This window comes from Ochotona curzoniae, unplaced genomic scaffold (genome assembly GCF_017591425.1).
Source record: "Ochotona curzoniae isolate NIBS_2020 unplaced genomic scaffold, NIBS_Ocur_1.0 scaffold_4506, whole genome shotgun sequence".
Classification (NCBI taxonomy): domain Eukaryota; kingdom Metazoa; phylum Chordata; class Mammalia; order Lagomorpha; family Ochotonidae; genus Ochotona; species Ochotona curzoniae.
The window spans coordinates 20,789,441-20,861,529 of NW_024467119.1; the positions used below are offsets into that span (position 1 = coordinate 20,789,441).

Consider the following 72,089-nt stretch of genomic DNA (forward strand, 5'->3'; position numbering starts at 1 on the left):
TGGGGCTGGGTTTAACCCATTCTCCACAGATTTTGCAACTTATGTTTTTAAACATTCACTTAAAATTTGCTTCCCTCTTTGACATTTTTTTTTTTAAAGAATTTCTTAGATTTAGAGACAGGAGACAGAAAGGTCTTCCATTCACTGGTTCACTCTCCAGGTGGCAGCAACAGTCAGAGCTGAGCTGATCTGAAGTCAGGAACCAGTAACTTTTTCCAGGTCTCCTACTTGGGTGCAGGGTCCCAAGGCTTTGGCCTATCTGCTTTCCCAGGCCACACACAAGCAAGGAGTTGGATGGGAAGTGGAACAGCTGGGACACAAACTGGTGCGCCTAAGAAATCCCTGTGGATGCAAGGCAAGGATTTAGCCTCTGAGCCAATGTGCCAGGTTCCTCCACATAGCTTTTTAAAAAGATTTGGAAGAATTACAGAAATCTCTTCCAACAGCCAGAGTCTAGAAGCTTATCCCAGGTTACCTACATGGATATCAGTGGTCCAAATACCTGGGCCATCCTCTGTTGCTTTTGCTAGGCAATGAGGTAGATTGGAAATGGGACAGCTAGGACTTGAACTGGTGTCATGTGAGATGCCAGACTCGCTACGTCACAATATGGGCCTCATTTCCATCAGGTGCTGGGATTGCGCTTGTCTTGTAAACTTCATAGATTTCTGGAGGAAAAACAAAGCAAGCCCTTTCTCTGAAGACACTGGAAAGCTACTGGTCATTCATCAGCCATCGCATTTCAGAGGTTGCTAGCCTAGGACTGCCTCAAGAAAATGGGACATTTCCAAGAAATGAGAAAACTGTTCCTTACGTCTGGAATTACTCAAAACACTTTTCTTCAGCAGTTATGGTTTCTGCTTTGCTATGAAGGTAACACATTAAGTCAACAGAAAGAGCTTCTCTGTACTCCTAAACCCAGATGCTCCTGATAGCAAGAGGAATTTCTGTCCCACGGGAGGAATGTCAGTTCTGCACAGGATCTCATATGAACACATCACAAAAACTGCTAAGCTCATCAACATGATAGTAACTGTTAAACTTATCAAGCAAATTGTGCTAAATGATCATATGCTTCTGTTCTAATGAGTAATCATATTCAACACAAACTAAAAGCAAAGTCAAGTCAGAGGATTGAGGCTGCTGGCAATCATTTTTAGGCTACTCTGCTCCTTACCACACCTATCATGCTGGAAGTCTTACCTCACGTGCACAGGCCTGTACCTTAAATTTCTCCCAGAAAAACAGCTTTATTTTCCCAAAAGCACCACCTAGTGGCCAAAGCTTACAGTATTTAATGTTTGTAGAAGAGACTTTATATTTTTAACAATTTTAGAGGCTTGGGGTTATTATGCAACCTATGCTAACGGTGACCAGAGGATGCCTGTTTGGCACAACACCTTTCAGGGTGAGCATGTACACATTACCCAAGGGGAACTTGGCTCACCACAGCTCTGGCTGAAGATCAGTAGCTTCACACAGTCTCAAGCTAAATGCCATCATGCTACTCTGGGCAATAATGCTTAAGCATAACTTGCCTTCTTGCTTCAGGAAACCGCAAAATGAATAAATTGTCACAGCTGGAAGATCCAGGAATGTGGAGACTACAGAGATCATTTCTGACAGGAGAAAGCATCCCAACGTCTTCATTTTCTCAACAGTAAATGTGCAGCTTGTCAGAACAGAGCTACCCTTCAGCTTCCTTCAGCGCTAAAGGCACAGGGGAAGGGGGAAAACCTGACAAACCCATGATACATCATCTTGTATTGGCATTTGGGAGCACTTCTCATTTCCAGCCCTGCCCTTCTCACTAATGTAGGGCCAACAGAAGCCTTCCAGAGAATGAAGCATTCAGGATCTCCTGATCACTGGGACCAGAGTGTGTTCTTTCATTTTTGTTACAAGGATTTGCAGCAGGCTGAGGAAGGGAAGGCACAGCTGAGAGGATGCTCCCAAGAGTCAGATCTCCCAGGTGCCATCACAGAACTGGGCTCAGATAAACCACAAGGGAAGAGCCAGCAGTCCATCTATCCCCTTTGGGTTCATGTTCCCTAAACACAGTGTTAGGTTCCAAATCAATGACCAAATTTTTAATACTAGAAAATCAAGGGAGAGCAAGAAAAAATCCTATTGTACTATAACATCTGTTCAACTTGCAACTACTGGACTATAAATGAGATATTCTGATGCTGAACTCCTACAGACCTGAATAGCCACTGTACACTGTGAGGCCAGCCTGATTCTGTATATAGAGTTCCTCCATTTCTTTGCCTTCCTCCTCACATGTGGTTGAACTACATACAAGGTAGTAAACCACGTGAGTTTCCAAAAAGAGCTCCACAAAGAGGAGAAGCTGACATGTGAAAGAGAAAGCACTGTAAAGGTATAATCCTTCTGTACAACCTTTCAGCTGCATCCAAATCCTTGTGTGTGTGATCAGCAGGCTTGTGACTCTGACTCCTGATTGCTTTCCTGGTTGAAATAGCAATCCCGAAGCAAGCAGAAAAAAGAGAGAACCGAGGTTAAGGACAACTTTTATTGCTACCAGAGGCTTTTCTCATCAGGACATGGTTCTGACTGCAGTGCCTTCTTCAGACTGCAAAGGGAGCACAGGATCCAGGAGTCATTAAAGGGGAACCAAGATGGGTTGGGGAGACAGCAGAAGTAACTTATCAGAAAATCCCAATACTTAACATAAAGCTAGGATACTGAATTTAGTTGTTACATGTTAAAGCAGCCCCAACATCTAGATAATCAAGTCTCTTACTGAACATAAATGAGTGAAAACTCATCAATTACAAAAACTTAATTCTTTCTTTGGTGAGTACCTTGATATATTAACTTTATCACAAATTCTTTTATATACAATGTCAAAAATGCTTTCAGCAAATCTATGATGTCCTAATTATACATCATTTCAAGAGATAAAAGTGATTTTTGCTTTCAAATGACAAATTGAAATGCGACAACAAAAGTCATGTAAACGTTCTATTACCATCTCTGCCTCATGTGGGACAATCCAAGGTACTTTCCTTGTCAAACTACTTAGAATTTGAATCAGGAAAATGTCAAGTATGCTTGAAAAATTTTGTAGGGGAGGGCTTCTTATTCAGTGGATGTTGGGGTATAGATCAACATGCATAAAATTTATGAGAATTCCATGGAGACGCAGGCAAAAGCAGCAGGAAAATTTGGACGCCAGGGACAGGATTTGCAAGCTATGAATTCTAGAATTTTAAAGTAAATTTGACACAGGGCAAACTACATTACATTTTAGCAGAGAATAGAACTGACATACTACAAGGATTTTTTTTTACTTTTTAAAAATATTTTGGGTATTTTAAAGTAGATACAGATAGACATACGTATCTATCTCTATATAGTGATCTTTCTGTGAAGTGTTCAATTAAAATTAGCCACACAGGTCAATGGGCTGGGGTTTGTTTCTGGCTCACTTCAGATCAGCCTGGTAAGGTACATATCCATAGGCTTGCTGCCTTTCCCTTGTTCTCATTCCTGGAGTTGTCTACCTTAGTTTGCACCTGAAGGTAACACCTGCTCAAACTACATGACAGAAACAGGCCGCAAAGGTGGACAAGGGGAAGCAGGCCCCTCTTGTCTTGATAAATCAGTGCCACACATAGAACCCACATTTTCTGACGCATTATCTTCATTATAGAGCCGCTTGATTCCATCATAGAAGTCATCCACTTCCATTTCCTCTACTTTACGTTTAGCAGAGGTATGCTTGCACCCGCTGGCAGCTGGGAGATGATGGTAGAGAGCTGCTGCACCTCTGACTGGCACTTCGGGCTTGCTGTCCTTGGAGAAACCTGGGCCTGGGACACAGGAGGGAGGTAATCTGAACACTCCTTTGTCACAGGTCACCAGGGTGTGCTTGAGGGGACGGTAGACATAAACGGAATTTAGAGGCAGGGAAGACTCCGGAGTGGAAAGGTGATGTGCCACAAGCTCCCGACAGTGGATCAGCTGGGAGCTCTCCATCTGCATCAGGAGAAAAAAAATCACAAAACTGGTCATTTTCATCTTGCTGGACATTCCTCTTTCCTGGAGCCTGTCTCCACGTGATGCCCCCCGGCCTTTTCTCTCCATATATTCTACCTTTCACTCAACTATTTTCTCCAGCCTACCCACCTTAGAAATTTTACCTAAATCTATTTCTAATGTAAGTATAACTGGAACGTGAACTCTGTTTCTGCCAACTGTATGCAGTTTATAACAACAGAAAGCATTCTTTTTTTCTCTGGTGCATATCTGATACTTGCTGCCTTTTAAAGCCCATTCTCTTTACAAGGCCCTTCCCTCTTGGCCTCTTCTTTCAAACACAAAACTCATGAAGAAATTAAGGAAGAAGTCAGAGGAAAGGGGGGAAAGGACAAGAAAGCCAGTCTAGCTAAGCTTACAACAATTTAAACATGAACACTAGCAAGAAATGTATTTTGTTGGGGAGTTTTGCTAATTATCATCTGTGAGTCTATGCTCATCTGTTTCTCTTATCAACCTGCTGTCACCTTTAACATACTGTATTCATCTATTCAACATTTAGTATTTCCGTTAGCGACATACAGACTCAGGTATTATCATACTCATCTTTTCACTTCTAAGTTTCTAGAAGGCCTTCAAAATCTGACCTTCAATGAACAGTTTCTCTACCTTCCTTCCCCCTTATTGCTCTCTTCTCATATTTAAGTGGCACTGCACAAGAAACAAGCTAATAAGCTGCTTTATTAGCACTGGTATTAACAAAGCCTCCATAACATGACCCCAGCCTTCTTTCCTAACACACCCCAACTTTGTGTTCTCCATTCCTTCCCTTTTAAAGTTTATACTGGTCTTTCCTTCCCTGGAACTCCCTCCTGTTGCTACAGCAGATCTCTTTTTCTTTTAAATGAATCTTTAAAATATATATGTGTACATCATCCTTCATCCTGTTTCTCCCTCTTCAAAAAGTATTACCCATTTCATCCAGGACTGGCTATATAGGTCACCACCTTCAGGAAGTCTATCTTGATCATTTAACTATCAGGAATCATCTTTTACCCAAGCTGCTATATTTTATGGGTATTTTGGACATGTTTTAAGTCTTATATCTCTCTATAATTGGTATATCACAGAGGGAAAAAAAAAGGAAAATTATATGCATTTGCTATTATTTTCACTTATTAACTGAGAATTAACCAGCAGAACAAGGATGAAGGGCTGGTGTTGTTCACTAGGTAGTACAAATGTAAATCCCAGAAACACAAAATAAGAAATGCAAGCAGCAGACATTAATATTTACTATTTTGTTTGACAGTCCCTAGATATTATGGGTAAGAAACTATTAACTGATATCAAATTTGTCCTACCACTATCAAGTTCACTACCACTGTATGTTAGATCTTCTCTCTGCCCCCAGGGATGTAAAATAAACTTGACCAGTAAGGCACAGAGAAGAAATGAAGCTTCTGTCAATACTTTCAGAATCCTATAAAAGAAAGGTTAGAGTTGAGCTGTCCATTACCCCTCTAATCCTCTGCCTGCAAGTACCAGCATCCCACATAGACACTGGTTCTTGTCCCAGTTGCTCTACTTCCCATCCAGCTCCCTGTTTATGGCATGAGAAAGCAGCAGAATCCTCAAGGCCTTGAGCCCCTGCACCCACATGGGAGACCCAGAAGAAGCTCTTGGCTTCAGATTGGCTCAGCTTCAGTCACTGGGGCCATTTGGAAAGTGAACCATCAGATAAATATCTTTCTGTCAAGCCGATCTCTCCAACAAAATAAATAAATCTTAAACAAAAATAACACATAAACAAGGTAATTACAAAGAGATTAGACATGGGGTTCCCACCTGAACAGAGGTTAACTTCTCAAAAACAGAGCTAAGTTCTAAAAACCCAGGAATCATGACATTTGGACTATAAGGGTTAGTTTACAGCCCAAGATGGCTTTAGAGCAGAGCTGTAAGATTGAATCCAAAGTCTACCAAGTTTTGTGACCTTACTTTGCTCACTATCCTCCCACTGCAACTGGAATACTGGATGGATCAAGAGAACTTAAATAAAATCATTGTATCCTTATTGTGTATATCATATTGTAAATAAATACTTATACAGGTACATGAGGAAATGGAACAGTGTTTCAGACTACATCCAAACAGCTCATCAAGAGAAAAGACCACACTGAAAACATTTTGCTCTTTTTCTACTTTGTATTCTGGGCTTGTGTGTATCAGATTCTGGTTGGGGAAAGTAAGGAAAACGCCCCCATTTCTACAGAAAAACTCTCAAAATCCACATCTGTACAGTTTTGTATGACATGGAAATAGTTCCTGGCTTCTTCACTACTAAGCAGTTGTAGGTGATGCTAAGAAAACCTCAGGTTCCTTAAGTTGCAGCTATAAAATAAAAGACTGAATGAAATGATTTTTAGGAAGACTCCATCAAGTCTTACTTATAGAGAAAGATCTTCCATCCCCTAGTTCACTCCTCTGAAAGCCAAGAAACAAGAGCTTTCTCAGGTAGGAGTCCAACACTACTCGGGGCTGTCTTCAGCTGCTTTTTCCAGGCCATTAGCAGGGAGCCAGGTAACAAGTGGAGGAGCCAGGTAACAAGTGGAGGAGCTGAGACATGAACCAGTGCCCACAAGGGATGCCAGCATCATACACAGTGCCTTTACCTGCTATGCCACAATGCTGACCAGAGATACTTTAACACATCTTAGCTCACATCTATTAACCATCTTACAAAAATACATTTAAGTAAGTAGTATTTTTTCTAAAATTTTACTATAAAATGACAGTTTGTTGTAATTAGTATTTTTAGTCAAAACATTTTTAAGCTTAGAATTTAAGCTAAGTAAAATCCAATGAAACTCAGACAACCTACTGCTGAATGAAAATAAACAAAGCCACCAAAAAGGCAAAGAAAGTAGGCTCATGGGCTCAATGAGCATTGTGTCATACAGCTAGTTTTATTTTGCTATATGAGAAGAAAAAGCTTTTTCTTAAAGCAGGTGCTAACATATAGCCCCTATTATTACCTTTCTACTTAGGTAAGAATTTTACTAAGTATCTTGACTGAGCTTGCTTATAATTTATCAACCTATTATATAACAGCAGACAAAATATATGAATTAATTTAAAGCATAGAAAACACTAGGAAAAAAATCTTTCAGAAAGATAGCTTCTGTCAGGGTCTGCACAAAATTTCCACTTGCTAGCCAGCAAATGATTAGCTTGTCTAAACAACTTGAAAAATAAAAGTTGTTTTCATTTTTTATTAAAGAATGAAACAGAGAACACATGAAAACATAGCCTGAGGCTTATTTACATAAACCTAAAGGAATACACTGTTAACTTTTTAAAATTCTTATACACAATCAGTTTAGCATTTAGAAGAATCAAGAAAATTAAATGTTTTCAGACAAAAAGATAACTACTCCACAAACTTGTTACAATTAAGAATGACACACCATTTTAAGATAAGAATCATCTGATAATCACATGTATTCTATTAGGAAAAATCCTTCATGCTTAGACTGATCCCTACCTGTGCTTTCTGAAGCAGTTCAATTGTAAGAGGAAGCCAATCAGGAATGAGTTTCTCCATTTCCAAACTAACCATGGCCAGAGCCAGCATGGATCCTTTGAACTGCAGAAGGTGGCTGCAGGCCATACAATGAAGTAGTTGCTTGGTGAGGATGGTCAAATGCTGAGATGGGCTCAGTTTGGGCAAATTGAACAGTAACTGTGGCCTTGTTGACACAGCAATGGCATGGAACTGGGGGAACAAGGAAAAAACAAAAAACAACAAAAGCAACCTGATGAGAGTCCCTTACATATTACTTGATTTCTAAGCTTGCAATGTTAGTTTCAGTAATTTGACAAATATCTGAATTTCTAATTTTTCTTGACTAATTTTTGTGATTTTCCTAAAAAGCAGTACAAAATAAATGTATGGCACTCTATATATGTTTCAAATTACTGAAGCACACTACAGATTCAAGTAAGAACCTGAAAGACTTAAACGTGCATATTTACAATGTGAAGAAAATCCAATGGTGTGGCTGTGTGAAGATCCCAGTTCAACTTATCCAGGATAATTCTCTCCATTCTCAGAATTTCAGATGAGGAACATCCACAGAAACTATCTCTTGCCAATACTTTCAATATTGGAATTCTCTATTGAGAGCAAACAGGAGTAAGGGCAGGGAAGACAAAGAATAAACTCATTTTTGCTTTTGTCAAACAATAGGATAGTCAACCAAAATTTTCGAAACAGAAACATGTTTAATCTTGAAAGGAATTATTACCTCATCTTCTTCAACAGTTTTAGCAGCTAGGAAAAAACAGCTGATGGCAATACAACTCAAATATTTCGGGTGGGCCTAAAATTTGAAGAGGGGGTAAAACAGTGATGTCCAAGGGCATACTGTTTTAAAAAGAGATAAGAATGCACACTGTTCTACAGAATACATTTCTAGATCCATTCCTTACTAGATGAGTTAACTTTTAATATCACAATCCCAGCCACATGATATGCTGGAAACAATGAACATAATTTTATTGGACACTCAACCAAGACTAGCTAGCCAGAGGTAATTTCTACCCAGGAGAGAAAAGCCTGATTTCAGAAAACAAGTTTCTATTTAATAAACAATATTTCCAAAATTAAACAGATTAGTAGAAAACAGTTTTCTTTCCCAAGTTTGAAAACACACTGAAAATGCTTTTGTCTGTTTTCCTATTTAAAAAAATTCCTGTAAGACACTTTTCAGCATGTCTTCCAATGAAGCAATTAGAACAATTTAGTTCATTTATATAAAGTACCAAGTAAATGAGATAATGCACAGACAATAAAAACTAAAACCAGTAAAGCCTGCTTCAACATTTGCTATACTTAATTGGCCAATGACCACTGTCTCAGTCTAAGTGGACTCTCTTCCACTCTGCTATCCACATGGCATATAGAAGATGGTTTAATATTATCAATGTTTTAGATTAACTACTGTTACATCAGTATGGGTTTGAAAGCACCTCCACATATAGTATTCTATTGATTACATCTTCATCTTTTCTAAGAAAAGCTACAATGAGTGTTGCATTAACTTTGAAAAATATACCATCAAGAAAGGACACAAAAATTCACTTTTATGCAGAATAATCAGTTAGCTCTCATGGAGGAAAATGGGAATTTGTTGCTGAGATAAAGGGTTTTTTTTTTTTAACATTTAAAAAAAAAAATTTTATCAAAAAGATATAAAGAGAGGGCCCGGCACGGTGGCACAAGTGGTTAAGGTCCTCGCCTTGCAAGCCCGAGATCCCATATGGGCACCGATTCTAATCCCAGCAGCCCCACTTCCCGTCCAGCTCCCTGCCTGTGGCCTGGGAAAGCAGTCGAGGACGGCCCAAAACTTTGGGACCTTGCACCTGTGTGGGAGACCCAGAAGAGGCTCCTGGCTTCGGATTGGCATAGCATCGGCCGTTGCGCTCACTTGGGGAGTGAATCATCGGACGGAAGATCTTCCTCTCTGTCTCTCCTCTCTGTATACCCGCCTTTCCAATAAAAACATAATAAAAATAAACCTTAAAAAAAAAAAAGATATAAAGAGAGACAGGGGGAAGATCTTCCATTCGAAGATTTACTCCCCCAAAGATTGCAACAGCCGGTGCTGAGCTGATCCGAAGCCAGGAGCCAGGAACTTCCTCCAGGTCTCCCACGTGGGTGCAGGGTCCCAAGGCTTTGGGCTGTCCTCAACTGCTTTCCCAGGCCACAAGCAGGGAGCAGGATGGGAAGTGAGGCTGCCAAGATTAGAACCAGTGCCCATATGGGATCCTGGTGCGTTCAAGGTGAGGACTTTAGCCACTAGGCTACTATGCCAGGCTTGAGATAAAGGGTTTTTCAGATTACTCAGATTTCAGGCAGTCAGCATTATTACAATTAATTGTTCTCAGTCTTGTAAGAATATAAATCTGAAATAAGCGGTACCTGAGTGGCTATCCAACTGACACTCCATAATTCTTAGGGCTGTTTCTATGCCAAATAAAGGCCTCTAATTTGGAGTTCCCCAAGTTTACATACCACTACATATAAAAATGGCTATGGTTGAACTACTTTTCTTTCATGCTTAGCCATTAGAGAAATGCTTTCTGTTTTAAACTCACTGAGGGCTTACCAAGTTAACATAACAGTCAATATGTATCTTAGCAAAAGGAATAATACAACATGTATTAATATGTTTGCTGCTTTTCAACAAAGTTACTAAAGTTTTGACATTCTGTTAATATTCCAAAATTTACCCCTAGAAAGTATTTATATATTGTTCATAAAAACAATGTATTTAGTAAGTAGTACTAGTGAGACATGTGCAATAGACATATTTGCTAATGTGACTGTCTAGTGCATCAATACTCATCCTAAGATGACTAACAGTCTACAAATGCTATGTGATTTGTATAAAATCAAGAGATGAAAAACACTGCATCCCAATTATGAATTTTAATGTGTTGCAAAAAAGACTGCAGTTAAAAATGCTTCTAAAAATTTAAAGAACAGAAAATACCATGTCTTATAAGTATATACATCTTCTACATACTTTCCATTGATAGCATATTTACTAACAACATAGAATCCAATAATCCAATTCTATTACCTGGCTTAGCACATAATATAAACTTTCAAACAACAGGTAATATGTAAGAGTCATCTTAAAATAATTACCTTTACAGTAGCTAAAAATCTGTCCAAAAGACTGCTGGCCAGCGCAAATGTTTCTGGGTAAAGATTGAACTGATACTTGAGTTTGGCCAGCCACTGAACTACTTCATCTCTCTGGGATGGAGAAACATTCTATAAGGGAACAATTACACAGAAATAAAATTTAAAACATCAGGTTATCATCAGAAGTATGTTCACAATTCTCTCATAAAAGGCTAGTTAATACTCTAGAAAACGTGTTGTCTTGAACATGCCCTTAAGGTTATTCAAAACCTGTAAAAGAATTGAAGATAAATTTACATGGCAGTAGCTGTACTTAATACCACAGCCAAAGGTCATCCCTTCTTTCTAAACTCTTTACTATTTCATCTCACTAGAATCAGTTTGTTTCAAAGAATGCATTTGTCTTTTGACATAAAAGAATCTTTTAATTTTAAAATGAAAGATACAGAAATAGAAATGTCCTCCATTTACTTGTTTACTCCCCAAATGCCAATCATAACCATTCAGAGCTGGGCATTGCCAAAGCCAGTACACTGAACTCAGTGTACATCTCTCACATGGGAGTAGGGACCTGAGCCATCACCAGCTGGCTAGGGTACACATTAGCAGGCAGCTAGAATCAGGAGCTCAGGGAATCAAAAAACCTATTGTCAGGTAGACAGTAGTTACGTTTTAAGACTTGGAAAGGCAGTTTTACAGAGAGGCAAGGAGGGAGGGACAGAGATATCCTCCACTCACGGATTCACTTCCTAAATGGCTCCAACAGCTAAGACTGGCCTGGCCAAAGCCAGGAGTCCCCTTGGGTTGCACAGGAGTGCAAGGAGCATTTGGTCCAAGCATTTGGGTCTGCTGCTACTTTCCCAAGAACATGAGTAAGAAGCTGGATCCGAAGCAGGTGAGACTTGAGCTAATGCTCATTTGGAATGTCAGTGTTGCAGGCCATGGCTTAACCCTAGACTACACTACTACATTAGCCCCAATCACTTAAACCTTTAAGGAAGATACTGTCTTAAATGTTCTTGTTCATTAAGGATCGATTTTATGAAATTTATGAATTTTTTTCTTCTAAGGTGCGTAAGGAACTACTAAAGTAGAAAGGGTCATGTAATGTTCTTCACAAACATGTATCTCAGTGGAAAGCTCTCAGCTTTCTCTAGCAGACAGGGAATACATAATTTGCTGCTCACTGTAACATCTGCTACAATTTCTACCAACTTCCTTTCTCACTATTCCAATTTCTCTTTCTTCCCTTCCTCTCATTTCACTTCTCAGTGAAAGTATTTCAGAAGAGTCACACACAGAGGGAGAGGTACACGGCTGGGGCAACAGCCAACACCTACAGGGGATGATGGCATTGCATGTGGTAGCTTTACTCTCTATGCCACAACATCGATCTATGTTGTTTAATGTCAAATGTCAAATAATGATATTCTTGTCATCTTTTTTCTGCCATACTTTCCCACTGTATTTGACACATCTACAGCTGGAATTCATTGTATTCTAAATTCTTATTGTTCCTCCTATATTGTTCTTCTCCCTAAAAGTTTCATCAGAATACATGACCCTTCTAACTTCCCTTCGGTAAGTTTACTGTTGCTTTTTGGGTGTGTCATACGTAACAACACTTTCATGTATTTGGAATTTAGACAAAAGCAGTGGTAGAATTTTAGTTCGTCTTGAGTACTTAATTCCATTTAGAAGTTTCATGGCTGCCCTCATTTGTCTGGTGCCCAAGGATTCCTGCAAACCCTTTGTTCAGAGGTAAATTTCAAAGTACCCTCCAAAACTATATGGAGGGCTCAGTACAGTGGCCTAGCAGCTAAAGTCCTCGCCTTGAACACACCAGGATCTCATATGGGCGCCAGTACTAATCCTGGCAGCCCCACTTCCCATCCAGCTTCCTGCCGGTGACCTGGGAATTCAGGTGAGGACAGGCCAACACCTTGGGATCCTACACCTGCATGGGAGAGACCTGGAGGAAATTCCTGGCTCCTGGCTTTGAATCAGTGCAGCATCGGCCATTGTGGTCACTTGGGTAATGAATCATCGGGTGGAAGATCTTCCTCTCTGTCTCTTCTCCTCTCTGTATATGACTTTTCAATAAAAATAGTAAAACAAATCTTAAAAACAAACAAACAAAAAGAAACCATATGAAGAGGGAAAAAAAAGGAGGGCCCTGTGCAGTAGCCTAGTGGCTAAAGTCCTCACCTTACAAACCACTGGGATCGCATATGGGAACAGGTTTGTACCCTGGCAGCTCCACTTCCCATCCAGCTCCCTACTTGTGGCCTAGGAAAGCAGCAGAGGATGGCCCAAAGCCTTGCGACTCTGCACCAGTGTGAGATCCAAAAGTTCCTGGCTTCGGACTGGCTCAGTTTCAGCTGTTGCACACACTTGGGGAGTGAACCAGTGGATGGAAGATCTTTCTGTCTCTCCTTCTATCTGTAAATCTTTCCAATTAAAAAAAAAATCTAAAAAAAAAAGGCTATATGAAACTAAGAGATACTCTGGAACCAGCGGTCACGCTCATGATCCTGGCTGTTAGGTTGTATTGCTTCCTCTCATTTCCCAATGTCTAGTTCCTGACATTGGCATTTTGCAATTTTTTTGAGACTGTGAGAAAAATTCTGGGCTTTATTAGCTTTTTGAAATCACAGATACACTAGAGTGTCTTCCACTCACTGGTTCACTCTCCAAATATCTGTAAGTCAGGCCTTGGCCAGCCCAAAGCCAACATCCTGGAATTAAATTTAGGTCTTCCAACAGTCAATAGGGGTCCAACTACGTAAGCCCCAAGAGGACATATTAACAGGAGGCTGGGTTAGAAGCAGAGGCATTCTGGAAGTGCATCCCTGTAAGGGATGTTAACATTCTAAACAGCAATTGAACACTGTACCAAACATCTGCCCCTCTAATTCTGGTTTTAATAGCCTGACTTAAGTTCCTTCTATCTTATGAGAATTAGTTTGTAGGATATATACTCTATCTCTGTGCATCTAGACTCCATCAAACATATGGCTTTAGTTCCATAAACTGCCTTAAATTTGCTGCCATTCTGATTTATAAAATTGTTTGCTTATTAGGTATTAATTTCTAATAATCTCTACCCATCTTGATTTCCTTTGCAAGTCCAATAAGCGTAACTGTCACTGCCCAGAGTGGACATCATTCCCTTTCTGTCAGTGTAGTTCACAGGCTTACAAAGTGGCTCTTTTCCTATGGGCTACAAAAATCACACCTTCCTTCAAACCCAATTTATTGCTGACTTGTCTTTCTTTTTGAAAACACTTACTGAAAGGCAGTGAGACAGACACAGATCAAACTCCTGTGCATTTAGTTTACTTCCCGATTGGTCCAAACAAACCTGGTCAGAGCCAGCCTAGAACCAGGCATTCCATTTGAGTGGCTGGGACCTGACCAGCTAGGCCATCCTCTGCTATCCTGCTGGGCAGGTTCTGTGGTTGTTTCACTTCCTATTCAGTTCCCTGCTAAAGTGCCTTTAAGAAAGCAGCAGCAGATGGGCTGAGAACTTGGGCCGCAGAACCATGTGGGGCCCTGGAAGAAGCTACTAACTTTAGACTGGCCCAGCCTTTGGCTGCTGCTACCATTTGGGAATGAAACAGCAGCTGGAAGATCTTGGTGTCTGTCTCAAGTCTCTTTCAAATAAATAAATCTTTAAAAAACAAAACACAACTCTCCCACCAGGTGTATAAAAATGTAATAATAAAACAACAACAACAAACAAACAAAAACTCAGTCCTCACCTTGGAAATACTGGGATCCCACATGGGCACTGGTTTGTGTCCCAATTGCTTCACTTCCCATCCTGGGAAAGCAACTGAGGACAGCCCAAAGCCTTGGGACCCTGAACCCATGTGGGAGGCTCTGAGGAAGCTCCTGGCTCCTGGCTTCGGATTGGCTCAGCACCGGCTGTTGCAGCCATTTGGGGAATGAACCAACAGCAGAAGATCCTTCTCTCTCCTCCTCTCCATAAATCTGATCTGCCTTTCCAATAATTATTTTAAAACTTCTGCTTTTGGCTATAATGAAACAGATTTCAGCAAACCTACACATTTGGCTGACAACAAGTAGAGAAGCTATAGCAATCTGTTTTTAAAGGGGCCACAACTGCTAGGACCACCCACAAGACCTTAAGGGGGCAGGATTTTGAAAAGGAGATAAGAGATGAATTCAACATTTGTAGGTGCTTTTGCTTTAGAGTATTTGCCCATCTTGTGAGTAGAACAAGAAGCTAAGAAGAAATTATCACACCTTTTCAGAGCTAGAGACTTACAGTGAAGAACTTACTAAGAAAACAGAGTGTTCAGAGTATAACAGCTGAATTTCTGAATGAAAATCTGAAGGTAGATAGAACAGAGATCTAAGAGGTTATACAGAAAACCTCTGAAAAACAAGAATCAGTTCAAAGACAGTTCAACATCCTTTAGGAATTAAAACACCCTGGTGATTATTCCAAAATCTGAATTGGAATCTTTGACTGGAGTGTACTAACTGGGGCAAACCAGAGGAAGATGATACCCAAGCCAGCTGCTACCCGCCCTTCAGTCAGCTCAGGTCCAACCCAAATGGAAGGACACAGGATCCTCCATGCTACATAGAGGGTGCTGTGCTCAAGAATGGTACAATTTTTACAGTGTTCAGGACTGAATCAAAAATGATCAGGAACGGTAAGAGACAGAACCAAGAAACAGAATACAAGAAAACAGATGGCAGAAATATTGAGAATACTGTAAGGACTTAATGTACAAGAAAACAGGAAAAAAAGAAAACAGATGAAAAGAAAGAATTTCATTAGAGAAATGAAGCCCACTCCACCTCCAAATTCAGAGGAAAATTACTAGAACTAAAAAATTTAAGTTAAGAACGCAGTGTGTAAATGTAACATTACACATGGCTAGTCAGCTATGCTTTAAGGAAAATTTATAGCTCTAAATGCATACATTAAAAAGAAGAAAAGCTAGAAACCACTTAACCATCTATCATAAGAAACAGTCAATTTCAACTGGAAGAAATCACTGAAGAGCCAGAGTGTCCAGCAGGTAAGCCATCACCTGTGGTTCCAGCATACCACAATGGTATAGGTTCTCTTCTGGCTCACAGCTAACGGCCTGGGAGAAGCAGCAGAGGACAACCCAGGGTGCAACATGGAGACCTAGAGGAAGCTTCTGGCTTTGGCCTGGTCTGGTCCTCAATCAAAAATGTTGTGGCAATCTGTGGCGTGAACCAAGCGATGCAGGACTGATCTCCCTTTCCTTAATTCTGACTTTTAAACAAACAAATGCATTCTAAAAAAAAGTAAGAGTAAAACATTTCTTTAAAAATACAAAACTTACAACAGAAAAATCAACAAAATTATTAACTTAAACAAGACTGAATAAAAGAAGAAAACACTAATCAAGCAAGACATGAAAAGATTTCCATCAATACTAAAAAACTGCAACACACTATGGGCAATTTTACAGAAATTGACAATTCAAATTAATAAATTCCTTGAAATAGGGGCCAGACCTGTGGCATAGTGTGTAAAGCTGCCACTTAGAGGGTTGGCATCCCATATGAGTGCAGTTGAAGTTCTAGCTGCTCTACTTCCAGTTTAGCTCCCTGCCAAAGTGCCTGGGAAAGCTGCGGAGGATGGCCCAGGTGCTTGGGTTCCTATACCCACATGGGAGACCAAAAGCAACTCCTAGCTTCAGATTGGGCCAACTCTGGCCACTGCAGCCATCTGGGGCGTAAACTAGAAGATAGAAGATATTTTTCTCTACCCCCCCCCAACTCTGACCTTCAAATAAATAATTTAAAAAAAGAAAGAAAGAAAGAAAGAAAAGAATTCCAGTTCAAAGATGGGCTCCCAACAAAACCGTTAAATAGATCTCAACAGGATGCTGAACTCTCTGCTATTATCCAGCGCAGGGAAGGGTTTGGGTAGAGGGCAAGGGAAATCCCAGAACCTAAGGAACTATATCCTAAAATTATAATAAAAATCCCAGTTGCTGGCTTCTGCTTGGCTTAGCTTCAGCTGTTGTGGGCATTTGCAGCATGAACCTGTGAATCGGAACTCTCTCTCCATCTATCTCAAATAAATTAATAGAAGAATAAATTGTTTAAGAAAAAGTCCTGGAAAGGGGCCCAACATAGTAGCCCAGGGGCTGAAGTCCTCACTTACACGTACCGGGATGCCATATGGGCGCTGGTTCATATCCTGGAAGCCCCACTTCCCATCCAGCTCCCTGCTCAGGCCAGGGAAAACAGTCGAGGACAACCCAAAGCCTTGGGACCCTGTAACCACATGGGAGACCCAGAAGAGGCTCCTGGCTTCAGAATGGCGCAGCACCAGCTGTTGCAGCCACTTGGGGAGTGAATCATTGGATGAAGATCTTTATCTTTCCTTCTCTCATATATCTGTCTTTCCAATACAAATAAATCTTTCAAAAAAAAAAAAAGAATTTTTTTTAATTACAAAGTCAGATATACAGAGAGGAGGAAAGACAGAGAGGAAGATCTTCCATCCGGTGATTCACTCCCTAAGTGACTGCAACGGCCAGTACTGTGCTGATCCGAAGCCAGGAACCAGGGTCTCCCACACAGGTGCAGAGTCCCAAAGCTTTGGGCCATCCTGCTTTCCCAGGCCACAAGCAGGGAGCTGGATGGGAAGTGGAGCTGCTGGGATTAGAACCAGTACTCATATGGGATCCCGACGCGTTTAAGGCAAGGACTTTAGCTGCTAGGCCACGCTGCCACAAGGCAACAGAACAAGTATTTGCACCCTTCAAAAAATTCTTAATATATACATATATGTGTGTGTGTATAAGGTGACAGTGAAGTGACAGGTGTTTAATATTCTTGTCTGACTATACAGTACGGTAGATATAGATTTTTTTAAAAAAGTATAAACTGGACCAAGTAAAAACACCAGTCCAGGAGAGCAGTGGAGGAAAAAGGAGGAGTTAGAATGATTAGAGGTACTTGTTCCTTGGGGTCACTCCAGAAGAGCTCAAGTCCTCTCCACATCTCTTTACCCTTTCCATTTTATCTCAACCAGACCCAAATTTATCAACATCCAGTATGGCTTCTGCTTGCTGTAACTCACAGCAAGTTGTTAAATGTTAGGTTCCTCCCCTAGACATTCTGCAATGACCTCACTAACATGAATTCAATCACCTACAGGACTGGGTCAGATTAAATGGTAATGCAATCATGTACTGCAAGTATACTATTGTTGGTTATGTGCCGACTCAAACAATAGAAAGAAGAAAGGGCTGGTTATAAATGCAGTTTCAAAAAAGATGAGGCTCAGTAGAAGGTTGTAAGGCAATGGCAGGAGTTTGCTACTTCTATTGCTCTATCCCCAATACCCAGAAGAGGTGCTAGAATATAAGAGATATTCAATCAGCATATGCTGAAATGAATGAATCACCAAACGATGTACAAAATCACATACAGGAACACAAAAATACAGGAGAAAAAAAGTATAATTACAAGTAAACTACTTCAGAAAAAGGTTCAAATTGTAACTGCATTACTCACTAGCTAAAATCTTGAGGATATTGATTTCACAAGATTAAATGATGAATTGCTAGAGATATCACATTAAATGCTTCCTGCAGGGCCAGGCCTGGTAGCCCAGTGAGTGCTTGTGATAAAGTCACAACTCTGCTTTCTGGAAGCATTTCTGTCACTATTACTTACAAGGCAACAGAACAAGTATTTGCACCCCTTCCTCCCACTCAGGAGACCCAGATGCAGATTCTGGCGTCAGTCTGGCCCAGCCCTGTCTATTGCAGACTTTTAGAGAATGAGTAAGTGAATGGAAGATATCCCTCCATCTCTCTCTCTCTGTGTAAGCGATAACCTGAAACAACATACACAATTTAAGATACGTGGCAATACATTCATCCATGTAAACTTTAAAAAAAAAATTTCTTGATAAGCACTAGGGATAAAAAGATACATGATTCAACTCATATAAACTTTTGCAAAGTTCATGACATGATTATTATTCCTAAGGGTGCTTTTTGTTAAGTAAAGTCACTGGTACCAGGGCCAGTTAATGACTCTACTGGCTAATCCACTGCCTACAAGTACCAGCATCCCATATGGGTACCAGTTTATGTCCCGAGTGCTCTACTCCAGATCCAGCTCCCTGCTTATGCCCTGGGAAAGCAGCAGAGAATGGCCAAAAGCCTTGGGACCTGCACCTATGTGAGAGACTTGGAAGAAACTCTGCCTTTCCAATGACAACAATAAAAAGACAATGGTATCAAAATGTTCATCCTCCCTGGCTAACTATAAGACATACTGCAAAAAATTTGTGGGGGGGGCCCGGTGCAACGGTGTAGTAGTTAAGGTCCTCGCCTTGCACGCCCAAGATCCCATATGGGTACCGGTTCTAATCCCGGCAGCCACGCTTCCCATCCAGCTCCCTCCCTGCCTGTGGCCCGGGAAAGCAGCCGAGGACAGCCCAAAGCTTTGGGACCCTGCAAAAGCCCGGAAGAGTCTCCTGGCTTCAGATTGGCTCAGCTCCAGCTGTTGGGGCCACCTGGGGAGTGAATCATCGGATGGAAGATCTTCCTTTCTGTCTCTCCTCTCTGTATATCCGCCTTTCCAATAAAAATAAAATAAATCTTAAAAAAAAATTGTGGGAAATAAGATAATGTAATTTCCATGAACTTTTGGAAAGCACGTCATATTATGTGCATGTAGAAATAAAAGCTCACTACAAGAGGCTTCAAAATGGCTATGGAAAAATTCTAAGAACTTGTAATATCATTTTTCCACAAACGTTGAAGCCTCCTAATATTAGACTTTAAAGAAAGGAAACATTGTTACAAATGTAGTGGGAAAGGTAACAGAGGATGGTTCAATTACTTGGACCCCTGCACTCGGGTGGGAGACCTGGAAGAAGTTCCTGGATCCTAGCTCTGGACCAACCAACCTCCAGCTCTGGGCTTTGTGGTCATATGGGAAGTGAACCGGTGGATAGAAGACTTCTCTTTCTTCTCAGTCTCTGGCTCTTCTCTCTCTGTAACTCTGCCTTTCAAATAACTAAGTTTCTTCAAAAAGGGACATGTATATAACTATCATATAATGAACATAAGCATAAAGCTAAAGCTATACATAACTAAGCTAACAGGAAAACAAAACAACAAAGTACCAAAGTACCAAGTATCAAACAAAGTATCAAGTATCAACAAAGCATCAAAGTACCAAGGTTCAATTCCCAGCTCCAGCTCCAGCCTACAATTTCCTGCCAATGTGTACTCTTGGGGACAAGAGATGATGGCCCAGTAACTGGGTTCCTGCCACATGTGGACCAGGATGCAGTTCCTGGCTCCTGGCTTCAGTCACTTTGAGGACATGTGGAGGGAGGCTCATTCTGATTGTCTTTCTCTTCCTGTGCTTTTTTTTTTTTTTTTTTTGAAAAGGTTAACTCATTTTGTTTCATAAAGAAACAAGGAGATGTTTCTCAAAAAAAAACACAGCACTTAATGGTAGACACTTCACCAATTAGTTGTCAAGATACCCATAGTTACATATGGCACCAGTACACTATTTGTAATAAAACTATGGAATAAATAGGGAAAACTTTACCTGATTTGTAGGTAATTTCGGCACATTCACCTTCCACATCTGGGCTTCCCTAGAGATTGCCTTTTCCAATAGGAAAGACAATCTCTGGTTTTCCAAAGGTCCTGGAAACTTCATGATATCCTTTGGAGCTGCCTGCCACCCAGCTTGATGTAGCTACCTATAAAATCAAACATAAATCATCTTTTTAGCTTAATTACAGAATAAGTGTAGCAATATATGCATATAAATATGTTAGCATTTATTAAGCAATTCGTAAAACAGAAACAAAAATGTTATGAGGTAATATAAGATTTTATAGCTCTTTAAAACATTATATTGTTATAATTATCAGTTATTTTAAGAATTCTCACCATATACATATATATATGAGAGCGCGCATGCGAGCCGGTGTTGTGGTGTAGTGGATAAAGGCAGCATTCCACTTGGGCACTGGTTCAAAACCAGGTCCCTGCTAATGACCTGGGAAAGCAATGGAAAACGGCTCAACTACTTGCCAACATTATGGAACATTAGGATGAAGCTCTGGCTTCTGCCCAGCCCAGTGTTGGCTATGGCAGCCAGCTGGGAGTACACCAGCAGCTGGAGGGCTTTCTCTTTCTGTAACCCTGACTTACCCACTTCTGGTTCAGCCCCCTACTTATGGACTGGGACAACAGCAGAGGAGGGATAAAGCCCTTGGGCCCACCTGCACCCTTGTGGGAGACTCAGAAGCAGCTCCTGGTTTAGGACTGGCTCAGCTTAGCTCCAGCTGTTGCAGCTACTTGGCGAATGAACCAGCAACTCTTTTAGATAAGTATTCACACATAACTGAACATTCTGCCTCTTTTAAATTAATGCTAGCTGTACTAAAACAGCTGAATGTTTCTGAAGGCCACACCACACTAACAATTCAGAGAACACGTATGGTGAACCAAAGCTCCTGACTTTTTCAGGTATATTGCTGGTTAGAGTTCACTATGTGCTGAGGCTTGATGCTTTTGAAGGGATGGGACACATTCTTGCTCAGAACCTTAAATTTATTTAAAAAAAAAAATTAAAAAGTCATCTTGGGGCCTACGGGTTTAAGCCTTGCCTGCAGTGCTGGCATCCCATAAGGGCACTGATCTGTTTCCCAGTTGCTCCACTCTGATCCAGCTCTCTGCTATTGGCCTGAGAAAGCAGCAAAACGATGGCCCAACTCTTTGAAACTCTGCCCCCACATGGGATCACCCACAAGAGGGTCTAGACTCCTGGCTTCAGACCAGCTACTGCAGCCACCTGGGGAGTGAACCAGCAGATCAAAGATCTCTGCCACTTTTCTCACTGTAATTCTGCCATTCAAACACATAAGACAATACCTTAAAAAAAGATTTCAGATATCTTCTACTTTAAGACAACTGAAACAGAACAAGTTATCTCTTTAAGCCAGAAGCAAGGAAATAATAAACCTTAGAGTGTAAATTAATGAAATAGAGAACAGGAAAAAAAAAATCAGTAAAACTTTTCTTTAAAAAGATCAAAAACTGCTAATCTTCAGCTATATCCGAGAAAAAACAGAGAAGGTAAAAAAAAATCAGGAATCCAAGGAGACACTCTATTGGAATAAAAAGAATCATATAGGAATTTAATGAGTAACTATGCAAATAAATTGGCCAACTTAGATGATATGGTTTACAAATATGAGCAACCCAAGCAGCCCTACACTTGGACCTCTGCCACTCCCGGGAGACCTGGAGGGAATTGAAGGCTGCTGGCTTGGCTGGCCCTGCCCTGGCTAGGGCCGCTATCTGGGAAAGTCAACCACAAGGGAAGATTTTTATCTTTTTTTTCTCCAGTAAGCCCTTGCACAGACGGTTTTACTGTTTAATCTACAAACATTCACAGAAAAAAAAAAAGGCAGTTCTTCATTCCACCTTTCCCAAAAACCAGAAGCTAAACCAATCCAAAGCCAGGAAACCAGGGGTCTCTTTTGGGTCTCCCACGAGGGTGCAGGGTCCCAAGGCTTTGGGCTGTCCTTGACTGCTTTTCCAGGCCACAAGCAAGGAGCTGGATGGGAAGTGGCGCCTATAGGGATCCTGGCGCTTGAAGAGGAAAGATCAGCCAATTGAGCCATTGCAACCGGTACAGGTTTACTGAATTGTGCACAAGACCCACTCTGGGCGATTTATCTAAGGGGCAAACAACTTCATCCAATGAAATCTCTTCTCCTCCTCGGTAAAACGAGATTCCACAGCCTGTCCCGAGCGGTTCTTGGGAGCACTGAACGAGAGGGGAACTACTCAGCGGTCCTGAGTGTAGATGCTCAAAAGCTGAGCGCCCTCCCAACCCCCACTACAAAGCTCGCCATCCCAACACCTTCCGGGGTCTCAATTCTTCCAATTTCCCGGACGGATCGCTCTCACGACTCCGGATAACCAACCCTCAACTTCTACCAAAATCATCGGCTCTCTCCATGGGCTCTTGGGCCGGCCTAACGCAGTATTCCCCACCTGCCTTTTAGGGTGCAACTCACTGCCCCCCTCCCCGCCGCTCTGCACCCCGGCTGCCTCTCCACCGGAGGGGGAGGCCGTGCGCCCCTCGCCCGAGCCTCCGCAGCACTGGCGGGGATGTCCACTCGGCTTTGCAAGGACAGGCATGCCAAGGGTTCGTTCAAAGTCTGGAAGAGAGGGGGCGGGGGGCGTGTCCCCTTCTTTGTGTATCACACCGGGTTCGCCGAGCCCACATCGCGCACCACATCAGCGACCTGCCGTGGCTACAGTTACTCGCCGATGGCATAACCGGCTGGCCCGGTAAAGGGTCTCCAACGCGGCCGAGGACCGGTGCCGAGGGCGCGTCCCCGCGCCGAGCCCCCTTCCCCCCCGGCCCCTCACCTTCTCCTCCGCTTCCTCCTCTTCCTCCTCCTCCTCCCCGGCGGAGCTGTAGGCCTCACAGTGGTGACACGGGGTCATCCGGGGGCCCGTTACCACCTCATTTTCCCTCAGCGCGCGACGCTCGGGACGCGCGACGCCAGGACCGGGCCGACTGCGGAGGAGAGGAGAGGGGGAGCCGGGCCGGGGGAGTGGGGAGCGGGCGCTGGAGCGGGACGCACGCCGGCGGCCGGTGGCTCGTTCAGCGAGTTAGTTCCATGCTGACTCTGGACCCGAGGCCGCCGCCGGTCCCGCTCCTCCAACCGCCGCCGCTGGTGCCCGGGTGAGGAGGGGGCTCCCTCTCGCCATAGGGCGGCGGGGGCCGGGGAGAGGCGGAGGGGGAGACCGGCTCTGCCCCTGCCCGGGGGAAGCGCCTCCGAGGGGAAATGGTGAAAGGGGGGAAGGGGAGAAAAAGGGAGAAAAAAAAAAGCGGGGAAAAGGGGGGGAAAAATAAGAAAAAGCGAGACAGAGGCGCTAGCGCGTCCGCTCGCGGGGAAGGCTGGGGAGGGAGGGGAGGGCAGGACCAAGTGCCGGCTGCCTCGGCTCCGCCCCCGCGGAAGGATCCCGGGCAGCGCTCGCTGTTGTAAACAACCCCCTGGCGCCGCGGCCGCCTGCCCGCCCCGCCCCCTTCCCGCTCCGCTGCCTCCTCCGCCCAGCGGTCGCAGCGAAGAGTGAGGCCCGAACGTCAGGCTGTTGAAGAAGGGCAGGGGGAAGTTGTCGGCGATAGCGCCGGGCGCAGCGAGACCCCCTCTGTGGGCCCGAGATGCGCGGACTCCTTTTCCTGGAGGAGCGGAAGGACCTCTCAGCGGTCGCAAGATGACGTCAGCGGGCCGGGGCTCGCGGCTGAGGCGTGCGGCGGCCGGAGAGTGCGCTGCGCATGCGCCCCTGGGGAGGCCTGGGGCGGGGGGAGCCGCAGCGGGACGGTTGGCCCGAGGACGGGGCTGGCGGGAGAGCTTCCTGCGGTGGTCTGTTGTGTGAAGGTGTGGCCGTCTTTGTTGGCCTGGTGCAATAAAAACTTCATGTTTGTTTTTCTAATAGAGTGGCGTGTAAGTAGGCTCGCAGGGGGTCCCTCCCCGCCAGCTGGCACAGCAGCGTGGGTGAGCGTCTCCGGTCGTTCGAGAAGCCTGGCGGTCCTGAGGGAACCGTGTCCTGGTGCTGCCCGCGGGCCGCCTCTGGAGCGCTGAGACGGCCGGGAGCCCGCTTGGTGCCGTGGCGAGACAATTGCGCCCTGAGGTCTTCTGACGAAGTCCTGGATGAGTGTGTGTGCTGACGTAAAGGTTTTATTTGGAGTTCTAGGACTCCAAAGGGTGATTTAAATTTTTTTTTTTAATTTTAAAAGGGATATGTAGTAAGAGAAAGCTTAATAAACTCAAGGGTTTATTGACATAGCCTCATTTGTGTGTTTTCAGTTTCTCTTTGACTTGGCTATTTTAACTGACGGTGTAAATCTCTTCCCCCTCCACCCTAATGTTTTTCACTGAGTTTCACTGGCTCTCCTCCCCCTCCCCCCTAATTTGCCAGACTCCTCTTGCAAAGGCTCAGAAAAACCAGGACCGGAAATAGCGCCTGGCCTCCCGGAGTTTGCAGTCCAAACACTGGGCAGAACCACTTAACCAGTTAGCCCCATTTACCCAGGGCCTCGGTGTGTTTACTCGGGCCCACACCCCCTACCCTGGAAGGTAAGGTCCCAGATGGCAGGGATCCAGAAGGTTTTGTTGCATCCTCCACCTCCCTATCCAAGGCGTTCCGTGTCAGGTCAGCAGCGTCTGAAGTGTTAAGATGGAAAGCTGCAGGCTGCTATGGAAACCCTCTGCCTGGCCTGCTGCCGGCGCTCAAGGAAGCTTTTCTCTGAAGTGACATTTGAGCGGAGACTTGAAACCCTGGGCCGAGATGTGATCCAGACGAAAGGCGCAGTGGCGCTGCTGGTCTCGGGCGCTCTGAAAACTGGGGTGGCTGACCCTCTGGAGAATGGAATCCGGGGAGAGCCGAGGCCAGCGGCGGGGGCAGTGGGCACACGCCCAAGGACAGAGCAGGGACGTGCGGAACCTCCCCAGGAAGCTGCGAGGGGGTTCAGGCAGGCAGCGTTTAGCTCTTGCTCCGTCGTCGTCGTCTTCGCTTGGGGCAGCCTCTTTCTGCAGGGGTTCCTGGTCGTCCTCCAACACCGCCCACCATTTTTCTGCATAAAACTTTGGAGAGTATAGGGCATTTCAGCAGAATCCTGCTGCGAGTTGAGCAAAATGCTAATACACAACCGCCAACTGGCATCTGATTTTTTGCTCTTGTGTGAAGAAGACACATCCTCCTAACGTATGTTCCCGTCGGAAGTGAACATAAAACCCTCGAACGTACATGTTCGCAGTGGCGTCACTCAGAGTGGGCAAAAAGCGAAACAGCCCAAGTGTCTGTTGCTACAGCCTGTTGCCACAGACTGAGTCAGCAGAAAGTAAATCCAGTTTCCTCACATCTTTCCCCACCATGTTTTCATGTATTCCAGGTATTCTCTTTGGCTCTCTGTCCGCACCCCCCCCCCATTTTTTTCTTTTATAGAGGCTTGGGATATGTTACATTTTATTTGAAAGGCAGAGAGGGAAGACAGATCTTCCATCCTGTAGTTGAACTTTCAAATGCCTGCGGCAGCTTGGGCCTAGGCCAGGCTGAAGCTGGGAGCCCAGAACTCCAGCCAGGCCTCCTCCGTGGTGGCAGGGACACAAGCACAGGGGCTAACGCCTGCTGCCCCACCCGGCAGGGTTTCCTTTACCAGAAAGCTGGGATTGGAGGGAAAGCCAGGGTTGGACACTCCAATGTTGGATGCAGACACCATCCGCAGGTTCACTTCCCACATGGCCACCATGGCCGGAGCTGAGCTTACCCAGTCAGGAGCCTCTTCCAGGTTTCCCAATAACCCGAGGCTTCCACCACTGTTTTCCCAGGCCATAAGCAGGGAGCTAGATCATAAATGGAGCAGCCAGCAAATACACCAGGGTCAGTATTGGGATGCCTGTGCTTGCAGGTAGAGAGGATTAGCCTGTTGAGGCACCATGCTGGTCCCAGGATGCTGGCATCTTAACTGCTGCAGCAAACAGCTTCCCCACCCACCCTTTTAGCTAGGAAACTTACAAGAAGTCATAGAGATATTAACATGATGCTCTTGGATGTAACAAAACTGTGCCAAAACAAACAAACCTCATTATAAATTACCTGGTCACAAGGATTTTATTACAGCAACAGAAAACTCATACAGACACCCATTAGCTGCAGAACACACAAATCAAAGATGGTGTGAGTTGCATATTACCTGGGTGTAATGAGGAAGTACTGGGGCAGGTGTTTCTTCTGATGGTAAAACACCACATTGCATGTTGGAATGCCTAGCTTTGAGTCCCAGTTCTGCTTCCTAGCCCAGTTTCCTGTAAGTGACCACTGTGGGAAGCAGCTGGTCATGGCTCAAGTACTTGGGTTTCTGCACCCACCTGGGAGACCTGAATTCAGCCTGGCCCAGTAACAGCCATTGAGGGCTTCTGTGGAGTGAACTAGTGGTTGTGAGCTTTCTAACAAATCAATAAATACAATTTAAAAATTTGTTTTAAAAAGGAAATGACTTGTGTACTGTAAGATGTAAGAAGCCAATCACACAAGAGCATGGAACAGTTCCATTTATATGCATGTCCAATATAGGCAAAAGTGTAGCAACAGGAATAGTAGCCAATGCTTACAGCTGAGGACAGCCATGCGATTGGTCCGATTGGTCCATGAAGTAGGGAGCAACAGCTACATGGTGCTGGGTTTTTTTTTAAGGTGATGAAAATGTCCTCAAATGGATTGTGCTAATGGGAGACACAACTCTGAAGATGCTGGAAACCATAATTGTGGCTGGATTTTATGGTGTGTACATTATAATATCAATAAAAATATTACACATATAGAAAAAACAGTTCAAATAACATCTTAATACACAACATCTTCATGCACAAATGTAGACTCCCCAGGTCATTTTGGAGTGCAACAGTAGTTACATTTTTATGGCCTTTGATGAATACCAATTTGCCAAGTTTCTTGGCCTGGGGATTGAGCCAATTAACATGCACCCAAGAGTATTTAAGAGTTTCCATTTAATTATATACTTGCCCTTTTTGAAACTCAAGTTTGTGAAAACTGTCTTACTGTCTGAGAAAGTGCCAGTGATAATTTAATCTGTAATACTATAAACAGTTACAATTAATTGAAAGTTTGATACAGAACTAGTTCTAGTTATTTAAACAAAAATGAAGAATGAAAATGTCCTTACTGCTTATTTATCAGACCTTGCTTTAACTCAGCATCTTTTTTCTAACCAGTGAACATTGTTTTTTGAAGTGAACTATGATTGTAAAAAAAAAAATGGAAGTCTTATGTAATCTGAGAAGACCCATAAGACATATAAAGAAAACACTAATATCCATATATGGGCAAGGGATTTCTATTTTGTTAAATGTATTTTTGAATGTTTCCCTTGTGTCATGAAGAGTAAAATTAGCATTCTGCATGGTGCATGATGACTGTGTACCATGATGGCTTTGTACCAAGAGAAAGAGATTTATCTGAGAGGTAGGATGAAGAGAGAGAAAGAGATCATCCAGTCCACTAGTTTGCTCCCCAAGGCTGGTGATGTTAGCTCTTTTTGGTTTAACTCCTTTTGGTATAAGCCCTTTTTGGTTTAAGTTCTTTTTGGAATAAGCTCTTTTCAGTTTGCTGCTGCGAACCAAAACACCGGATATAGCATGTCATGCAGGAGGTTTTATTCCAGCAGGAATGAAGGCCAGTGGGGTGGGGGTGGAGGCAGGCGCAGACACAGAGAGTGAGGCACACACAGGAGCCCATTTTATGCTCTGAGGGTGGGTACTGGAGAGTGCAGGGTCACGAAGGATTGGTGGAGATGGCTGTCGCGGACTCCAAGGGATTGGTGGATAGTATTGCTGGGGCCACTGGAGATTGATGGTGTGGCAGTGGGCAATGATTAGGGGAGGGGGCCCTGATAGTTTGGGGGTGTCAGGCATGGTGTTGTGGGGTCACAGCAGATTGCTGGGGTCAGGGTTACAAGGTTACAATGGCTTGGTAGGGACAGGGCTACAAGCAGAATTTGGACAGTGTTTTCTAGGCGGGGGTGGGGAGGGTCTCAAGGTGGTCAGGGGAGGAGTGGGCGATTGGGAGAGGCTCCTGACCCTGCGAAAGAAATTGGGTAAAGATTTGGTTGGAGATTTTTTTTGCATTTGAGTGTGGAAAAGTTTCTCAAAGGAAGAGATAAGGCATGCGGCTGTGGTGAGTCCCATGAAGAGCAATTTTAGGGGAATGAGAAGAGGGGCAAGCAGAAACATTAGAGGAGACTGAGTCCAGGCAAGCCAGCAGTTGCTACTGGTTTTAGATTGATGAAGGTGAGCTTTGATGTCTAATAAGGTTTTAGCATTTTGCTCGTCAACCTCTGATTTGTCAATGTCAAAACAATATGCCTCTTGGAGAAACATTCAGCTGCCTCGCTTTTCTACAGGACCCTTCTGTTTGGGAGAGTTCCTGTACCAGAGACGTAGGTTGGCGCTGGAGAGAGGCGAGGGAGAGGGCAGTTGTAGCTAGGGCTGTTTTAATTTTGTCTGATAGTTGCTGGATTGAGGTGATCAAGTATTCCAAGCTCCTTGCTGCTACCCCGACAGAGGGCAGGGAAGTAACGAGAAGAGCAGCATGTCATGAGCTGGCTGGTGGGGGAAGCATCCGAGAGAGTTTGTGCTTCCTTGACCAGGTTCCATTTCAATTATTTGGAGTTCAGTCTGTAAACCCTGGCTGAGTACTGGACTCCCCTCTTGGCCGGCTCTCATGCTCTGAAGTGATGACTTCTGATGCGGGTTGCTTTTTGGGTTCATAGCTCATCCCTGATGCCGGGTGATGACAGTCCTCTGTGAGAGCTAACAGGTGCCAGGCTGAAACCAAGAGCCAGGCACTGATTCCGGTCTCCCTTGTGAGTGGCAAGGACTCCAGTATTTTGGCTCTCATCTGCGGCATTTCCAGGTGCTTTAGCACGAAGCTGGATCTGAAGTAAAGTATTCAGGACTCAAACCAGGCACTTCAGTAGGAGATGCCGGCCTTCAAGTGACAGCCTAAGTCGCAGCACCATAGCACCTACCTGGACCAAGCACTGTTACTTCTTCATTCTATCATTTTTATCCCTACAGCATTACTCTGTAGCATTATTCCCACTACAAATAAGATTTAAAAAAACAAGCACATCACTGATACTGGCCGTGTGGCTCCAAAAGAACAGCTGGGATTCAAAACATGACATATTCTCAATCATTGTTCTTGACTGCCCCCCCCATGCATATTGATGGCTTGCAATACATTTTCAGACCAAAATACCCTATGTTTACTTTTGACTTGTCTTTAATCTCAGAACAAGTGTGAAAAACTTAGTGAGCAATTGTGATCGGTGTTTCAGTAGAGTTTGATTTTTGCTGGAGAAAGGGTTATTAAAATTTGCTTAGAATATTTAATGTTTGCCATACTGCAACTTGAAATACAAACAAACCTTGTTTCGATGCCAAGTGGCAGAGGAAGGAAACACCTGGAAAACTGTGCCATCGTAAGGAAGGCTCTGCTGTGAAATGCAAAATAGTACAAAGCTAGCCCAGTGCCAAGTCTAAAACAACTGAAGGGAATCAAATTGATGAACACAAAGCATCTTGCTATCTTTAATCCCTTAAGAAATACAACTGGGAAATACAATGGTTACATTTTTCTGAGTAAAGATAGCAGGTTTCTAGTCATCTTTGTCCGAATGAAAACTTTAGATAATGTTTTCAGTATATAATTAATGGAAATACCATTTGAGAAATATTAACGCCTATGGGAACAAAGGAAACAATTTTCAGTCATTATAATCATGTACCTTTAGAGAAAAAAACAAACTTTTTTTTTTTTTGAGAGGCAGAAACCGATGACTGACACAGCTCCCACGCACTGATTCACTGCTCACGTCTTCTCAGCAGCCAGGACGGGCAAGGCTGAAACCAGAAGCCAGAATCCCAATCCAGGCCTTGCTGCATGGCTAGCAGGGGCCTAAGTGTTCGAGCCATCTTCTGCTATCTGCCAGTGTGCACATTAGCAGGGAGGAGGGATCCGGAGCCGTGCTTGGAGTTGAACAAGCCAGAAATTCTGACATGAGAAGCCTCAAATTGCTTTCCAGATTTTGGCCAACTCTGATGTAAAACTGGCTTGCTTGTTCTCTCATTTAGTCCTTGAAAGACATCACCAGGGAATTACTGGTTTTCTGCTTTATTAAGTGGAACCATGGAAATTGAATAACAATCACCAATTTACAATTTGCATCTCAGAAGGCTTCCCTAGAGATGGTTTTAATCATTTATTTTGATATGGAGTAAAACATGTCATTGAAACAATGTGTCATTTTATTCTTCTCAGCCTCTGCTTGCAGGCATTGGAGGACTAAACCAGTAAATAAGGAATACTATCTCTCTTCCACCTCTCTCCACCTCCTTTTTTCCTTTCCTTCTTTATCTCTCAGATTAAAACATGCAATGATAGCATATCTCTTAGAGTTCTCACGAGCAGTAAATGCGATACAATTTGCAAAGGTACACCATGTAGAAAGCCCTAACTAGTAGTTTAACTATTAAGCCTTTATGTACCAAGCTTGAATTTGATTTTTCTCTTCACTGACTGCTGACAGATAACAGAAAATGGCCTACTCCTAGACTTCACAGTTCTGCCAGGAAGACAAACACAGGAACATTGTTCATCTAAGTACAGAGTTATCTGCAGAGAAAAGAAGTTCTGTGTGTTGCTCACGGTAAGCCTTCCCTGGGTGTGTCCACAGGACTGCTGAGACCAGGCTGCTGGCTTCCTGCAGGTTAACTTTAAAGAAATGGGACCTGGAAGAGGGCAGAGGAGATACTGAGACTTGGACCCGGTCTAGGGAGGGTCTGTGTTTCTACTAGTTCTTTAGCGCGACTAAGTCCAGCCTGTGCTGCAGGGGAAGGAAAAGAAACCTGAAGGTAAAGGTGTTAAGGAATCGGTGGCCATACTGTTAGACCCACCACAGATGTGCACGGAAAGGTAAGGTTTTTTCTAAGTGACAGGAACAAATTTAAAGCAGGCAACTGGAGTAGCAGAGGTGAAGGACTTGGAGACACCAGATTCCATGGCATATAAGTCAGAGGATGGAAGCAATTACTCCTTTGTAAAGGTGAGTGAACTGGGGCTGCAGAGCTGAAACGAATTCTCCCAGCAGGTAAGGTAGTCAATGACTGATCCAGGTCCTTAACCCATTTTTTTTTTTCTTAAAAATTTACTTATCTGAAAGAGCAAAAGAGAGAAACATTTCCTATCCGCTGCTAGACCTGTATTCCTGTTTATAGATTCTATGATCTTAGTACTACCTGTTTTGGGATTCTCCAGAGAGAACCAGCCAGGGGTGTGTAGGTGTGTGTCCACATTTGTGTGTATAAGGAGTTTTTTGTTTGTTTATTTGTTTTTCTTTTTTAATCTGAAGGGATTGGCTCTGTGGCTGTGGAGACTTGGAAGTCCGAGGTAGACCAGCAGACCAGGGGAGAACTGCCATTGGAACGTGCAGTTAGTTTGCTGGCAGAGTTCCTTCTTGCTCTGGCGTAACCTTGGCTTCATGAAACCTACACACATGGAGGATGTATCAGTTCATTCTCTCATTATTACAATGCATTAGCCAAGGCAAGTTCACTTTACAGAGGTTTATAGCTCACTGTTTTCGCTGGGGAGGGCTTCATGGCAGAGGAAACGAGCATAGGACAGCAAGCGATCACACTGATATAGGAAGCAAGTGAATGATTCAGGGGTCGGGATGGGCTCTGTCCTGTGAGAATTTAGGGATCCCCTGAGAGTCCCCCCATGACCTGTGGACTTCTTACTTGCCCTCACTCTCAAAGACTGCCATCACTTCGCACAGCCTCACACTGGGACAGGTTTCCAACACAGGAACTCTTAGGGGGCAGGCAACATCTGAGCCATGGCCGAGGGTAATCAGATGTACTCAAGTACATCGGTTTAAATATTAATCTCATCCAGAACACATCAAACCACCTGCAGAGAAAGATACAGAATATCTGATAAGAGCAGTACCCAGCCAACTTGACACAGAATGAATAATTACAGTGACAATTTGGAGTTCAGATTGCAGGAGGCTTTGAATGTCATATTAAGCAGTTTTCCAGCACACAAAAATTAAACAGGGAGACCTCTTCAGAGACATGACCCTGAGCATCTGATATTGACTAATGGGGAGGGAAAGGTACCACAGAGTATTCTAATTCCTTTGGAGAGTCTATCCTGATTATATGTCTGTTGTGCTTGGTCTTCAGTTTTTGACAAACCTAGTTTTTGTTTAACATTTTATTTTTTTCTTTGAAAGACTTTCAGTGTATATGTTTTTACTAATAAGCCCTTTGCATATAATTCATATATTTTGGACTGATGACTTTTAGATCAGCCATTTTACTCTGCTTTCTCTTTCCTGTTTAGACTTTTTTTTCTCCTTGAGTTTTGATTTCAAGGTTTCCTTTTAGCCAAGCTTCCCCCTAGAGGGAAATGAGAAATTAGGAAGGCAGAAAAGTCAAGAAGGCAGAGAAGTAAAGAACTCTTTGTAGAATAGCTACACCAGTGTATTCCCAAGGTGCAATCGTTAATGAAGCTTCTCTCCTCTTCAGAGGTTGCATAAAAGAGAAGTGGTCTTAACCTTGCCACTGGAGATCTTTCTTGTTATAACTAACTTAGAACAGAAAACTTCTCCAATATTTCTCCTGGCACCTCAGAATTTAAAATGACTGTAGTCGCAGTCCACTCTACTCTGGATCTCCGTTGAGGATGAGACAGGTAATTGGGGGTAGGCTGGAGAGGCCGTCCAGCAAGCCGTCTGCAGCATGTAGACACCCTGCTAGGAGAGTGGAAAGCAACATCTGGAAACAGTAGGGTGGAAGGTTAATGCAAGCTGGACAGGAAAGAAGATTTGGGCTTGTAGAGAAAAGGGGAGGCTGGGATCTCAGGGCAAGACACACAGTGGGGAAGAAACTGGGGGTGCCTGGACATCAGAGCACATCCCTGTTTTAAGAACAGCAATGATGTAATCTATGAGTCTCAAGCAATTAAATGGTTTGCTGAGTTTTATTAGATGAGCAAATTTTGTTGGTGAGTGGAGAAGATGTCATAACCAGATGCCAGTTTCCTAAAAATGGAAAATTTCATTCACCAGAGCTGCTCGGTGTCCCCCCAGTCCCTCCCGCTACCATACTGACAGTCTGCCAGGCTTTGGCAACTGTGTGTTCCATCTTTAGCGCACTTGGAAAAGGACTTCATAAATAGCGTAAAGGAACAAATCAGAGTTCGACCCAAATCAGCTTCTTTTATTTTCCAACATATCAACACCAATACATCATTGCTACAGAGGTCGTTTTGAGAGTTTAATCAATTAACCTTCAACCAGATTGGGAAAATGCTTTTTCCTTTTTTTTTCTTTTTTACCATGAAAGATTATCAGAAGGGTGAATTCTATACATTCTTTGAGTAATGTATTCCAAAGGAATAGCCTCCTTGTAGTTATGTTCAAAAAGCTATTTTTAACATGTTATTTATTTAAATTGTATGATAGCTGAAACAAGGACCCGAAGACCTAATCACACAAAATAACACTTTGGATCAACTCTTGTGGAGAATAATCAGCTAATTTGAACTTACGTCTTATTTATACCAACAGCCACTTGCATTTTGAAGGGAAAAAGCATACATCTAACCAAATCCACTCTAAAAGTCTAAACTAATATCCATTCCAGAAGCTGAAACAGCTTCTGAACACTCAAGGGTAAGTTGTACAAGGAAAAAAGAAAACAAGTGTTGGAGAAGTGTGATACAGGAGTGGGCATGACAACATTGCAGTAGCATCCTCCCATCCTCTCCAATGATCAGATGTCCATCATGCACCTTGGAGAAAACCACTGGTCTATTTTGATAGAACCAATGAATCTTGGCCTCCCTAATTCACAATTCTTCCAGGATTTTGCAGTGTACATATTCATAGACAATGACTATTCAAAGAGTGATGTGAATGCCAACTCAATGTCATTTTCAGCCAGAGTCATTGACTAGACTTCAGAGCTGACTTCCTTTGACAGTTGCTCCCACAGACGTCACAGTAAATGTATCGTATTTCTTACTCTAGAAAGTTACAGTTAAGGTCACAAAAGCTGGATCCTATTTTTTTTTTATGGAAAAAAAGCTTTTATAATTATGTACTATACATCACTATTGGTTTTTGTCTTTACATTAGTGCTTTGGTTCTTGAAACTGTTCAAAAGAAGCTATAGCTTTCACTTAATTTTCATTAGTCGCTGAATTAAAATTGAATAGCTGTGGCAAGTGTTGCAGCATTATGGGTAAAGCCTCTGCCTGGGCACCAGCATCCCATGTGTCTCAGTTGCTCCGCTTCTGATACAGCTTCCTGCTGTTGCGCCTGTGAGAGTGGTGGAGGATGGTCTAAGTGCATGATCTCCTGCACACCCATGGGAGACAGCAGCAGCTCCCGGCTTCCAGTCAGCCCAGCTTCAGCCATTACAGCCATTTATGGGAGTGAACCAACAGATGGAACATCTTCTCCACCCCCACCTCAACCTTTTTCTCTCTGTAACTCTGATTTTCAAACAATTGAATCTTTTAAAATAAAGGGGAAGAACATTTTCAAAAAATGAATCACTAAAAATGATAGTGTCAAATAGTACATGTTGACTTCTATGTTTGATATAGTAAGGGATCAAGAGTAATTATACTTTCCTAAGCTAACAAAGCTAGAACCCTTAAACAGAATATTAAAATGATCACTTGGACAGTCATTTGGCTCAACAGACAACTTACTGCTTGGAACACCATATCACGGTGCCTGGGTCCAGTTCCTTCTCTGCCACTGAGTCCAGCTTCCTGCTAGTATGCACCCTGGGAAGCAGTACTGATGGTTCAAAGTAGCTGGATCCTGGCCATGTGTGGGAGAGATCTGGATTGAGTTCCTGGTTCTCAACTTCAGCCTAGCCCATCCTTAGCTGAAAGCATTTGGAGAATGTAGAATAAATGGGAAGCCTTTCTGTGTGTGCCTCTTAATTTTTTTTTTTTTTTTTAAGATTTACCTATCGTTTTATTCCTGATCTTCCACATGAATGCAGGATCCCAATGCTTTGGGCTGTCCTCTATAGCTTTCCCAGGCCACAAGCAGGGAGCTAGACGGGAAGCAGAGTAGCTGGGATGCAAACCAGAGTCCATATGGGATCCCAGCACATGCAAGGTGAGGCTTTAGCTGCTAGGCTATTGCACCGGGTCCCAACAATTTTTAAAGAGAAAGAGAAAGATGGCAAAAAAAAAAAAAAAAAAAAAAAGGTAGCTTTTGATAAGCCAGAAAGACTCAATGGCATTGGATGTGCTGGTGAGACCAGTGTTGAAGCTGGCCAGTTCATGGTACAGCAATCAGAACTGACCAAGACCAGTAGGACCTAAGCAAGTTGGCTTGACTAAGTTTTACGTTTTGTGGAAACCCCCATACGATTGTTTCCCCAAGGAGAAAAGTCCAAACACCACGCTCACCAGGAAACTGTTGCTTGTGTATTTTGTGTGTTTATTTTCGTTCCTTCCACTTTCCACTTTCTTCGAACCTATCTATAGTTTGCCTTTCCTCATAGTAAACTCTAATTTTCCAAAATACCCTTTGCTCTAAGATCTTACCAAAATGCAGTGGTTCTGTCTGCCCTCCAGGGCTCTGGTCATTGCTCGGATCAGAAAGTGCCTATCATCTCACAGGGCATGCTCTGTGCTCCTCCCTTAGACTGACGTCATGCTCCAATGCCTTGGACAATTACCTGGGCATCCTATATGGGCACCGGTTCTAATCCTGGTAGCCCTGCTTCCCATCCAGCTCCCTGCTTGTGGCCTGGGAAAGCAGTCGAGGACGGCCCAAAGCTTTGGGACCCTGTGCCCGCGTGGGAGACCCGGAAAGAGGCTCCTGGCTGTGGATTAGCTAAGCTCTGACAGTTATAGCCACCTGGGGAGTGAATCATCCTGTATGGGCATCTTGTATGGGCACTGGTTTGAGTCTTGGCTGCTCAATTTGCAGATCTCTGCTTCTGTGATTGAGAAAGCAGTCCAAGCGCTTGTGCCTCTGCACCTGCATGAGAGACCCAGAGAAAGCTCCTGGCTTCAGAAAGGCCTAATGCTGGCTGTCACATCATCTAGAGAGTGTATGAAACCAACGTATGGAAGATTTTTCTCTCTCACTCTATATAACTATTCTAAAATGAATAATTAAAACATTTATTTTACTTTTATATGAAAGGCAGAGAGATGGGCAGAGAGGGAGACATCTTCCGTCTGCTGGTTCACTCTCCAAACAGCCACAATGGCTGGAACACAGCTCATCTGAAGCCAGGAGCCGGGGATTTCTTCCAAGTCTCTCACATGGGTGCAGGAACCCAAGGACTTGGGCCATTCTCCACTGCTTTCCCAGCTGCAGTCAGGGATTTGGATCTAAAGTAGCGGAGCCAGGACTCAAACTGGCTTCCTTATGAGATGTTGGCAGAGGCTTAGCGAACTACACTGTGGTGCAGGCCTCATATCTAAATCAGGAGCCAGTGTGATGGCTCACTTGACTAATCTTCCTCTAAGCACTACATCCCACATGGGCACTGGTTTGTATCCTGGTTGCTCTACTTCTGTTCCAGCTCCATGCTTGTAGCCTGGGAGACCCAGAAAAGATTCATGGTTCTGGGCTTCAGATCAGCTCAGCTCTGGCCATGGCCTCATTTGGGGAAGGAACCAGCAGATGGAAGATCTTTCTCTCTGTCTCTCCTTCTTTCTGTAAACCTGACTTTCCAAAAAATATAAATAAATGTTTTTAAAAAATCTCACTGGACATAAAAACAACACGATGATGTTATGAAAATGAAGATTCCTGGGTCCACCACAGGTCTGCTAAAACTATTACTAAAGTGAAGTGCTACAATCTACATTTTAGCACAAAGCCTCAGGCAGTCTAACACACTGAGTAACAAAGTGATCATTCTAGTGAATTAAGAGTTTAATATTCTCTTTCAGAACATTTAATCAGAATTCCGATGATCACTGCATGAAATAAATGATTTGAAGTGGAATTTGCCACAAAGTTATATTTTTAAAGCTATTTTATAACCACCAAGAATAGGCCATACGGCTGGAGAGAAGGAAAACCAAAAGCCTCGTAAGGTAGTGATAAACATAATAATCTCTGATTACTTGTGACACAAAGTGCCCCATGGGTGTCATTTTTTCCATATCATCAAATAAGAAAAAAAACTCACCAAATGCTTGAGAAAAAAAAATGAGATAGATTTTTAAAATATTACTCCACAAATTAGGATGAGTGCTTTTTATAGCATATACCTGTTCCTGAATGTACTTATGAATACTATATAATGCATATATGTATGTCTAAAAAAATCATAACTTCAGCAGATTAATTGTAAGGCTTGACTTGAGTTATTAGTGACCAGAGACTAGGTCAGTCACCTTCTAAAAACAGAAAGGTGCTGTGGTAAACTCAGCACAGGAAGTGGGTTTTATGGGTACGAAAGGCTGATGAAAGCAAGAACCAGGATCAAGATACGGTTTCGGCATTAGAACATGACTTCCCTGGTGTTGTTCAAAGAAAAGGGACTTTCCTATCACCATGGCTCCTGTGAGCCAAGCGCCAGCTGATTGGTGGCTGTGACTGTCCTCACTGGCTTGTTTTAAAGTTCACTTTGATCATGCGACACTTAATGTGACTTCATTCTGCTTTGGCCTCATCTGGTCACCTGGAGCCTAGCGAGGAGCTCAGTCTAAAGCAAGGGCCTCCCATGACTTTTATTCAACAATATATGTGCCTATTAAATGCATACATAACTATTCATACATACATATCCAAAAGATTGACTGAAAGTATAATTAAACTGTGGTTACTCTTATGAGAGTGCTTTTTGGGGGGCCCAGAAAATCACTGTGGCATAGCAGGCTAGGCTACCACCTGCGATTACTAGAATCTCATGGGGCACCAGTTCAAGTCCCAGTTGCTCCACTTCAATCCAGCTCCCTGTTGGTGCACCTGGCAGAGTAGCAGAGCATGGCCCCTGCCACGCACAAAGGAGACCTGGACAGTTTCAGAGTGCCGGCTGTGCCCTGTCCCAGCCCTGGCCATTGCGGCCAGTGAATTGAAGTTTTCTCTTTCCCCCTCTCTGTGTTACTTCACTTTTCAAATACTTTTCTATATGTTATTTATTTATTCTTTTAATGCAAACACACATCCAAAATACTGAATGGTAGTATAGTTACACTTTGTCTAATCTTATGAGTTAAACATGCTTTTTTGAGTGAATCAAAGATCTTATAACATGAACTGATTGCTAGCACACATAGAGTTTAAATCATGCACATGATTTGAAGAATTGGTCTGAAGAAATGACCAATGTATTAACTTAAAGCATGAAAAAAAAAACACTTTCAATGAAACTTACTAAATTAAATTAATTTGGCAGCCTGAAGTATAGTACTCAAGGAAAATCTCTGTGGAGTTCATGTTTGTGAACTTTTCCCAAGTTAAGGGGAAGGCAGAATCTGACTTTTTAGCAGCAGGGAAATGCAGTTAAGTAAATTTAGGGGACTTCCAGAGGTAGCAAAATGAGGGAAAACCCGTAGAATTATCATGCTTTTCTGATCATTGTAGCTCAAGCAAATTCTTGGGACACGAGGTCCATAATTTCTGTCTACGCCAAACACAGATTCCTTCTGAGGGTCAGGGTCTGCCCAGACCTTGCAAACCAAGGGTGGAGTTTCCACGTCAGGGTTGTAAATCGTAAATCATAGCTCCAAGGGCTGGGGAGGGGAAGTGCGCATTGGCCAAGTGTGCAGAGTTCTCTAGAATTCAGCTTGCTTGAGACATAAATCATCTTGAGTTTAGACAGAAACCTTTGCAGCTGCAGACTGGGGGTGGAGGGGGAAATCTTTCCTTGCTAAGAATGTCACTGTGTTCTAGCAGGGCACTGAGCCAGGCCAGGCTTGGAGGCTGCGTGGCTCATTTGCAAAGCGTCCCTTCTTCACTTGCTCACCTCGCCTGTCCAGCCCTGTGCCAAGCCCTGGTTCTTAGTCCTGTCTGAGCTGAAGGACAAAAGCACATGTAGGGTGTGGGTGGGTCATGTTCTCCATTGAGTTTGTCTACCTGCTCAGTCTGTCCCAGCCTAGTCCTGGAGATGTAAAAGGCCCTTTGTACTCGATGAATGCTACAGTGTTTGTAGGCCTGCCCAGAGACCTGCCATTCAACAATACTACAGCGCTCACTTCCTGGAAGGGTTCAAGCTTTTTTTTTTTTTTCTAAGCTGTAACCTGATTTACAACCTTATTAATTTCAGTTACAAACATGAGCACATACAGATGGTCTATTGAAGCCATTAATAAGCCCATGCTACAGAAGGGAACTGTGTTTATTTCTGTGCTTGCAGTTGAACCCTACTGCTGTGATGTTAAATTCCAGACTGGCACACAAAGTTCCCAATGTGGTGGCCATTCCTGCTGCACCTTGCTTGGCACCTCCCCAGCTGTTTGCTTCTGTCACTTTTGGAGTGGGTTTCCCACAGAGTCTGAGGGCTTAGTTAAGGGTCACTCTGTCCAGGCTTTCATCCCAGGCACGGAAGCTGAAGCACGCGGTACCTTCAGGGTCTCACAAGCTCAATCAGCACTGATATTGTTGGGGTCCAGTAAGTCTTTACTGAAAGAATTGTCTTGTGCATTGAAAGATGGTTAACAGTGTCTCTGCTTTCCTTCAGGCCTGACACTTGCTAAATGCTTGAATCGCAGCAGCTGTTTTGTCTCTCACTTTACCCAGTGAACTTGATCTCTAGCTTCATTACTTGAATGGGATGCTGAGAGCCCCTTTCTGCTTTGGAACCTTCAATCGCCACTTCCACCTTGGATCCAGGTATTCTCAGCAGACCAGGAACTTCAATCCATTTACTTCTAAACATTTCTGCTTTGGGGCCAGGCGCTGTGGCTTAGCACCTTAAGCATCCCATGTGAACATGGGTTCGAGTTTGGCTGATCTGATTCACATTCAGCTCCCTAACACACATCCTCTCCTTCAATTTGCCTTGCCAGGCCTTTTCCACTCTTCTCAAGCACTGATCCTGGATGCATTCCCTGCCCTGCCTGCTACGCTCTGTACCCCGGGAGCTTGCTGCGCACAGACCGCACCTAGCCGGCTTCCTTACCCTCTTGCTTGCCCATGGGCTCGATGGAAGCCCCCAGGGTGAGAGGCAGGTGGGAGATCACACTACTGATTGCTGCCAAGTTGGCTTGGGCCCTTTTCTGCAAGGCCAAAGCTCCTGTCTTCTCTGAACAACCCGCTCTGTGCTGCTGTAGCTGTTCTCTTCTCTTGATCCGTCAAGCCTAGGCACAATAATCGCTACCATCACCGACTTTGGAGTAATAGCTCTTCCCTTGCTCACATGTCCACACCAAATCTGCTCAAATTCACACATGCCTTATCTTTTCTGCTAGGATCTCAAGTACGACAGCACGCAACATCTTCATCTCAGCAAATGACCTTTCCTTGTTCTCTTTTTTGACTAAGGAGATTGTGGCCTTTTTGTATTGTCTGTCCAGGCTTTTCTTAACTAACCACCGGACTAAAAGCAGTCTGTGTAGCGGCTGGCCCTCAGCCCTCATCCTGGTATCTCAGGGCACACACATAGCTTGCTCATGGTAGGGCATGAACTTTTTCCCTCCTGAGTCTAAGAACTTCTTCCCTTTCTTTGAGTTTTTAATTCTGGGTGTTCCCAAAGTCTGAAACCATGGTTTTATCCTATGATAATCATATGGCAACTTATTTTTAAAGAAGGCTCAGCAGTTTTTAATGTTGTTTTATTTATATAATTTTTCTTTATTTTTAAAGATTTATTGGTTTTTATTTGAAAGGCAGAGATACTGACAGAACAAGAGGAGAGAGAGAGGTAGAGAGAAAGAGAGAGATAGATCTTTTATCTGCTGTTTATTCCTCAAAAGGCTACAATGGCTAGAGACTGACCAGGCTGGAACCAGAAGCCTGGAACTCCATCTGAGCCCAGAGCTTTTGGTCATCTTCTACTGCTTTGTCAGGTGCATTAGCAGGGAGCTGGATGGTGGGGAAGCAGCTAGAATTCAAACTGATGGTCATAGAGGATGTCAGTATCACAGGGCAGCTTAATCCACTGTACCACAATACTGGCCACTAAAGTTAGTTTTTAATGCCTCCGTTTGTTTTTCCCCTCAGTTGCAAGCATTTACTGAATTCTATACTTTTCTTTTTTTAAACTCATTTCTCATGGTTTTTTATTTCTAGTTGTACTGTTCTAGTCAATGTCTTCTTTTAACTCTAGACTAAGATTACTTCAACACTTAGCATGCCTCCAAATTCCAAGCCTACACAATGATTAGTCTTTCTAAAATATTACTAAGATCATGCAGTTTTAGCATGTGACTTCAATGATTAATTACAATATCAACAACTAATATTCACAGAATCCCCATCCTTGCTGTGTGCTGGCTGCTGTATTAAGCACTTTCCAAATGGATTACTTGTTTTAACCAGAAGAATCTTATCAATTTGAAGTCATGTAGTTGAAAACATTTCAGAATACATAGGCAACTTATGAGATCACCCCACTACTGGTGATGCTAGGCATAAACTTCGCTTGAAACCGAAAGTCATGCTCCTAATCTTTCTTCTGTGCTGTCCAAATCCATCCCTGTGACTTTCAAAGTGCTCCACCAGCTGCTTTCTTCTTCCTGCCCCCATCTCTGCTTCCATTTTTTTCTGCATCATGCGGGCGGCTGTTTCCCAATTCACTGTAATCGCATCACGTTCCTGCCAGCGCTTGTTTTTCTCCTTTCCTTTTGCACTTACAGCTATTTGTCTCTCATCGTGAGATCAGATGCTCTGCTGGAATGAAGGTTTGACTCCGGACCAAAATAAAGCTGTCACAAAATGTTGTAGTATGCATAAATCTTTTTTTTTTTCTCCAACCCTTTAAGACCACTTTCTGTCTGTACCATGCACTTTCACATTCAATCATGAAGCACTTTGAATTTTTATTTAGCTGTTGTGTATACAATTGCAGTAAATTCATCCCAAAAGGGCACTTTTATTTGCTAGCTACTGCATAAGTGATGAGAATACAAAGATGGGTAAGATTTAGTCTGCAAACTTAGGGTGGAATTCAAGAGGGCTACAGGCATGTGAATGAACATAGAACACACCATGACAGAGCATGATATTAGAAGGTTGCACGACAGCCTCCATTAGCATATTAACTTTGGAGTTGCCCAGGTGAGCTTTGTACATTTATCACCTTGCCCAGCTGATTGAGAATTATGAGCTGCACTTAGCTCTGTCACCTTGTTTGCAAAATGGAGATAATTATTTTACCTACTTATTAATGCTTCTAAACAGAATAAGTGTGAGGTCATTTGAATAGGGTCTGGCATCCCATAAACATGTAGCCCTCCCTCCCCTCAATAAAAAGAGATTTTGGATGCAGTCTGTACAAGAGTGAGAGTACAAAACATAGAGAAAAGAAATATTTATGAGGATCCATTCTCTGCTGGATAAAGAATACATAGTTCTTACATCAAGAACTGCATGTATTAATGATGATATGAAGTGTGTTCTACACTGGTAAAGAACAGGCTGGGATGCTAAGAGCATCAAGAGCAGCCAAGCTCACTGCAGGAGACAGGGACTATTACAGGAGCAACAGAATCTTATAGAAGAATTAAAAGCTGTTCAGGTGAATGAATGGGGTTGTATTAGTGAGCTTTTCAATATTGTAACAAAGTACTTGAAAGATGCTACTTATGGATAAAAGAGGTTAATTTTAGCTTATGGGTTTTATAGGCTAACAGTGCAAGACTGGACAGGCCCTAAATGTTTAGCTGTCTGGTAATGTCAGATGGCCTTGACAGAGGTCATTGGTCACATGGTGAGTGAGAAAGTAAAGGGTGGGCTTGGCCCAAGATGGCTTTTGTGTCCAGTACTCTCATGAGAATCACGTTCTTAGGATATATTCCCAATGATCTAAGGGCTTCCCATAAGGCCCACCTTCTAAACAACATATTTGAGTTATATTTCCACCCTTTTAGTACCATCAGTTTCTGTTTTTGAGGTTTAAACATATGCATAAGTTGAGAGCCAAGTCTCATTAATCTGTAACAGGAATGAAATACAGGAAGCCATATGTGTAAGATATGAAAATATAGCAGTAACTGAGTTTTGGGGCACAGGAAGGTTGGGGAAAGGGACTGGTAATAGATGCAGTTATAGAAATAAGAATCAGCTCATGGAAGTCTAAGGTATCTGATATATAGTTTTTTTTGTCATTTAAAAAATAGAGCCATTGGGCCCGGCGCGGTGGCGCAAATGGTTAAGTCCTCGCCTTGCACGCCCGGGATCCCATATGGGCACCGGTTCTAATCCTGGCAGCTCCGCTTCCCATCCAGCTCCCTGCCTGTGGCCCAGGAAAGCAGTCGAGGACAGCCCAAAGCCTTGGGACCCTGCACCCGCGTGGGAGACCCGGAAGAGGCTCCTGGCTTCGGATCGGCATAGCATCGGCCGTTGCGCTCACTTGGGGAATGAATCAGCTGATGGAAGATCTCTGTCTCTCATCTCTGTATATCTGCCTTTCCAATAAAAAAATAATAAAAATAAATCTTTTAAAAAATAGAGCCATTTAGAATTCTTTTTAATTTTTGTTTTCATTTGACTTGGAAGGCAGAGAGACAGATGGAGAAAGATCTTTCATCTGCTAATTCCTCCCCCAAGTACATACAACAGTCAGGGCAGGGCCAGGCACAAGACAAAAACCTGGAATTCAATCTTGGTTTCCACATGGAAGCCAAGCTGCCTCTAGGATGTGCATTAATAGGAAGCTGGAATTGGAAGTGGAGCTAAGACCCAAGGTGCTCTGATGTGGGCATCCCAAGAGGCAACTCAGCAGCTTTGTCAAATGCCTATCTCTAATATCTAAGTCTTGTCCTATTTTTAGAGACTTTGCTTACATGGAAATAATCTGAAACTTTAGAAAAAGCTGAAAGAAATAAAACAATATCTTCCCCTTGAATTATTTGAGAAGAACCTGACAACATGCTATCTAATCATCACTACTTCCTGAATACTTGAGTGAAACAGGGACACCTTGTACAGACCACAGTGCCACTATCTAAGTTAGGCTCCGGTGAGGCAGAGAGGAAGATCTTCCATCTGATGGTTCACTCCCCAAGTGACCACAACGGCTGGAGGAACTGAGCCAATCTGAAGCCAGGAGCCAGGAGCTCTTCCAGGTCTCCCACACAAGTGCAGGGTCCCAAAGCTTTGGGCCATCCTTGACTGCATTCCCAGGCCACAGGCAGGGGGCTGGATGGAAAGCAGGACTGCCGGGATTAGAACCGGCACCCGTATGGGATCCTGCTGAGTGCAAGGTGAGGACTTTAACCACTACACTATCATCCCGGACCCTAGCCCTCAGATCCTATTGAAGCTGGACTAGTTGTTACAACTTTTTTTTTTTTTTCATAATAGCCAGGATCTGTTCCAGAACAATACACTGTACGTGCTGAGCTGCCATGCCTCTTTATTTTCTTTCGGTCTGGAATAGTTAGTTCCTCATCCTTCTGTTGACTCTCATTTCCTTGATCCTTGTGAAAATCCTAAATCAGCCATCTGTCAAATGCCGTCAGCTTGGGTTTGCCTGATGCTTCCTCATGATGAGACCTGAGTCATGCTTCCCTAGGACTGCAGGCGTGGTGCGGGTCCTCGTCACTGTAACCTTTCAGGTGCTGTGAGATTTCCCCTTGTTCACTCACAAACAGTGTTGGTGTGGATCACTCTGTTAAGGTGTGGTCTTCCAAGTTTTTCCCATGTGCACTCACTGTCTTCCTCCTTATAATTAACACGTGTTTAGTAGGGAAAGCCTTGGAGACTATGTAGATAGTTATTCATTTTCAAGTTGTCAATGAATTTATACCAAATGGTGATCTGTGACTTAAGTCCTTTGCAAATGTCCTCTTTATTCCCTGAGTCTGTTCTTACCCTCTTGCATAAGATGCTCTGGCTTCACTGTAATATTTGAAGGCCTCACCCTGGAATCAATAATTTCCCCAAGGAGCCCTGGTTCCTTAAGGAGGAAAAGCATTGTGGAGCAGGATTTAGAAACCAAAACCTGAGTATAGGTGGGTTCGTGCAATGGGGATGACACTGCTCCCAGGCCCTCAGAAAGGATAACGGATAAATGCATACATTTATACCAGCATTTGTTCCTATCTTCTGTATCTGCCTCTGTATATTAAGTCGTGAGTGCACACCAGGATTCCCAGATCTCAAGCAGAATCTCAATTTTTGCATTCCCCCACTTTTTATAGTATCTGACTCTCTTATCCTCAATGTATTTATTTGATCAGTCCTCCTACATGGAAACAAATTTCCTAACTCACACCGTTCTTGCAAGTGCCCAGCTCACTCTTCTTGGGCTCTGATTCCCTATCCTGGGCTACCCCTGTTCTCTCCCCACACAAAAGGTGTTCTCTCGCTGCTGGGGCTCCTACATCTGTGTGGAGCCACTCTACTACAGCTTCAAGAATCATCTTTAAAATTCTATTTATTTATTGAAAGGCAAAATGAGAGACCTATGGGGAGATAGGACAAGAGAGCATCCACTGCTGGTTCACTCTTTCAGATGCCTGTAACAGTCTGGGATGGCCCAGAATGAAGCTAGGAGCCTGGAACTCATGTGGGCCACAGGGACCCGAGGATTTTAGCTATCACCTGCCACCTCCAAGGCTGCACCTCAACACCACATTGAGATCAGGAGTGCAGCTAGGACTTGAGCTCTGGCACTTGGGGGTAAGATGAAAGGTAGTATAGGAAGCAGCATCTTAAGCATTGTTCCAAACAAAAGCAGTCATAGAGAGATCTTCCATCTGCTGGTCCCCTCCCTAATTGACTGCAATTACCAGGGTTGGACCAGGCCAAAGCCAAGAGCCAGGAGCTTCTTCTGGGTCTCCCAAGTGGATGTAGGGACCCAACCTCTTGGGCCCTCTTTTGCTACTTTTCCAGGGCATTAGGAGGGAACTGGATTGGAAGTAAATTAGTTGGGACTTGAACCAGTGCCCATACAAAATGCTGATGTGGCAAGTGGCAACTTTACTTGCTATGGCAAATGCTTCCCCCACTATTTTTAAAAAATAATTCATTTTAGTTTTGGAGATAAAAATATAGATGAGAGGGATGTGTGCCCATGTGGATCACTAATTAGGGTGGAGAGGGTTGAAGGATCTGGGAAAGTGGATGAAGCAACTGCCTCCTATCTCCTTTTTTCTTCCTGTGCCGGGATAAGTGGCGAGAGAGCTGGCTCCCAGCGGTCCAACTGCATCAGCATGGGGACAGCCACTCGATGTCATCCCACTGTCCCAGATGTGGAGCATATTCTAGAGTACTGCTTAAGTGGTTTCTGTAGTTCTGAGATGCTGTTGATTTCATTGCTCCAAGGTTGAGGGAATCCTTTCAATGTCTATTTGCTGACATAGTCCATCTTAGAGTCTCTTTACCCAGATACGCATTGTCAAAGCTTAGCTGAGAGAATTGTCCAATTTGTTCTGCCTTCTATGGTACTGGTTGTCCTCTGCAGGCCTCAATGAACCACACTCATGTCCCACATGAACACCTTGGTGTGCTGTTCATTGCACAGGCTTCAGTAACCGGTTCTGACACATGTACTCCACGATCCTGTGATTTTCACTGTGGTTGGAGTTCTGAGTCCAGTGATCCAGTTGTGTGTGTGTGTGTGTGTGTGTGTGTGTGTGACAGGGAGGGGTGTCCCCATAGAAATATTGCCAGGCAGTGGTGATCCCAAACCTGACTCCTGTGTGTGCCAGCCAGTGCAGGGTCTGGCTCAGACTGTCACCCACATCAGTCTATATACACAGGTAGTTGTAGTTGCTGGATCAATTCTGTTCCCAGGCCAATCTCACATGCAAACCAATGGATGCTGTGGCCCAGGTCAACTCTGTCCACCACACACTCAGGCCTCATGCATAACAACAGGAAATGCAGCTTAGTCAAAGTGACTCCCAGTAACCCCCTCTAGGTCTGGCTCCAGCCTCAGCTCCTGCACATGCTGGTGTGCAGCAGACTGGTCTAGTCTATCCCACATCCCAATTGGCTTTTGTACACGTTTCTGGATGCTACAGCCTGGCTTAGCCCAACATACTTCAATATTCAGCCCACAATTATGCCAGTGGATGCTACTTCTGATCCAGCCAGGCCTACCCCCAGCCCTGGTTCTCATTTTCACCAGTGGGCACTGCAGCCCATTAGAGAGTGCCCACAGTTTCCCTACTAGGCCCACTCCCAAGTCCCAGATCTTGCACTTTCCAGGTGGTTATGCTATTCAGCCTGATTGGACTTGTCCCTATTTCCAGTACTTGCTAGCTGATGCTTTGGCAAAATCCAACCGGTCTTCACTTACTCTGGGTTCTGAATGTACTAGTGGATACAGTCGGTTAACTCAGCCTTGCTCTTTTCTTAACCCAGCTCATACACAGGCGAATGGGTGTTTTAGCCCTGCCCAGCCTGGTCTTCCCCCAGTCCCAACTTTCATGCTCACCAGCAGAAAAACCCTGAAAGCTCCCCTCATTGTGCTTGGCCTTCCTCCAACCATCCTAGGTATTAATGTATGCTGATGAGAGCTGTGGCCCAGACTGGCATGGCTCCCCTTATCTTAGCATTCATCAACAGGTGCTGAAGCCTGGTTCAGCCCAGTTTTCCCTCAGTTCTTGCTCATGCTGGTGGGTACTATAGCCTAGCTAAGCTCAGCCAGCCCCCAGCCAACCCCCAGTCCTGGCTGTAATGTGAACTGGCTGCTGTTGTGGTCCAACATGGTCTGTCCTGAACCCTGTCTTGATTTTCACATCTGCCAGTCAGTGCTGTGAACTGGCCCAGCCTGGCCTGCCCTGAGACCTGACCCACACATATGCCAGCAGGTACTGTAATCTGGCTTGGTCTAGGATGCTCCTAGCCTTGATTTTTGTGCTTACCTGCATGGACTGCATCCTGACAGAGAAGTTCTCCAAATTCCTCTCTCAGGTTAGCTCCCAGTGACAGATCTTGTGCACACTTTTGGATACTTGGCCCAGCCTGACTTGGCCTACCTCGTGTCCTTGCAGGTATAGTGGCTTGCCTGACTAGCCCACACTCATTCCAGCTCTTATTTTTGGGTGGTACCCAATACTGGGTAGCCCAGCCCTGCCTGTTACAGATCCAGACTCTGCTCTCGCATGTTTCCATGGGTACCAAGACTTAGCCTAACCTTTCCTTCACATACTTTGGCTCTTGTGAGCAAGAGTGAATGCTGGAGCCTAGCCAGTTTGGCAAACCCCAGACCCAGTCCACACCCATGCTGAGGGATACTGTAGCCATGTGCAGCCTGGTTCATCGTCCCAATTCAAGCTCTTGCACTCACTAGCGGAAACCTCAGCATAGTTGGGGCAACCCCTTAACCCCCCCAACTAGGCTTGCTCCCAGACACAGAACTTACAAGTTCTAGTGGTTGCTCTGACCCAGCCCAGCATAATCGTCACCCATCTTGGCCTTTGACGTCAGGTGGGTGTTACAGTCTAGCCCTTCCCAGCCTGCCTCCATCTCTGGTTTTCATATAAACTGGTAAGAGTAATAGTCTAGCCTGGTTCAGCATGACCTGAACATCCTGGTTCCCGTGCATGCCAGTATGTTACGGTTTGACCTGGCCTTCCTTAGTGCAATCCCCCTCCAGTGTCAACCTACACATCTACTGACAAGTGAAGCAGCCCTGCCTGGCCTGACCAACACCCAGCCCTGATTTATGTGCTCACCAGCAGGAGTGATAGCCTGCTAAGGGAGTTCTCCAAGTTCCCCCACTCCGCCCACTTCCAGACGCAGCCTGCCTCATCTTGGCCTTTGTGTGTGTTGTGGTCTGCCCTGCCCCACACCCAATTATTGGGTGTGCCTGTGGGTGCTACAGCCTGGACCAGCTTGGCCTATTCCCAACTCCAGTGCCCATGAGTGTTGGTGAGTTCCATGGTCATGCCTAGCTTAGCCCATCACCACCCCTGACCCTCAAGCAAATCAGCTGGTATGAAAGTCCCATAGGAGTGAGACTATGGTTCCCTATGGAATCTGCTTCCAGACACATTTCTCTCATGAACTGGTTAAGTGTCATGGTCCAGCCCAACATGGTCCACATTCTGCCCTGACACTCACTGGTGGGTACTTTGGTTGAGTCGTGTCAGGCAGGCTCCCCAGCCATGGCTTTCATGTATGCTAGTATGTGGTGGTTGATATCAACAATCTCAGCTCAGTTCTCCCATGTGAGCAGGTGTATTGGTTTGGCTTTAAAAGGTCCTCTGATTTCTCTCCTTTAAAGCACCCAGCCTCAGCCCCCTTGTTTACCTGTTAGTGTAGTAGCTTAGTTGGTGGAAGTCTCCCAGAAGTCATTCCTCACCTGTCATGTTCTTCCTCAGCAGTCCTTTCTTCCCACACATTTCCAGACCCACTTCCCTGAGCAATCCACAGCGCCACATGCCTGCCCAAGCCTGGTGCTCTAGCAATGTGTTGTGTCAGCCTGGGGTCCTGTCTGCCTACCTAGGGATCTATGCACACTAGTGTGCATAGATCCTTACACCCTGTCTGCCGGTGTGCAGGTATCTTTCTCCACATATATTAAAAAATAATAATAGCATAGACAACTATGCTGGCACACTGGCATAGTTAACACAAATTTGGCATTAGCCAGGCCCAGGATGTCCTCCAGCTATTAGCTGCTTTTATCTCAGCAGTGTAACATTTAGACAGGTACAATGCAACCTAGGCAGTTGCCTGCACCTGTTTTTTTTTTTTTTCAATCTTTTAGTCTACTTTAACAAGGCCATACCTGTTTCCTTTTGTTTGCTATTAGCATGATGTAACATTTTTAGATCGTTCACTTTGGACCTTTCTTGGATCCTTATGAGTTGGGTGTGTCTTCGGTTGTAACCGTCAGGATCCCAGCAAACAGGCAATGCGATGAAAATGTCCACGGTAGAGAGTTTATTGAAGGAATTCTTAAACAAGGTGTGGACAACCTTATACAAGCAGGCAATAAAAGGTGGTAAAATTCTCAGGTGCTTGAACCGGGGAAGCCATGGGAGACCGCCTTGTGAAGGGTCAGAGAGGAGACCAGGTCCACTGTGGCTGGATGACAAGGGCCCCGGCAGGAGCTGTGTTCCTAAGTAGACGCAGTACCACCAATGGAAAACTCCGGCCCAGCTGGAAGGGAGACAGTGATTGCACACTCTCCTCCCTCTTTCTCATCTCCTGCCATCATCTGCTATTGACCAAACCCAGACAGTAGGTTATAGGCAAGGGAGCTCAAGGAGGCAGAGACTGGCGCTGGGCACAGAGCCTGACAGAGAAGGGTAGAGTGGGACCAGCCAGCACACATGTCCAAAGTTCTTGGCTTGAACTTGTACTTCACCTTCAAGCTGATCATTATGTTCACTGTTAAGTGGTGTGCTTGGCCCATCTGCTTACATCTGTGGAAATTATTAGCATATCTTTGTGTCCCACATTAGGTTTTTTCCTCTGCTTCATCGTGGTTCTAGTAATGGTTCTCATTTCATTTATTCTGTCCCTATCTTATGTTTGTTATGTTAGTAGTTAATCTCTTTAGCTTCCCAGACAACAGGAGAACTTCAGCACACTTCTGCTCTCATTATGCCTCCTCCTTCAACAAATACAAAAGTTATTACTGGGTATTTTTAAAAAAAGATTTAATTTATTTGAAAGGCAGAATGATACACAGGTAGACATGCAGAGAGACAAATTTCTACCTGCTACTTCTCTCTCCAAACGCTTACAGCAGCCAGAGCTGAATAAGGCTGAAACCAGCAGACTAGAAGTCTGTTGTGTCTCCCATGTGGGTGGCAGGGAGCTAAACACCTACATGATCGTTCACTGTTTTCTCAGACACATTAGCAGGAAGCTGAGTCAGAAACAAACCAGCTGGGACTTAACCCACAGTCCCATTTGGAATGTCAGCATGGTAAGTGGCGGTTTAACCCACTAAGCCACCATGCCAGTATCTGCTATTGTATGTTTATAATTCAGTAAGAAATGATTCCTTCTTATTTTATACAGTCAACATTTATTTAGATTTACTAATTTGTTTGCTCCGTATTCATTCTTGCTTCTTGGACTTTCCATCTCATATCATTTCCTTCTTTCAAATTTCTGGAATGTCCTCTATTAAGATCTATTAGTAATAAGTCCTTTTTGTGCTTTTACTTCTGAAAATATCTCTGTCTTATTCTCATTATTGAATGATCTTTTAGCCAAATGTGTAATTTTTAAAACATTTTACTTCTTTTTATTATTATCATTTTATGATACAGTTCCATAGGCCCTGGGATTTCCTTTATCCCCACAACAATTCTCTCCCCTCTCACTGTGTTCCCCTATATCATTACTATAGTATTGATCTTAACACACAGTCATATGTTCATCATTGTGGATATGGACAATGGCAGAGAGTCCAGCATCCTATTGTCAAGATATAGTAAACAGTTGCATTGTAAGTCCATCTTTGTCTGGAAGTAGAGATGCATACTGCATTGTATCCTTACATCTAGATATGTTAGTCTCCATTACACAGTTACTATACATACCCATAAATGAAAAGACACAATACAAAATCAACAACAGGAAGAAAAGTAAAAATTTACAATGCCATGAAGTTAAATAACATGCTACTGAATGACTATTGTGTTTTTGAAGAATTGAAAAAGAAGATCAAGAACTTTCTTGAAGAAAATGATGCTACTGTAGGATCTATGAGTCACTGAATAATTTAATAAGCAGAAAGTGTTTTGAAGAGATGGAACTAACCACAAAAATCAAAATCCATGAGATATAGTTTCCAGTGATTTTTGTTGATGAAATATATCTCCTGTAGGTAACAAATAGATGGATTTTGTTTTTAATCCAGTCTACTAATCTATGAGGTTTGATTGATGAGTTTAAGCCATTTGCATTCAAGGTTAATATGAATGGATGGTACTTTGGTCCTGTCATTTTAGGAATGGGTTGTTCACTGGTTTAGTCTTCTGTTGTTATTTTACTGGGATGTTTTTCACATTTGCCTTTGATTTTGTTTGGTGCTATTCCTCTTCTCTGTCAAGAGAACACCTTGAAGTATCATTTGTAGGGCAGGTTTGGAAGAGGCAAATTCTTTTAACTTTTCTTTAGTGTGGAAGAATTTTATTTTGTTTTCAAAGACAAAAGAGAGCTTTGCTGGGTATGTTATCCTACGCTGACAATTTTTTCTTTTAGAATCTGGAATATGTCACTCCATTCTCTTCTTGCCCATAGAGTTTCCTGTGAAAGAACTCCTGTGAGTTTAATTGGCATCTCTTTATATGTCAGTTGGTTTTTTTTTCCACGTGCACATTTAAGGATCTTTTCCTTATGTTCAATTGAAGAGAACTTGATTATCATGAGTCTTGGTGAAGATCGCTTTTGATCAGTCCTGTTGGGAGTTCTGTGCCCCTGCTGGATGTTGTTTCCCAATTCTTTCTCTAGATCAGGAAAATTTTCCCTCATTATTTCATTAAATATATTTGTAAACTGCTGGGGTCCGTGAGTGGGTGTGGAAGACACGAAGGTGTGAACTGAACTATTCCATTGCAGGAAAGGCCACAAGGAATTTCCCACTGCATGGCAGGGCCCAACGGATGTCTTTGCAACCACCCGAAGGCAGTTCCACCTCCCTTTGCATGGACACCAGACAACCCCACTGAGAATTTTGTCATCTATTTAGGCATTGTTTGTTGCTATAGAGTTGGTTTTTACTATCAATGTGAGCTTGGAAGTTGATGTTGCTGATAACGCCTTGCAAAAGGGCCTTTTACTCTTCATGCTGTCTCGGCTGCCACCATTGACCATATGCTAACCAAGAGCATTAAGTCCCTAGGTGTAGTAGGAACCCGTTTAGGGTTCTGGTTCCCCATTGACCATATGCTAATCAAGGATGCTAAATCCCTGGGTGTAGTAGGAATCTATGTTTAGGGTTTTTTCCTCTTTCCTTGATCTTTAGGTCTCTCCTTCTGTGATGCATTTCCTCCCTTAACTGATTCAAGACTAAGTTGTAGAATGAGGATTGTAGTAAGAATGTGTTACTGATTGATATGCACTGTCTATTGAGAACTTCCTGACCACAGGATTAGGATGTCTGATATCCTGCCTCAAGGTGAAACAATTGGCAGAACTATCCTTAGGAATGCCCTCGACCAGGTGTGAAAAGTCGGCGCTAGAGTTTGTGAAGGCTTCTGTATAAACAGAGGACAGCTTTCTTGCATTGTCCATTATGATCCTGATATTGTAGTGGTCTGTTTCATTTCTCTTTACGCCAACTCCACACACCCTTTGTGAGTTCTGAACTTGGCAGGAGCTGGACTCAGCAGTAAACCTAGCTTTTCTTTCTGCATCTTTTGGGACTCCCATAACTCTGATATTTGGCCTCTTAATAGTGTCTTTCAATTCTTGAATACTTTTTTTTTTTAGCATGATTCAGCTCTGCTTCCAGCTTTTTGTTTGTTTCTCCCTGGTGACAGGAAATATCTTCCAAATCTGAGATTCATTTTCTGCCTCCTTCATTCTGTTTTGGAGACTCTCCACTATACTTCTAATTTGCTTCACTATATTCTTCCATTTCTGATACATCAGTTTTCATTTGATTCATTTCCAGTGTGACATATTCTTTAAATTCCTTGAATGCCTGCTTTACGTGTTTCTCGTTGTTGATAAGTTTTATAATAAGAGTTTTGAATTCTATATCCCCTATTCTCTTGATGTCTTCTTCAGTTAACTTTGAGGTTGGCAAAGGGTTTTGCTCCTTTGCAGTGGATTCTTTGGTAATATTCATTGTGCTTTGTCTCTTCTTTTGCTCTTGGTTATTGTACTTCTGTTTAGAAGATTTTTCTCTTTAGGACAGGGTTCTAAGCTGTGTCATTCAAGGTCTACAGTCTGATTTTTTAAAAAGATTTATTTAATTTTATTACAAGTCAGATATACAGAGGACAGATAGAGAGAAAGAACTTCTGTCCGATGGTTCACTCCCCAAGTGAGTGCAACAGCCTGTGCTGTGCTAATCCAAAGTCAGGATCCAGGATTCTTCTAGGTCTCCCACATGGGTGTAGGGTCCCAAAGCATTGGACCGTCTTCGACTGCTTTCCCAGGCCACAAGCAGGGAGCTGGATGGGAAGTGGAGCTGCCGGGATTAGAGCCGGTGCCCATATGTGATCCTGGCACATTCAAGACAAGGACCTTAGCCACTAAGTCACACCGCTGGGTCCTACAGTTTGATTTTACTTGTTGCAATTGGTACACAGCTCTTTGTTTACAGTCAATTGTGCCACTCTCTCCAGCGAGTTCCAGGTCTGGGTTCTTCTGTCAGATTTCCACTATGGTCTCCATAGTCTCAGCTCCTGGCTCATTAGTTGCTACCTCTTGTGATATCATAATGAGGCCGCACTGTTTTCTGTATAACCTTTTTCCCACTTCCAGTTGGAGCAGGTCCCAGGATTAGGGAGACATCAGATGTTCTATACAGCTAGGGTTTTGTTGGTGCTATTCTTGCAGGAACCTGTTGGACATTAGGTCTGAGGGCCACACAGACTTATTTTGACCAGTACAATCCCACAATTGGTATTATTTTCTTGTGGGACCAGTGCAATGCACTGAGCTCAGTGAGTTTATGCCAGTACTAGAGTTCTTGATCTGCTGGCAGTCAGGTCTGAGGGCTATTCGAACCTATTTTGGGTGGAACCTGTAGGATGCCATGTTGTTGCAATTTACTGAGCCAGAAATGGGATCACTCCTGGCTCAGTACGTGCACAATACTGTCCTGTAGCCTTTGCCTCCTTAAACAAAATGGTGTCTGATACAGCTCTAGGGAGTGGACTGGGCTGTGAAATCCACTCTGTTCCTGTACTACCCTTCTGGGATCTGCTGTTCTGTCTCTGCTCCTGGTCAGATCAAACAGACCAGCAGGATGGGCAGTTCTTTGTCTGGGTTTATCTCCTGAGCTTCAGGTGAATACCCCTTCCCACCTGGTTGCTGATGGAGTTCAGATCACTATTTGCTGAATGCTGTTGAGGTATCAGTCATTGCAACACCACACCATTGCCTTCACTGCTTTCCTGAATATGTCAGTCTCCAGGTACCCCTCTGCTGTGGTTTTGTCCTCTCCTATTTCTTGGAATGTGCCCTCATGCTCCAACCAGCAGAGCCAGTAATGTGGACAGGGAGAGGGTCTGGGGTTGAAGCACCGAGACCAGTGATGGTAGAAGTCTCCCTTTTTTGCACCTTCTCCTCTCCTTATATACTCTTTCTACCAAGTTCTGATTTAGCCAGGAAATTGGCTACAGATGAGTCCAATTCATCTAGGTGTTTTTAGCTACAAGCCCAGTTCCTGTTCCTGCCCATCCAAATGAGCACTAGTCAACCCCTTAGCCCACAATACCCTCTCTGCTTCACACTGGCTAATGTTTCTGCGTCTGTTTAAACATGTCCTTACCCTATTCTGCTATCTTGATTCCCCAAATATGTAATTTTTTCCTGACATCTTTGCACATGTCAATCAGTGGCCTTAGGAGTTTCATACATTCACTGAGAAGTCGGCTGTCAGCCTATTATCACTCTTTGGAAGAGATTATATTATATTATATTATATTATATTATATTATATTATATTATATCATATTATATTATATTTCTTGGTACTTGGGATTTGCAGGTAATTCTAAAACTGCTAAATGGGCCTGTCATTACTTCATAAATATCACCAGGTCTATCTTGTCAAATATTTTCTCTGCCTTATTTATGTTCTCTCTTGCTTCTGAATATGCCTATTAGAGAGCCTTCCCTTCACCCTGCATGTTTGTAACCCTCACTCCTATCGTCTGTCATGTAGGTTCTCTGTGCTGGACTTTACACAATGTGATGGGTTATGGGGGGGGGGGCCCAAAGGCACCCTGGAGAGCTCTCTCACTGCCTTGTACTACATGAAGGTATAAGAAGCCAGCCACCTACTGCCCAGAAGAGGGCCCTCTCAAACAGCTGACCATAACATGCAGACGTGGTAGGCATGCTTGCTTTCTGTGTTCAGAAATTTCAATATCCAAAGATTCGTGTCAGTTTGTGTCTGCTGGCTCTTGTATACATGTTTTCCTTCTTTTTAAATTCCATGTATTCTGTGATTCTTTCAAACTGCATCTGAAGAAAACCTTTTTTTCTCCTCTTCCCAGAAAAACATTTAGAACATGGTAAATTAGAACCAGAACATGAATAGAGAGAAGAGCACACAGCCCGAGTTGAAAACAGACTCCTTCGGGAAGGATCTGACCCTGTCTCTTCGTGATGGAGTGTGTCACGCTGCCATGAAATATTCCTTCCCACGTATGCTTACCATGCAACTTTGCCACTCTTCCCACTAAGGAGGAGGGTTTGCCAACAGGGTGGAGATGATTTCAGGTGACCTCCAGTGCAGGGAACTAAAGGCGCTGCAGCTTCCCTCTGGTTCTTCTGGGGTGCTTTGCCCTAGAAACCAACCACCAAGATGTCACAAAGCCCATGCAGCTCTGGCCACGTGCAGCGTGAACCTCCTGACAGGCAGCTAAGCCAGCTCCTGTGGAATTCCAGCTTCCACTGATTCAATCTCAGGTCAAGGCTTCTCAGATGAGCACTGGGCACCGTGGAGAAGAGATGACTTGCACCTGTTGTGTGCTTCCTGAATTCTTGCCTCTCAGAGTCCACAAGTTGAATAATGTGGCTATTGCTTTTGCGGTATGAAGTTTTTTGGGGCACATAGGGTTGTTATTGAGCTATCGATCAATCAGAATACTTCTGTTGGGTATCTGAGGCAAGACTAGCTTGATGTTACTTGAAGTCTAGGTTTGAGGGTTTTGAGGGAACAAAAGTAGTACAAATTCAAACTATTAACCTACTTGAGGCTATTCTAACTATGAAATCTGAGGAGAAGAGATTTTTTTTTCTAACTAGGATTATCTTCGTTGAGTGGTAGTTTTCTTGGGAATATAAATAGGAAATGTTTTTTTTTTTAGTAATTCTCTTTTAAACAGTTTCTAATCCTTTGGTTTTGGGGTGTATTTTTTCAGACTTCTCACTTTGGATGGATCTCAAGTTTTATCTGCTATTGCCTGCTCCCTCCTCCGTGTAAATTAAAATAAACTCATAAACTGAAAAAGCTCAATGCTTAAGTTTACTGAAGCTTGACAGGTATCTTCAAAGTGAAACTGATTTCATTTCTCTCTTTTTTGTAAGATCTAAGTTCCCAAATAAGGCTAGTTTTTGTCTTGTACATGTAACTTTTTTCCCCCCACACTCTTTGATGCATTTAAAAAGATGCTTTGCATATTATAAATGGAATGTTGAGTGGTTTGTAGCGGGTGGCTTGGGCAGGTTTTTTTTTAAGATGTTTATTTATTTACTTGAAAGGCAGAGTGACACAGAAGGAGGGATTGAAAGAGGGGAGAGAGAAAGAAAAAGAGGAGAGAGAGGGAGAGGGATATATCTTTTATCCACTGGTTCATTCCCTAAGTGCTTGCAATAGCTGGGGCTGGACCAAGCAAAACCCAGGAACCAAGAAGTCCACCCATGCTTCCCATGTGAGAGGCAGGAACGTAAGTGCTTGGGTTGTGATTTGTTGTCTCTCGGGCACGTTAGCAGGAAGCTGGTTCAGAAGTGTGGAGTAGACAAGGCTTGAACCGGTCACTCTGATACAAGATGCAGGTGGCTTCATGCACTGCACCACAATATCCATCCTACAAACAAGGTATCTAGTTCATCATCCTGCTGGAATCAGGAAGGTCCTGTGATGGGCTGAATTGTCTCCCTGCAAAATTTATATGTTCAATTTGTAATAACCATTACCTTAGAAAGCGACTATCTTGGCAGAGAGGAACTTTAATAGTTAATTCTGGTAAAATCAGGTCGTTAGTGAGATCCCTTATCGAGTATGATGCATGTCCTTATAATATGGTAAGTTAGGACACAAACATGAACAGAGAGAAGACCGTGTATAGATATGGAGAACACGGGCATCAACAAGCCAAGGAAAGAGGTCGCAGAAATGACCAGATATGCCAACACTTGGGCTCAGACTTCCAATCTTCAGGACTGTGAGAAATAAATCCTGTTTGTTTCAGCTATCCACTGTCTGGCATCATGCTGTGGCAATGCAGCATACTGCCTCAGCTCTTGGTTAATCAGAAGTTGCGAGCACTATTCATACCAGTGTATTCACTTTACATTTTTTGGATGACATCTATGTTTCTCTGAACTTCCATTCCACTGTTAACCTGTTTGGCCATGTCCTTGCTCTTCAGAACTCACACGCAGCAAGAGAGAGGAACATGGATGCAGCACATCCTGGAACTGTTGTTTACCTTACCTGTTGAAGACATCTGTGTCCTGGAAGTCAGACCTTTGCCACTCTGTCAGTCTTACCCATCTACCATCCAAGTTACACCTCGAGGACATTCTTCCTCCTCCCCGAAGGCCCGAGGTGGCACCAAGAGACCATCTCTGTCCCTTAGCACTAAGGTAGTCTGATGACAGGGAGCAGCACACCCTCTTCCCTTACAGCCCCAAAGCCCCGCACACACATGAGGGAAGGTGGGAACTTTACCCTCACTCCCCTCCCCTTTTCCAACCAGAGGCTCATGGGAACTAGAATGGGTGCTCATAGGACTAGGGGTCTGCAATCCCCTCACCTTTGTAATTAACATTTTAAAATTATAATAAAAAATATAAAAGAAGACCCCTGTGTCCCATTTCAGAGTGTCTTGTTTGACTCCCTCTTGGCTCCTGACCCTAGCTTCCAGATAATGTAGTCCCTGGGAGACAGCAGTGATAATAGCTCCAGTGGTTGGATTCCCCACAACCCAGTCCTTGAAGTGTACTTCCTATTTAGCATCTTATGTTCCTAATGTGATAGCAGAGGAGAAAACTGTAGACTAAGGTTGTTTTATAACTCCAAACATTTAAAAATATTACCACTTCTTGCATTGGTTATAGGTGATACTACATACATCAATGTATAGTTTATAATATATTATACAATGCCCAAGGTTCATACAAGTTTTAAGCTATACAGATAATACAGAAATTTAAAGTTGTAGCAGAGAAGCCATAACTTGTTAGATTGCATAGTTATATTGTTCAGATATGCTAATTTAAGAACACTATTAATTAACATAAATTTTAGAAAATTGGAAGAAACCACAATTAGTTATACAAATTAATTCAAAACGTACAATCAAGCAATGTATCAATATTCCTCAATGGAAGGCTCATGAAAAATCTTTTTTAAAATAACAATTATTTTGGAGATAATAAGACGCAACTCAGAAGCAGATGGAAAATCAAAAGCATAGAATTGTCGTATCAAAGTCAGTTGGAATTGTTTTTTATGTGCTGAGTGAGTCACAGTTTCTGTTCTTTCCATCTAATTTAACTTCAATGTAATTACTCAGGCTTAATGAAAGAGTCCTCATTACACATAAAAAAAAATGTGTGATTATACCTACCTACATTTAGTTGGGGGTTTGGGGATTCTGAGGATCTTTAATAAAGGATGGATCCCAGGGCCCAGCGCGATGGCGCAGTGGTTAAGGTCCTCCCCTTGCATGCCTGGGATCCCATATGGGTGCCGGTTCTAATCCCAGCAGCCCCACTTCCCTTCCAGCTCCCTGCCTGTGGCCTGGGAAAGCAGTGGAGGACAGCCCAGAGCCTTGGTACCCTGCACCCGTGTGGGAGACCCGGAAGAGGCTCCTGGCTTTGGATCAGCATAGTATTGGCCATTGTGCTCACTTGGGAAGTGAATCATTGGATGGAGGATCTTCCTCTCTGTCTCTCCTCTCTGTATATCCACCTTTCCAATAAAAATAAAATAAATCCTTATTACAAAGAAAAGAATGGATCCCAACATGAGAATCTAAAGGAAAAATATCTCATTTTCTCAAATTCTCAATATCTTGGGACATTTCCTAATGAAATCAGAGCATTCCAAATAATCAGAAGAAGCATCAAGTTCACATGCTGGACACTTACCTCCCAAATTCAGCTGTTCCAGGTGTTTGAAGGTGGGGTTTTTTGGGGATTGGTGATTAGGGTTAGGTGATGTCATGATGCCATGGCATGAATGCCTTTCTGAGAAAGGAATAGAAGAGACCTGGCACACATTCCTGTGAGTCACATGATGCTCCCACTATGCCACAGTGCAGCGTGGAGGCCCTCACCACAGGCTGCCCTAGACCCTGGTCTTCCCATCCTCTAGAAAACCAAAAGAAATGTATTTATTGATTAAATATTTGCAAAAAAAGAGAATGAAATGTATTTTTTTTTCTAATTTACCTCACCCTTAGTTGTTCTGTTGTAGAAACATAAAACAGCTATGACAGGGTGATATAAAAATTTATTCGTACGATGAAAAGCAAAACACATTTCCTAGGGGACAAAAACACATGTATCTGTTTTTGAGGGCATAGGAATGGGTGAGGCAAAATTTGGAAATAGAGAGGAGAGTCCAAACTCCTCCTCAAGTAACTGAGACAGGTGGGCCTGTATGCAGAAGGCATGTTCTAGGGAGTTCTATGCAAGGGGGAAGGCAGTATGCAGGCCTGCAGGAAGCTTCGCTACCCTTGGGATCCATGGGCACAGGACTTCTGGAAGTTTCTAGCTTCTAAATTTTGACTTCTTAGAATGATTGAAAAGGAGAGATTATCAGTACTATGATTTTTGAATATCTTCCCTGGCAACATGAAATAATCTTGATAAGTTAAGATAAATTGATCAGCTACCTTTTATGGGTCTACTTTTTAACAACTCTTGTGTGATTTCATAGGCCCTCCATCACCCAAAACATTCTGAGCTGATGTGCGACATCCCTTTAACGGAACAAACAAGCCCATGGCTCCAGTGTGAGATGAAAGGCTTTTGAGAGAAATTTCTGGTGGCAGTAATTTGCAGTGTAAACAGTTAATCATATGACAGAAACTACAGGCCTGATAAACGATGCTTTCCTGCTTTTGAGGTGGGCAGTAGGGGTGAGAAGAAATAGAGAGAGGTGAAGGTTCTGAGGTCTATCTGGGCCTCTTTATCTTCAACGATTGGAGACACCTAGAGGTTTCCATGGAGGAATGTTATTACAGGAGACTTGGTTACGGCATGACTGCTAAACTCCATGGTGATATCTAGGATGTGAAGCTAAATTTATGGGGCTGATTTTGTCATTGTCTTACCTGTTCATTGTCGGGGTCCCTTGGCCAGCAAGTCAAACCCAGACACTCGTTGTCCTTGTGGAACCTTTATTGTAGAGATGACACAGCAAAACTGGTGCACAGCGGCTGCACAGCTGCCGCCATGCAGCCGCCGGGCAGCCGCCACATCGCGAGGTGCGCAGCAGCTACATCTTGGCGAGGCGCTCTCTCCCTCTCTCTCAGAGGCGCGCTCTCTCTCCCCTCCCCGTTCCTCTGGCTCCCTTATAGATTGGGTAACCCAGCCAATCAACGTAAAGGTCACCTGTGCACGCAGCGGGCAGGCCAATCATCACACAGATCACACACTGTCCACGCGCCATCCACGCACCCCTGGCCAATCACAGCAGGCTTCCTGAGACTTGTTTTTTCTCCCACGGCAGGAAGCAGCAGTTTGGCGTCTAGGTGTGGGCTGCAGGCTCCCTACAGCTCCCCACAGTTCATACTGCCAACAATGGCATAAGTAAAGAGGATATTTCTATAGAGTTCAGTGAATTAGGTCTCACCAAATGCATGTGGACTAGCATCTCTGATTTTCCTGTGTTTTATTCATAGCACAAGGCACTTCTGGCTGCTTGCAGGACAAATACTTTATTAGTAAACATCCTGTTTGGCTGAAGGGATTTTGGGGCTCGTTGCTCATCGCTGTGTGAGAACAAGATGCTGGCATTGGCCAACTGCGTTGAGTTGGTGCTCTACACCTTGCATGACCCAATGCAGCGGGCCGAGGTCTGATGCCTTCAGGCAGCACCAACCAGGCTTTGGGTGAGCCAATGGCACCAGTGTGGGAATTCACTTTGTTCATCCTGTTTCACTGATCTCTGTTTCTAAAAAGAAACTTGGTTAGCTTTTTTTGTGAGGGAAAGAAACACTTGTAGGACATTAAATTTTTCATCACAAAACCTCTTTCTCAAAGTTGTCCGAAGGCTTTCCTTCCTAACATTAAAATTTTAAGTTATAGAAGTACATTCTTACTGCAAAAGACAGTATCAATACAGATATCAAAGTTCACCTTCATAGAAGTTTTTTTTTTTATTATTACTTTTCCAGAAATTCCCTTCTGTGTGATTCTGGAAAGTGTCTGAGAGTAGGACCAGCTGTAGGCTCATCCTCAGGCTGTTTTCCTTCTCTGTATTGGCTAAGATACAGATGTATCTGGGCCTCAGCTCAGTGTCAAACAAGGCCCAAGGGAGTCTTATTGTGAGCCTGGGGAGGAGAGAAAATATACTGTGATAACTCTAGTAGGTTGTCACCATTTTCTCTCTCATTCTAACATTCCAGAGTTTCAACCTTAACATTTGTGTACTCAGCAGTGACAACCCCAAATGTCAGCAACTTGATGGGCATCTTTGGGCCCCTTCCTGAGTACTAACCCATGTAAGAAGCTCTCAGAGGCAGCTTAGGGTCTAAAAAGAAGGAGAGGGTCCAGTGCAATGACCCTGTAGCTAAATTCCCACCTTGCATGCGCCGGGATCCGACATGGGTGCTGGTTTGTGTCCTGGCTGCTTCATTTCCCCACCAGCTCCTTGCTTGTGACTTGGAAAAGCAGTGGAGGATGGCCCACAGCCTCAGGACCCCACACCCTTGTGGAAGACCCAGAAGAAGCTCCTGTATCCTGGCTTTGAATCAGCTCAGGTCTGACCATTGGAGCTACTTCAGGAGTGAACCAGCAGACAGAAAATCTTTCTCTCTGTCTCTCCTTCTCTCTGTAAATCTTCCTTTCCAATACAAACAAATACATCTTGAATGTAAAATAAAAAAGTAACAATAAAAAGGGGAAGATTTGGATGAAAAGGGAGAAGTGTGGGAGACAAATAGATCTCTCAATGCATAAAATCCTTGTGCTGGAGCTGGGAGAAGACAGAAGAAGGTAACCATCCTTTGCCCCAAACTGTTCACCAGGAGGGCCTTCCCTGGTGTAGTGGGTGGCATAGCAGGGCTCTCCACCTGGCCCTGCGAGGTTGATGGTTACATTCTCACCTAGGAGTATTAAATCCTTCCTCCAACAAGCATTGTTGAGGTGTGAGTGACAAATAGACTATTGTATATGTGTACATATAGGGCACCGAATGTGATGATTTGTTCCATGTACATTTTGTGCAATGTGACTGCAATCTGTCACTTTGGTGTTTTTGCATAGTGAGCACATTTAGGATCTGCTCATTAGCAATAGCAAGTGTAAATCTACTACCACTGATCGCAGTCTGTGGGCTATGCAGAAACGCTCTAGGTCCTATTCATTCCTGCATAACTAAAGCTGCACCTTCAGACCAACACCTTGTGTCCCCAACCTCCAATCCCCACACCCACCCTTTTGTTCTGTGAACTTGACCTCTTTTTAGATTCCACACATAAGGAGGATTACACAAACTTGTCTTCCTGTGACTTGCTTATTTCACTCAGGGTAAGGTTCTCCGTATATCTCCATGTTGTGCGTGGCAGGACTTCACTCCTTTCTAAGGCTGAGAACTACTTCAGTGTACATGTGTGCAGGGAGAGATTAAGAAATTCTGGGGACTTGAGTGAACAATAGTGTATTGTGTACTTGAAGTTTACGAAGAGAGCATCATGTAACATTGTCTTTATTCATTTATCTGTTGTTGGACATATTTACTCCATGTCTTGGCTGTTGAGGATAATGCTACAATGAACTTGGGAGCAGAGATGATCTCCTTATGACAGTGATTTCATTTCCTTTGCACATGTATCAGAAAAAAGGATTACTTGGTCATATGATGGTTCTAATTTCCAATTTATTGAGGAAACTCCATACTGTTTTGCATATTTGTACTAGTTTACATTCCCATCAATTGTGCACAGATACTTTCTTCTCTCCAAATTCTCACCAATACACTTAATCTTGAGAAACACACACATACATTAAGCAACCAAAAAACAAAAACAGGAATAAAAAAAATAAAACAGAAAAAAAGAAACACACACATTTATTTATCTAAAAGGCAGAGTAACAGAGAGAGGAGAGATAACTCCTGATCACTGGTTCACTGCCTGCCTCCCTCAGCCAGGGCTGGCTGAAGCCAAAAGCTCAGGACTCCATCAGAGTCTATCAGGGGCTCAAGCACGTGAGCCATTTGCTGCCTCCCAAGACACACATCAGCTGAAAATTTTATCAGAAGCAGAGTAACCAGGACATTCCAACAGTGATTACAGATTTCCCAAGCCATGGCTTATACTGACATGTTACAACGACCCTCTTTACCATTTGTTATTTTATGAGCCTATTTCAAAATGGGGAAATCAAAAAAATGTTTTTTAAGATTTATTTTTATTATTTTTTTTTCTTGGAAAGGCGGATATACAGAGAGGAGAGACAGAGAGGAAGATCCTCCGTCCGATGATTCACTCCCCAAGTGAGCACAACGGCCGATGCTATGCCAAACCGAAGCCAGGAGCCTCTTCCGGGTCTCCTGCTCGGGTGCAGGGTCCCAAAGCTTTGGGCTGTCCTCAACTGCTTTTCCCAGGCCACAGGCAGGGAGCTGGATGGGAAGTGGGGCTGCTGGGATTAGAACCGGCACCCATATGGGATCCTGGGCGTGCAAGGTGACTGCGCCATCGCGCTGGGCCCCAGAAATCAGAATTCTATTGGGTGGTTGAAAAGAGAACAGATGGCAAAGCAGGGAATTTTTTGATACATATAAGCTTTATCCCTGGAAGTCTTTGAACTCTTGTGTTCTTGAGTCCAAAGTTTTCTGTGCCTCTTCATCCCTGTCCTCCACCCAAATTTTTCTTCCCACTTCACATATTATTTGCACTCAGAGTATAAACACACACACTCTCTCTCTCTCTCTCTCTCTCTCTCTCACACACACACACACACACACACACACACACACACACACAAATACATAGTCAACTTCAGAAATCCTCTCTCAATCCTTTTCCAAAGCCTCTTATTTTCCAGCAAGTCCAACCTTTCTCAGTTCTGGTAGAGCAAGCTGATTATTCACAAGGTGAATGCCTGGCATAATTGGTGGTTATGAAAGTGTTTATTAATTTATAATTTAATCTAGATGCAATTTCTGAGCAAGGTTTTAATTAGGCTATTAATTTCATTAAAGTGTTTGGATTTATACATCTTAAGCTTCCAAACAAATCTTCGCACGTTCTTCTTTGATTGCTATTTCGCCAATTCTCTCTGACTTAACACATTAGTTATGTAGTTTTAGAAACAGGATGCTTTGGGCCATCAATCTCCAGCCCTTTAGAAAACAGAATTTCTTGGACATAGCCCAGTCCCTTGCTCAATGGACATGCATGGTTTGATTGCAGACAGAGAGGAAGTGGTGACCAGACAGCTTCTCTATGTCTAGAAGGAGGTTTGGTAAGACCTAAAGGAGTTTTGTTAAAGCCACTCAGAGTGGCTCGGCTCTGTGTGCCGAAGGAGTAAAGTCCCTTCTGTAGTAACTCAGAGTCCACCTGTCCCACCTGTCCTCTAGGTACACCTACTAAGCACGAGGCCAACTGGTCCAGGGGCATGATGGTGGGTGAGCAAACCGGAGCGCATCCCAGCTTCTCTTCCCTCCCCTCAGCAGAAGGTGCCAAGCCCTGCATGCTGAGATCCTAAGATTCCAGAACTGTGTTCCCTTCAGGACTCCTGTCTGTAGCAGCAAGGTGCTTTAGGCTGATCTCATCCACAACCCTGAACATGAAAATGCTTAACTTAAAATGAAAGGCACGGAAGATGTGTTAAATCTCAAGTAACACTGACCAGTTAAATATTTATTATTCTCCTTTTCCAATACTCTGAGAGCATGAAAGGCTTTGCTTGGCACTCAAGAAAGGAGTGGCAAGGCTAAGAGCTCTGTGTTCTCAAGCTGTTGTGACCACAAGGCCACACTTCCTTCCTCTCCTATAACTGATGTGCAGAGAAGAACCGGAAGTGCAAGCAGCTGGCATGAGGATGCAGGGTATGGAGGAAGACACCACTATGTTCCTAAGCGAGAGTACAAAATAAAATCAGAATGTGATTTTTTCCCCTTAGACATCACTTTGTAAATCTGAATGGCAGCTGTCAATTTGCAATTTAAATGAATAAAGCACTTTTTTGGGGACAACCTACCATATGCTAAACACCCTGAATTGTACCGAGATGCAGAAGATGCACAATACTAAGTGTCTATGGTTGTGTGTTTAAAAACAAACCATTGCTGTGGAGTGGACCTCAGCTTAATGGCTGAGAAACTTATGCCCCACAATAGCGTGTCTGTGTTGAGTTCCTGGCTTTGGCTCCGACCTGAGCTTCTTGCTGAGGCTGTCCCTCGGGAATCATTGGGTTCCTGCCACCCACGCTGAAGAGGAGTGTATGGATTACCCTTCTAGTTCCTCCCAGCTTCAGCCTTCCTTTAGCTGTCATTGGCATTTGAGAAAGCAGAGAATGGAAACTTGCCTTCCTGGTCTCTTCCTCTGTATTTCCCATTTTCAAACAAAAAGAACATCAGAGAATTGCAATGTGGTTAGACATTTTTAAAAAGTCTTATTGATTTTATATGTATAAAGGGAACACATTTTTACATATTTCACAGTACAGATGTAGGGGTATCCTGCCATGTTTCTGTCCATATTATCCACCCACCCTCCTCTTTCCTTATTTCTATAATTTTTTTTTCCCAAAGGAACCTGGAATTATGTTAGAGGATCAGGCTAATCTTTTGCCTGCAGCATCGGCATCCTAAATGGGCACCAGTTTGCATCCCAGCTGCTCCACTTCCAATCCAGCTTCCTGCTAACAGCCCAGGGAAAGCAGCACAGGATGGCCAAAATCCTTGGGTTTGTGAACCCATGTGGGAAACTTGGAGGAGGCTCCTGGCTCCTGGCTCCTGGCTTTGGATTGGCTCAGCTACAGTTGTTGTGCCTTTTGGGGGGAGTAAACCAGCAGATGGAAGATCTTTCTATGAGTTTCCTTCTCTCTCTATAAAATCTACTTTTTGAATAAAAATTTTAAAAAGAAAAAAAAATAATGGCATACTTTTGGTTAACTTCATAATCACAAACTTAACACTTGGGTAAAGATATCAACAAATAAGTAGGAAAAACCCACTATTCCTCAAGAGTGTAGACACAGGTTTCAAACAATAATCAAATTTCAAAATATCAATCTTGCTCATACGGTTTGCATTTTAAAAATTTTGTGTGTTAATTACCATGGACTAATGAAAACTTATTTGTCTCTCTGGGGCTGGCTTGTTTCACTAGGAATAATGGTTTCCAGTCACATCCATTATAGTACACAGGATTTCATTCTTTTTTATAGCTGAGTAGTATTCCATAGTGTATTATATCCATTTTCTTTATCTAGTTGGCCACTGATGCACATCTGAAATCAACCATTTCAGATCTTACCTATTGTGAATTGAACTATAATGAACATAGGGGCAGAGATAACTGTCTTGTATTCTGATTTCATTTCATTTGAGTAAATTCCCAGGAGTGGGATGGGTTGGGTCTTATGGTAGATTTATTTTCAGGTCTGTAAAGAGTCTCCAAACTGGGTGGACATTGTTGTTGCACAACCCAGACCTCCTTGGTGAGCTGAGGACCCACTCCTGTAGCTGCTGCAGTCTTGTACACAACTGTGAGCTTCTCCAGAGCCTCTCTGAGTGGGGCCGCCTCATGGGGACTGCTGAGACATTGCCTACTCTCTTTCCCTCCACCACAAACTTCACCAGGCAGCATATCCTTGCTCAGTTCTTACCCTGCTCCTTCCCTTCCACATGGATGTTTCCTGAAGAGCATTTATTGGCTGAAGTGTCCATACTGGGACCCCTTTCTCAGGCTCTGCTCCTATCAAACCAAGCTAAGATGAAAAAAGGACTGGTGTGGGTCATGCAGCAGCCTCCTAAACCCCATGGTCAGGGAAAAAAAAATCATAATATTCAGATCTGGCAAAATTTTAATAGACCCAACATTTGCTACTCTATAGGACATTTAAGATTCAGCTATTGGTGTTTCTTCATACTCTTTATGGAATTATAAAATAAAAATGACACAGGGAATCAGTGCCCTTATGTTGGAGCCAGTTGCCCTTGGTAAAAGTTCCTGTTCTCCTTAGTCCCGCAGGCCAGTGCCCTTGTAAGTACTCCCATTCTCTCCTGCAACTCTGCTGTGCAATTACAACAGAAATTCCACCACGTCTTAACAGGCTAAATTTTTAGAGACAGTATTGAAATATTGGAGCTATCTCCTGAATGTTATTCTTCCATCTCTGACAAAGGACAGTGACCGAGAATCAATGGTGGGGAGGGAACAAAGGTGGCACAATAATTATCAATGTGAAGGACAGCCTGCCACTCCATGAGTATTGCAGTATTGTTTAATGTTCACCGTAAAAAGTAGATAACGTCTGTCATTTTGTAGATGAGAAAGTTGAGGCATGGGCAACCTGAGCAATTTCCCAAAGTCTCCCAGCTGCTTAAAGCTAGGTCTGGTCACAGAGTCCAGAGGCTAACCACCAAGAAATAGGACTTTTTTTTCTGCAGGAAGCAAGGCAATTCACAATTCAAGAATTGCTGGGTATAGAGCTTACAGCTGACAGAGTGAGCTGGAGGGTCAACAAGAATAATTTACAATCCCAGCTTGGCTCCTGTACCATTGTTACAGACAGAATTTTTAAAGTAGGTCAGTGTCTAGGATGATTTGTAGTCCCTTGCATGTAAAGGAAGTTCAAAGTGGAAGAAGAGGATGAAAATTATTAAAATGCATGCAAGCACCAATGTTTCCTATATATATATATATATATATAAAAGCTCTCATGGATATTTGCATATTTGCATCTGAAGAGGTCAGATGCTGTAAATCTTTAGAAAACTTTGATCTTTGAAAATTCCCTTATAACTCATTAAAAATTGAATTTGTTCGCCCTTTACAGTGCTCACAGATGTTGCACAAACGTGTATATTTTATGATTTTGTATGTCTTGCCTTGATTTAGAATGGTATTTATTATGCAAAGGATGAATGTTATGGTTAAGATGTAAAACAAACGGTCTTGGAAGATGTGAGGTGGCCAGTTCAGAGTGGAAACAGCAGGAAAGGCCAAGTGCTGCCTGTGGGAGCAAACAGCTTGTGTTGTCAACAGTACACTCCACCATGGAGAGTGTATCTTTTTTTTTTTTCTTTCTTTCTTTCTTAATTGGGTCAAGGTTGCTGCTGCCATCATGATTTACCCTTGTAAAATAACAAATTATATCCAGCAAATATTTATCTTACTTTGAAGAGTCAACAGCATCAAACCATTAAAGCTTGAATACAAGTTCCTTTCCCAACTGTGATCATAGACTATGATACAGAAAAACATACATTTTTCTTAAGTGACAAAAAAGGGAAAGAATAGGTGGGAGCTAGTGGGCATTGCGTTAGGAGCAGCAGGCCCAGGTGAAGGAGAGTGTGGCTCAGAGAGTTAACACACACGGTGGAGAGAGATCTAAAAAAGAAAAGATTTGTTGTAACACATTTTGACATTACTGCCAAGGGTTAGCAAGGTTTTTCATGAGGAATTGGAACTAGAATGTTCTTTCCTTGGACATTATATAGAGCCTTGTCTTTTGGGACCATTTAAGAATTGTTCTGCTTAATGTGGTAGAGACAAATGATTTATCCTTGGCAGTGGGCATCTTTGGAAATTGCTGAGGAACTCCCAACCTAACAATTGTTCCAAGAGTGACTGAGTCAAGCCCAACACTCGCCCTCCTGGTCTGGTGGGGTTTGGTGGAGGGATGAGGAGTTAGGAGAAGAAAGAGGGATGGGAAAATCAGTTTCCTTGGGGTGGACTGATGACCTGAAGAGGAGCTAGGGCCCTTATTTTGCTAGGCAGTTAGGGAAACTGAGTATGTTGAGTGGAGATTGGGGGTGAAGCATAGAATGGGGCAATTATACAGAGAAGGAGCAGGGCAGTTAGAGAAAGAGAGAGAGAGAGAGAGAGAGAGCAAGAGAATGAGACATCCATAGGAAATCAGGGAGGTGATTTTCAAGGCTCCAGCATCTTTTTCTGCTTCCAGAAGTCAACCCCAGGCATCATAAATTCTCATTGTTGGCTTAACTTAATTCAATTGGATTTTTTTTTTAAACTAAAAGGCTCCCAGCTGGATATACTCTTTTTTTCACCCTAATGCTGTGTAGTTCAATTGTTTTTCTTTTGGTTAAACCAGGAGGAAGAAGCAAATTCGGACACAGTTGCTTTAGGCTTGTGGCCTCTGCACAGCTTACAGAATGTGAAAATCATGTCCACATCAGGACAGGGGCCTATGGAGTACGGATGGGGAGGGAGATAACAGTTTGAAACTGGGATAATGTGTAAGCGCCTGGCAGGAGGCTCTCTGCAGTTAATAGGAGTTAATTAGGCTCCTCTGGATACAGTGAACAGAGGCTGGCTCAAGTTATTTAGAAGGAAAAGAAAAAAAGTAGAAACATGTTCTTGGAAGGATACGCATAAACACAAAGAGACTCAGCTGGGAGGGACAGCCTGGCATGTCATCTCTGCCACCTGGCCCTTCTGGCTTGTTTTTCCACACTCCAAGGTTGTTTGCTGGCCTCCACTGTTTTACTTTTTATCTGTTTTGCTTTTTATCGCTTTTGCTGCTCAGCCTCTCTTCAGCCTCTGTTCTGCACCCAGGGTTGCCCCTTTTCACGTGGCTCCTTCCTTGTAGCTCTTGCATACCCCTGACAGCCCTGACTACCTCCACATCTTCTCTGAAGGTTTTCCCCCAGCCAGCTTCCATGCCACCTACATTTGACCAATTGTTTTATGTATTTCCCTTTTACGGTCTGGAGAGAAGGAGTCTGAGTCCTCTTATTAATTTTTACTTTTGCAAGGGCTCTTGAATTCATGTCTTATTATATCCTGGTTTCTATGAGCCTTTGTATTGGATGTCCCCAGTTGGAGGTCATAGCTGGGCAACAATGGGGACAGCAGGTGATGGGATTGCATGTGGTCTCAGCGCTGATCTTGGCTGTCTGGAGTTGCCTCCCCAGGACAGACTGAGGCCATGATGGACTTGCCTAACAAAGCCTCAGTGTAACCTTCATGCTTTCCTTCCTGCCTCCTCCATTCCCACCCACTGCCTTTTGTGTGCAACATAGTAGCCTGGGGAAACATCTTTCTGGAGGAGGGCAGAAATGTCCAATCTTTTATGTGTGTGTGGTCCTTTTAGCCATGCAAAAGTCCCAGAAGACCAATTGTAACCAGATTCCCCTTCTCTTCCTCCCCACTCCACCAAGTTTTGCAACAGTTCTCAAAGCAAAGACTGTAAGAGCCTGAAAAGACCCTTTCTGAGCTAGTCAGTTCCAAACTATTTTTACTATAATTCTAGGTGGTATAATTTTATAGTGGAACTGTTTTAACATGTACTAGTAATGTCAAGCAATGGTGGCTAAGGAGCA

The 72,089-nt window shown here is 43.5% G+C and overlaps 1 protein-coding gene across 4 annotated transcripts; it reads right to left on the minus strand.

Moving 5' to 3' along the window:
• Positions 1-2,522: 2,522 nt before the first annotated feature.
• Positions 2,523-23,729, minus strand: CCNI (cyclin I). Of its 4 annotated transcripts, none has more exons than XM_040967543.1 (7): positions 23,182-23,729; positions 20,333-20,485; positions 10,724-10,852; positions 8,316-8,390; positions 8,044-8,184; positions 7,553-7,783; positions 2,523-4,005 (listed from the first exon to the last, which is right to left on the minus strand). In XM_040967543.1, the coding sequence occupies exons 1-7, from the start codon at positions 23,257-23,259 to the stop codon at positions 3,565-3,567; spliced, it is 1,248 nt and encodes a 415-aa protein (XP_040823477.1). In that variant the 5' UTR covers positions 23,260-23,729; the 3' UTR covers positions 2,523-3,564. The 4 variants fall into 4 exon arrangements, with proteins under 4 accessions (XP_040823477.1, XP_040823478.1, XP_040823479.1 ...); XM_040967544.1 differs by having other exon boundaries at positions 20,333-20,489; positions 23,182-23,283; XM_040967545.1 differs by lacking the exon at positions 20,333-20,485.
• Positions 23,730-72,089: the final 48,360 nt, after the last annotated feature.

Excerpts from the sequence above, each read along its gene's own strand:
- CCNI (XM_040967543.1), bottom strand. The coding sequence starts at position 23,259 with ATGACCCCGTGTCACCACTGTGAGGCCTACAGCTCCGCCGGGGAGGAG. Across the intron at positions 20,486-23,181 it reads AGGAGGAAGCGGAGGAGAAG|CTACATCAAGCTGGGTGGCA; the intron begins GTGAGGGGCCGG and ends TTTTATAGGTAG. Across the intron at positions 8,185-8,315 it reads AAACTGTTGAAGAAGATGAG|AGAATTCCAATATTGAAAGT; the intron begins GTAATAATTCCT and ends TGCTCTCAATAG.